Here is a 54,831-nt window from a genome sequence, read left to right on the forward strand (position 1 = left end):
CGTACTAACATTTATTTTGCAACTAAAGTACGCGCGCGCGCGCGTGCGCGCGTGTGTGTGTGTGTGTGTGTGTGTGTGTGTGTGTGTGTGTGTGCTGGTTTTAGGGAGGAGAGCTATAGGAAATAGATGACAATATTTAAAGTGAGTATTAATCTTTTAAACTGAAAACATGCTCATCTTAACATGCACGGCTCAGATGCCTTCTAGGGAAGGCTTGGCTGTTTAAAGTTCATACATCCTGTACGTTCACCTTAAATCTGCTGCCCAAGCACAAAGGCAGCAATCACTAAAAATTTCAGCTGTCAGACCAGTTGAGTCTGGACCACCTGAGTCATCAAGACTCACAGGATCCTGTTGACTTGCTCAGGGCTCAGCCAGTGGGGAGATTAATTTACTCAGAGTGCAAGTCAAGGAAGCTTGTTTCTCTCAGAACCTTTGACCTGAAAGTGATGCCACGTGTCACTTAGTTCCTGTTTCTGGGTCTGGGATGCGCTGCACTGATACCAGTCTGCAGTGTTCGCTGATTTTCCTTTCATTAAACACATACTGGAATGAGATTTCTCGGACGTCTTCAGTGAGAGTGTATTGCATGTTTAACGTCCATGGTGTGAACCCATTTCTGCCTTTGCTCGCGTGGTGAATCGTGCCTGGCTACCCAATTTTTCCTTCCTCAGCCATCTCACATCGCTTATCCCTCTTAGTCTGAGACAGATTCCTGCTTCCCATGTGCCTTCTAGTTGTGGACAGTAGCCGTTTAAGTACTTTATTGTTACATGATATTCCATAATCCTTCCTTCCACACTACACTTAATGGTTTCTGAGGTCTTATGTTTCCCCCAAGTGGATCCCAGCCTTTCCTCAAATTCTAAAATAGGGGAATATTTTTGCTCCCGAGTTCACTTTTGGATTGTTTTAAAAGTGCTATCTATGTGCTTAACAGAATAGGCACTGAGAAAATTTCCAAGTTCAAAACAATCTAGTCACAGAGTGTAGTGTGGAGAGAAAGCAGCTCAGGAAATGAACTCATACAATAGATGGTCTTAAATCCCTGGCTGAAACATTTGGACTTTATTATCTGGAGTTGGTATATGCGTGCTCTTGGAGATTTTTAAATGGGAGAACACTAAGGTGTAAAGTCTTGATGGAGGGCTGGGTATTCTTATGAAGGCAAATTAGAAGGGAGTCAAGTGTCAGAGAGGTCTTAGAACGTTGGGACAGAAATCCCTCTGTGAGTTGATTGTATTAGGAACATTTTTCTTAAATAAATTGAAAATACTTTTCTGTATGATAGAAGCAATGTAGGTTTGAGAGAACACAGAAATTTCTGAAAAGTATAAGGAAGAAAAAACTAGCAACTAGAGATAATTATTAACATTTTATTGTAGTTTTATGGATATAATTGAGATCATATAATATATGCAGTTTAACACCTTAACTTTTTAAACTTAGTAAAAGTATTTGCCCACATTATTATTATTTAAAATATGATCTATGAAGGATCATTCATTTTATCGAGTGGATGCTCTATACTTTAGCTTTCCTGCTTTGGTTGTACATCTAGATTATTTCCAGTTTGTAGCTATCAGGGGTCAAAATGAAGTAGTCATCTTTACCCAAATATCTCTGTCCACTTCCCCGATGATTAGCTTCACATACATTCCTAGAATCAATGGGCCAGAGGGCAATGGACCTTTAAGTTCTTCACTAATTGTGTCCATGGAGACATTTGCTTTGCCTTCCCACAGGAAGCGTGACACTGAAAGTAGTCATTGTAAAGTCTTTGCCAACTTGATAGGGTATCGCTATGATAAATACTTTTTTCAAATTAAATAATTCAGCTCAAAGTTTCACTCAACACTGACAGCTCCTGGGGGGCAGCCCTTGCCCCCAGATTTGCCACAACTCTCAGCTAGTTAGCAAGAGGGCTGAGAAGGGAGCCCAGATGTTTTGCCTCCCATAAATGACCTCTTTCACCAACGATTGTTATGAGATGACATTGACTAAGGATAAATGTAAGACCCTTCACTTGCAATAAGGAACATGCCTAAACCCTGATGGAAAAAATATGCTTAGTGGCTACAAAAGTGAAAAAAAAAAAAAATTTAGGATGCTGGTGTGCAGTAACCCCAGAATGAATGAATGAGCAAAACCAAAGGAAAACAAACATGTGCAAGCCCAACCAGACCACCATCCCTTCTAATTTGTGTTGTTAACACAAGCCTAACACTTAGAATGTCAGGGATGAAGGTCCCACGTCCTCCATGTTTGAGAGGTCAGCAGCTTAGTTGACTTGCGGGCTGCTGGAGGCCCTGATTTCAGGCACTAGGTCTGGAGAGCTCAGTGGTTGCAGGAGTTCTGGCGACATGGCATGTGTGGCGATGTGGAAGACTGCATTCTTCTTTCTATGGATCCGAAGGATGGAACAAGAATCCCTACATGGCTGAGGTTTCCTCTTCCTGTTCAGAAGGAGGGATTGGCTGGCAGGCCTACAATTTGGAATAGGCTGCCTTGGAGGGAATGAGTTCCCTCAAGCCTGATCTGAATAAACTCTTGGCAAGAATATGAAGATATCTGAACACTGGGTGTGAGATTAAGATGGGTGACTTGTGGGTGGGATGTCTCTAGAGAGATGCTGTCCAGAGCCAAGTAGACCGGTGCTGGCTGGGTTGGGGGTTGCGATTATGGCCGTTTTGTGTGTGTGTGTGTGTGTGTGTGTGTGTGTGTGTGTGCACGCATGCACGTAAGCTGTGAGGCCTGAAAAGTGTTAATTATTGCCCCATGTGTAGAAGGGTGCTTATTACTCTGCTCAAGTGATAGCCAAACCTTAGGTTCTATTCCAACCCTGTGATGTCGTGATTCTCCGAATTTGATTTAAGATAGACTGACGTGAAGAAGGAACAGAGAGACCCTCTAATGCATCCCAAATGGGTCTCCATACGTGCATATCCACTGACATCGGCCTACACCTGCCACATCACCTCATTCTTACTGGGAAACTAACTGCAGGTTATGTTCAATGGGAAATGATCAGCTAGTTAGTTAGAACAAATAATATTGCTATGCATTATATTATATATACATTCGTATATGAAATCTTTAATAAAATGTATTGCCCTGCTACTCTTCTGAATGTACATCACATCCTCGTCTGAAGATCAAATCAATTGAGGGTAAAATTCAACTAGTTCGAACTGAGCAATGCATCCGTTGCACTCAGAGCATTGCTTCACACCTGCTCTCAGGATGAGGTAATGAATTGGTAGAGGAATTGTTTCAGCTCATGAAAAAAAAAAATTGAAAGAGTCCATTACCTATGGCTTGTGACTAATGGCATGAATATCTAAGGATATTCTCACTGCAAAGCTATCTGCAATATTAAATACTGTGGCAAGGAAGAATTAGTCATAACATGATGGTAACAAACTCTGTGCTCATCAAGTTTCTATTATTGTCAGGCACTCTGCAAAAGAGGATTTACAAATGTCACCTCTGAAAAGTGGGTCTAATCATCGCTATTGTATAGATAAAGGGTGCTGCTGGGTTTGAGCTCCCTGTCAGGGAGAGAACAGTGAGGTACACCTGTGCTTCACTTTGAAGGTAACCACATGAAACATCAGAGGTAGAATTGAATGAGTTCTCTACAAATCGATGAGAGGAAGACGAACAACCAGGTGGGTAAAATGGGAAAAACATGAGAAGTTATTCCACACAGAGGACACAGGATGAACATAGGCAAAGATGTTCCACCTTCTTAGTAATTAGAGAATTGTAAAATAAATGCACACAATAGCTTTCCCATCATTGGACTGGCAAAAGCTGGCAAAATATAAAAGTCTGGCATACCAAATATTGGCAAGAACATGAAGCAATGACATACTTATCCTCCAAAAAATATCAAATGTGGAGAAAATCAGGGTTTCCTAGTATAGTTGAAGATGCATCTACCCAGTGATCCTGCATTTTCACTCACTGGACAATCTCTCAAAAACCCACACAAGGGCTTCCCTGGTGGTGCAGTGGTTGGGAGTCCGCCTGCCGATGCAGGGGACACGGGTTCATGACCCGGTCCGGGAAGATCCCACATGCCGCGGAGTGGCTAGGCCCGTGAGCTATGGCCGCTGAGCCTGCGCATCCGGAGCCTGTGCTCCGCAACGGGAGAGGCCACAACAGTGAGATGCCCACGTACCGCAAAAAAAAAAAAAAAAAACCCACACAAGAGGACATTACAAAAATCTTCACAGCAGCACTATTTTTAAAGCAAAACATAAATTTGATATTTAAATATCCAACTTAAATATCCAAAGGAGATAGATACATAAATTGTGGAATATTCATACAATAGAATACAATATAGTAGTTACCTTGAGTGAACTAGAATTACACTTCTCAAAATATTTGAATGTCACAAATATAATATTGAATGAAATAAAACGTTGCATAAGTATATAGTACTTTTTATATAAACGCTAAAAAACCCTACACAACAATATATTGCTTAAGAAATACACACACACACAACACACACACACATCAGAATGATAAACAAGTTTAGGTTGGTGAGTCTGGAGGGTGGGAGAGATGTACACAGGAAACTTGGTAATTATGATTTCTGAGGCTGGGTCTTGCTTGTATGACTTATTGAATTATTTAGCTGTTAACTATTGCTGACGCCCATTTAAATAGAAAATTTAAAAAGTGAAAATCAGAGAGGAAGATTAAAGTGAATGAATTGAGGAAGTTTCGGCATAAAGCAGCATTTCTCGTCGGCATAACAAAGCAAACCTGTTTGGATTCCTTCCTTCCCCTTTCTCATTAGCAAACAATGTTCTCCAGTTTCTCTGATTTTTCAGAGTAGTTGAGAACCTGCAGTAAAGGTTTTGATTTTCTATTGTTTTTAATTGCAAAGGTTGCAATCCCCAAGTCAGTTCTGCCCTCAGAGCCAAGCAGTTCATTCCGCCAGTACCGGGAAACACATTTGGTACAGAAACCATCTCTGGAAGTGCAAGTTTCGCGACCATAGCCTCACCGACAAAGTGAAGTGTCAGCCATGTCCCGTCAGAGGGAGGCATGCAGGAGGGCTGGCACGCCCGTCTTAACTTCCTAAGCTTTGGAGCAACTATACTGATTGGACTTGGCATGCAAGTTTTTCCTCAAACTATACAAAACAGGATAGGACACAGATTCCTCTATTTATAAGGTAGAAACTGAACAAGACAACAAAAAAGATTTAGGAATAACTTTCAACACTGCTTATAACAATAGTTCTGTATGCGAGTCACTTGGTATCTTTTATAGTAATGCTAGTTTGGGGGCATAAACCTTGCAAAACGTATAAGTACAGAGGAACCTCACTTGATGCTGATGCCAGGGGAAAAGTAATAAAGATCTTCACTTCTGGCTTACCAAGGGGGCCTCAGAGTAGAGAGCCCTAGGGCTCTCCCTGAGGTCTTTTAAAAAGATCCCTGAAACCAAAACCATTTTCATCGTAATATTAAGACCTTCTCTGTCTTTTTTACTCTCATTCCCTCACCAGTGGACAGCGGACTTTCTCAGAGGCTACATGACATGTAACATCATAAGAGACTGGATATGAGAATCCAACTGTCTTCTGTTAAATTAAACATTAAATAAGAGATTTCCAAACACTAAGTATGGGTATGTAGAGGTGTGTAGAACAATACCACTTGTCTCAATAAGTCTGTTTTGAAAAGTAGAGTTATTTTTCATAAAATGTATGATATTTATATTAATGTGTAGAGAGTTTATTGTTATTTTAAGTAAATAAGAAAATAAATGTTTCAAACGCTTTCCAGTTTAATTTCTAACATAGTAAATATCGACAGATATAAACCACATAAACAAAACCACTTTGGAATCCTCAATAATTTTTAAGAGTGTAGAAATTTGCAAACCACTGGCTTCCAGCTGGTCACAGAAAGCTTTGCTGTCATCTCCCCTTGCTGCTAATGGCTGCTTTTCTCACTGTTGGGAATCCCACAAGGACCACCAGAAATAGCTTGGCCAGAAATCTGTTGAATGGAGATTACATTTTCTATTTTTTTCTAAGTCTCAGTGTCCTCCGGGATGTCTCTGGGTGTCTCCTGATGGCCAGGGCAACAAGTCCCTGTTGATGTTGTCAGAGTTGGAAGTTTCAGACAGGAAGAGTTTTCCTGCTCCGGGTATTTGAGGATCCCCGTGGGATGTCTGCTTTACAGAAGTTAACAGCACGACCCAGGCAGATAAATAATATTACTTAAAAGTCATCTGGGTCGGCGTCTACTCTGGGGGCATTCTATACAGGCCAATGCAGGGCATGTAATAACTGCTCGAATGGAGTTCGGAAAGGAAAGAATAGTTCATTTAGTGGGACAGTTTGGAATAGATTTCAGCAGACAATTAATGGGGATGGAGGACTTCTTAGCTGCCAGAAAATCCGGCACAAAGCCTTCGAACCCACTTCCTAGTGCGATGGCACGCTCCTTCCTAAGCTAGCACCGGGAAGGTAGGGCTGCCCCGCCCATCGTAGTGAGGAACTAGCCTGCTACGGAAATGCCACGACAGGGCTCAGTCCCGGGCTGTCAGTCTCCACTTTCTACGAGTTCCTGCGCGCTCCGATCTAGTTCTGCAGGTACACACCCGGCTCGCGGAGTCTGCAGCTGAGCAGGTGAGCAGGACGAGGAGGTGGCAAAAATGTGCGCGACTGGGCGGGGGGCGGCGATCGGGACTCCCGGGCGGCCCCTGACCGGCTGGGCGACCTTGGGGGAGCGGACTCCGTCTGTGGAAGAAGGTGTGGAGCCCGCGTCCACTGCCGGCCCGTCTTCCTCCCTCTTTTCCTGCCGGCCTTTGCCATATAGGCCTAAGCTGCCTTCTCCCGAGTGAGCAGGTTTCCGTTTAGACGGCCAGGCCCAGGAGGAACCTGAGGCCAAGGACGCGCAGGGAAGGCTACGCGCGACGCACGGTGGGCACTCGGGCGCCACCACGGGGAACGGGGGCCGCGGGCTGAGGCGGGCCGGGCGGCGAGCTGCGTGGCAGAAGGGGATGTCCCTGCGCCCCCAAAGGAGGCGACCGGGCAGCCTGGAAGAGGGTACCCGCTCCGATGCCCACACTGCACCTCCGGCCCCTCCCGACCCCTCCCACTGATGCCTCTCCCCCCGGATTCTGGAGGTGGGCGCTCGGAGCAAGGGTGGGGCAAGGGAGGGAGCCGTCTTTGGGGGCGCGTCCGGATCCATCTGGGGCCAAAGTTGGAGGTCTCCTCATGGAGCAGGAAAGGTCAAAAGCCTAGCTGGGATCTCTGAGATTCAGAGGTCGCAGAACCCTGGCCTCGTGCAGGGGGAGGGCGCGCTCCGCCCGCTGCGCCCCTTTCCACGCCTCCCTCTTTCTTCCTCGCAGCCTGTAGGGGAATGCCGTTGTTGCTGCTCTGCGTCGTGTCCACCGCCCTTCCACGATTTATCAGAGCAGGTACGTTCGGTTGGTTCGGCCCCCCTCCCTCCCTGCCACCCTGCCGCTCTGGGCGAGCCCCCGTGCAGACCTCCTGGGGGATCACGTGAGACCGGAGCCTGGCCGGTGACACTCGCCCCAGGGGGCCAGGCAAAATCCCGCGGGAGACGCTCAGCCCCAAGCATCCCCTTCGAGCTTTGAAGTGACTTGAAGAGGGGTAAGAGATGGGCAAATTTGCAAGTCAAGGCTCGAGTTAAAATGCTCAAATAGATCTATAATACCGTCTACTTTATATGACAAACGGACATGTTAGACCCAAGGTAATAGCAAAGAAACCAGTCACGGAACAAATTACTTCCAAGAAACACTAAGCAATTTGTTAGAAATGAACTTTAAAGCGAGCGGAATTGTTTAACAATCCTTTTGGGGAGGAGATACTTACCTTTTATTGGGGACGGACGAATTAACCGGGTAGCAGAGCAGAAGGAAAACAGGTCAAGTGGGGCTCAGAATAGGAACGTTTACACTGAAGGAGGAAGATGAAGGAATTGAGGGTCTTAGAAGGGAAAGAGGGGACTCATTCCAAATGGGGAGATCACTTGTTGAGGGGGAGGACCGAGTAAATTCCCTCTTATGGACAGATGTGAAGGACTTCGGGTCATGCTTTCACATCAGCAACTCCCATACTGAGAAAACTCTCACATAAAATTTCAAATCAGCAAGAAAATCGAGGTGTTTGTGGAAACTAATCATAACCAACACTAGCGCTCTCGGTTGTGATTATTTTTTTCCTTTCTTTCCCTAGATGCTTGCAAGGACGTGAGTATGCAGGATACTGTGTCAGTGGGCCAGCCTACGGCTTTTCACTGCATATACCCTCTGCCAACATCTGGGAAGGTAGATGCAACATGGTATAAATATCCTAGAAAAATCCCAGTATCCAAAAACATACAGTCTCGAATCCACCAGGACCAAAACTGGATTTTGTTTCTCCCTGTGAAAGGGGAGGACTCTGGGATCTACTACTGTGATACAAAGTAAGTTCCTCATTCATGAGAACTGTCTCTCTCATTTATATATATATATATATATACATATATATGTATATATATATAATATGTATAATATTTATATAATATATAATTCTTTTAGAAAAACTCTTGATAAACTCTTAATCAATGTAGAAAACAATGAGAAGAATATAGTTTTGTAATTGTTACGAGGTGGTTTCAATGAACAGACTTTTAAGCAGAACAGATTTGTAAATCAGTTGCTGGACCGTGAAATGCATCTTTTCCTATTGAGATGATGTCCAAGGCCAGACCAGCTTACAAAGCCTGTTTAATTCCAACATGATTGCTGCCTTCTTTCTTGGAATGCCAGAAGTTTTTGCGACAGGTGGTACATCCAGATAGGTATAAGCCTCCTTCAAGCACTTTTTGTAAGGGTTCTGCTATAGGAATTTAACAGTGACCAAGCACCCAGTATGTTCTAGACCCCATGCTAAGCCTTATGCTAGTAATGTAAGTAAGTGACAAAGGTCTGGTGGGAGATAGTTGAGCCTGGTTGGCACTGTGGTGAGCCAGAAAGCGTATGTCACACCAAAGGCGGCAGTCTATGCAGCAGTTCAAGTCCATCTTCCAGAATTTCAAGGTAACCTGGAAATTGGAATGAGTGTGTATGGGGGTGTGTGTGGTTAACTTTCCAATAAGCTTTGTGCATGTGTCCTAATTAAAACACATCTGTGGACCACATTTTGGCTGAGGGCCCCAATTTTGTTATCCCCCTTTGCTAATGTGCATGACCTTCATGAGTCATTTGACCTCCACGAGCCTTGGCTTTCTTATCTGTTAAGTGGGAGTAATGCCAGCCAGATAGGGTAGAAGTTAAAATGACCCCAGCTCATGTGTGAAGTAGGTACTCCAGGAACGTAGCTGCATCCTCCCTCTCTTGCGGTTCCTTGGTACTTGCCAGCCTCTTTCTGTGTTTCAGGATGGCCATGTCCTTCTCTGATTCCTGCCAGATTCCTCATTTCCGTGTGATTGACTCGAAGTACATGGTTACTCAGTGGCACAGGTGGAAGTGCCAGTAGCCCCTTCCCCAAAATTTCACTCACTCTGCAGACCGGCTGCTGACGTCTTGAGGGGGTCTGCTCTCCTCTTTCCTCCAGGTTATTCATTAACCAGAGTTGGAGATCGTATGCCGCACAAATCTGTCTGGACGTCCAGGCTGGATTTATTTATTTTTTATTCTAACTGGGACTTCATTTTTATTTATCTTTATTGGGGTATAATTGATTTACAATGTTGTGTTACTTTCTGCTGTACAGCAAAGTAAATCAGTCATACGTATGTCCACTCTTTTTTAGACTCTTTTCCCATATAGGTCATTACATAGTATTGAGTAGAGAGTTCCCTGTGCTATACAGTAGGTCTTTATTAGTTATCTATTTTATATATAGTAGTGTGTATATGTCAATCCCAATCTCCCAATTTATCCCTCTCCCCCCCTTTCCCTGGTAACCATAAGATTGTTTTCTACATCTGTAACTCTATTTCTATTTTGTAAATAAGGTCACTTGTACCATTTGTTTTAGATTCCACATATAAGCAATATCATATGATATTTGTCTTTCTCTGTCTGACTTACTTCACTCAGTATGACAATCTCTATGTCCATCCATGTTGCTGCAAATGGCATTATTTCATTCTTTTTTATGGCTGAGTAATATTCCTGTGTGTGTGTGTGTGTGTGTGTGTGTGTGTGTGTGTGTGTGTGTGTATAGCACATCTTCTTTATCTGTTTCTCTGTTGATGGACATTTAGGTTGCTTTCATGTCTTGGCTTTTGTAAATAGTGCTGCAATGAACACTGGGGTGCATGTATCTTTTTGAATTATGGTTTTCTCTGGATATATACCCAGGAGTGGGATTGCTGGATCACAGGCTGGATTTAAAATATTTAAATATGGGAGCTGTGAAATGGGGCAAAATAATCTTTCCTAGAACGTAGACATCAATACTGTCTGTCATGGAAGAAAATAAACATGAATTCTCACAAATCTTTAATATATAGATATGATACATGTTTAGTAAACTATATATTTTTACTTTGAAATAATTCAAATTCATGTCACATTTGCAAGAATTGTATAAAGGGCTCCTGCCTACCCTTTATCTAGATTTCCATTATTTAACATTTTGCCACATTTTCCCCATCATCCCCTGTGTATGTTACACACAGTATTTTTTCTAAACCATTTTATTCCAAATCATCTCAGTTGTACGCATCAGGTCCCTTTACCCCTTAATATTTCAATGTGTCTCTCCTCTCAGCAAGAATATTCTCTTACATCATCACAGAATAGTTATCACATTCAGGAAATTTAACCATCACACAATACTTTATCTAGTAACCAATTTGTATTCTAATTTTCTCAGTCTTCTCAATGATGACTTTTATAAATGTTTTTCTTCCTTTTCCTGTGGAAGATTGAATCCAAGATCATTGCATTGCATTTGGTTGTCATGTACTTTTAATCTCTTTTCATCTGGAACAGCTCTTCAGCCTGTTTTGTGTGTGTGACATTGACATTTTTAAGAAGTACAGACAATTATTTTATATTGTATCTCTTAATTTGGGTTTGCCAGATATTTCTTCATGAGTCGGTTCAGGCTGAGCCTTCTTGGCTGGAATGCTTTGGAAGTGGTTTGCATTCTCTTCAGACAGCACACTCGGAGGCACCTAGCATCCGCGCGTCCCTGCTTGGTGATGCTCATTTTGATCATTTGGTTAAGATGTCCTCCCGTGTTACCACCATCCAAATACATCTTTTTTCCTTTCGTAATGAATGACTTGTGAGATGTGTGCTGTCTTGTTTGAGGCAGAGGGTTTCCACAGTGCTCGGAAGAGGATTTGGAAATATTTGGAGATAAACAGAATTATTTGGTTTTGTGACTGTTTGAGTTTATGAGGTTTCAATCTGTTGTTTTCTTACAGTGATACAAACACCTGTCCCAGAATGCAAGTCAACCTCACTGTATTTGAAAAACATTGGTGTGGTACTTCTGGAAACAGTCAACCGCATGTGCCAGATGAGTACAAACAGATTTTATACGTTGGAAGAGATGACATTCTTATATGTCCTCTGAACTTCCCAAACAGTTTTCATTTGGATTCAGTAAAGTGGTATAAGGTAAAACAAAAAAAATTTCCTATTGATATTTTCCTTCCTCTTCTTTAAAACCTACTTGTTTTTTTTAGTTTAAGCTGTACCTTTTGAAGCAGAACTGGTAAAGAGAGAGATTTGTGTAGTAAGATTTGTTAGCTAATTGCTATGGATAATTTAACGCTGCTAATTACTTATTTTTTTAATTTGTAGTTATTAGAGCTTGGTCATAGCTTATTATTGGAATCCACCCCTCCCCCAATTATTCTTACTTTTCAGACTATCCTTCGTTATTCTTTTTAATTAAGATTGATTAAGTAGTTTCTTTGAATGGGTAGTGCACACATAGGGTTCGAGAATCACGAAGCATCAGAAGGCATGCCCCGGAAAGTCCCCTTCCCACTCCTGATTCATATTTGCCCAGGCCCATCTCACCTTCCATGACATGTGGCTACTGTAATTGGTTCCTTGCAGACCTGGCATTATTCTTGTGTAATGCCATGCAAGCAGATAAAACTATACCTCCTAGCCCTTTCTTTTTTTATGGAAACAGGGCATCCTATACTCACCTTCCTGCACCTTGTGTTTTCACCTTCAAACCTTCTCTTTGCTTGATGGCACTGGCAGACAATAATGGAAAAGGCATAATCCTTGGCACAGAGGTGCACAGGCGAGGTATTTAATATCTGAATTAGTTCTCTCCCAGCTCTGCTTGTTAGCGTTTGCCAGTACAACCATCTGGGTCATGAGTACTCTCTGTGGGAAGGTTTTTATATACTGTTTCAATTTCTTTAATTGTGATAGGATTATACAAATTTCTTATTTATTCTTGAATGGGTTTTTGTAGGATGGTTTTCTAGGAAATTGTTCCTTTCATTAAACATTTCAAATGCTCTGGCATGAAATGGTTTATTTCTCTGCTTTTAATGTCTGCTTCTGTAGTAAGGTTCATCTTTTATCCCCGTCACAATATGTTTCTCTCTGTCTCTGTCTCTGTCTCTCTCTCTCTCACACACACACACACACTCTTTCTCCTTCTCACTTGATTAGTCTTATAAAAGATTTACAGTCAGTTCTATTACTCCTTTCAAAGCACCAATTTTTGCCTTTGTCAGTCCTCTCTGTTATGTATTTCACATTCATTTAGCTTGTTTCTGTTTTCCTCTCTCACAAGGAAAGTGGCAATGAATGCCCTTATCTTGTATTTTATTTTATTCTAATTTTTTTCTTTCCCATTATGGTTTATTACAGAATATTGAATATGGTTCCCTGTGCTCTACAGTAGGACTTTGTGTATCTCTTTTATATATGATCGTTTGTATCCGCTAGTCCCAAACTCCTAATTCATCCCTCCCCCCACCTCCCCACCCCTCTTTCCCCTTTGGTAACCATAAGTTTGTTTTCTATGTCTGTGAGTCTCTTTCTGTTTTGTAAATAAGTTTGCTTGTATCATGTTTTAGATTCCACATATAAATGATAGCATACAATATTTGTCTTTCTTGGTCTGACTTACTTCACTCGGCAGGATAATCTCTAGGTCCATCCATTTGCTACAAATGACATTTTTCAATGGCTGAGTAGTACTCCATTGTATATATGTACCACATCTTTATTCATTCACCTGTCGATGGGCATGCTTTCAGTGAAATCCTCATGTGGTGAATCAGCTGGAAGGGCTTGAGTATGGTGCCACGTTGATCATTAGGCTATTTCAGAAATTGAGTTAGGAAGCGGGGATCATCAAGAGAGCATGTGAAGTAGAATGGATAGAATGAGGGGGGAAGGGGAGGGTGAGCAGGGGGAGGGAACTCATTCCTGCTGCCCCCGATTGTCCCTGTCAAGTGGAAGGAGATGTGATGTGGAGAGTGTGAAAGAGCAGACAGGTGAGCAGGTGGGAGAGAGAGTTGAAGGAGATGCAAAGACTTTCTACGGTGAGGACCATGGATTTGTTTATGTTTGTGTGTTTAGCTCCTGTCGTGCTCATCCAGTTGTAGGGGTGTAGGAGAGGGATGGCAGGATGAACTCAGCATGGGGTTTCTCTGGGTAAATACACTGGAAGGATGAAGGGTTTCCTTAATCCTTGACTTGAGGACTTAAAAGGAGATCATTCAAGTGATGGCCACGTGAGTCTAGGTGGGACAGGAAAGGAAATGATGCCTGAAGGATACCGGTGATTAGGAGAAATTAGAGGAGTCCAAGGCCTGATCCAGGTTAAGAAGGAAAAATGGGCTGGATAGCTAGAAAGTTCGCCATATCACATGATGGATGTGGTGGGTACAGGCTCCCCATCCATGGGGAGGCTCTTTACATTTTAGAGGTTGCAAGGCTATTGATAAAAAAATAAGAACAAAGCACCCAGAACCACACCCTACGTTTTCCTAACCTATAGCTGAGGTTCTGGATGTGGTACAGTTTCTCCAGCTGGCTTCACTGAAAAGCTAACGTGAGTATGGTGATCTGCTTTTCTACTGGACGTGGGCCTTCTGCCGCAGTGTTCCGGGGCCCAGCCTCCAGCTTCGTGGGAGCTGAGAAGCAGCAGGTATGTCTTCTGACTTATTGTTGCTGTGGCTCCAGCAACCGTGCTGGGACTCCACTTGCTGCAGTTGTGTACGTGGCAACTCCCGGTCCCTGACTTGCAGGTGGTATATCTCAAAGTCTCGATTCCCACCATCAGGATGGTGGTGGAGGAAGCAGCTATCATGCGAACTCGTTCTGCATTGTGCTTCAGCGCCTAAGGTTCTGTTTTAAATCCTTTTCTGCTTAAAAGAGCTAGAATTTTTTTTTTTTTTCGAAACAAATCCAGTCTGGGAGACATGGCCTCATAGAATTGTTCGGAAGAGTAATTGAAATAATCTATCCACTAAGCCCTTAGTTCAGTGTGGGTACATAGTAATTACTTAATAAATAAATACTAGATATTATTACTTAGTTAAAATAAAAGAAAGAAACAGGTGGAATAATAAATTATCATCAGAATGGTATATTTTTTCCAAATTAACAATTTTTTATTGTGCTAAAATACGTATAACATAAAATCTAGCATTTCAATGATTTTTCAGTGTACAGCTCTGTGGCATTAAGTACATTCACCTTGCTGTACAACCAGAACTTTTTTATCTTCCCAGATGGAAACTCTGTACCCATTGAACAATAACGCCTTGTTTTCCCCCCCACCCCCAAGCCCCTGGCAACCACCATTCTATTTTTTGTCTCTATGAATTTGACTATTCTAGGAATCTCATATAAGTGGAATCTTACAGTATTTACACTTTTGTGACTGGCTGATTCTACTTAGCATAATGGCTTCAAGGTTCATCCGTGTTGTAGCATGTGTCAGGATTTCTTTCCTTTTTAAGGCTGGATAATATTCCATTGTATGTATAGACCACATTTTGTTTATCCATTCATTTTTCAATGGACACAGATTGTTACCATCATTCGGCTCTTGTGAATAATGCTGCTTTAAACATGGATGTACAAATATCTCTTTGGCCCCTGCTTTCAGTTCTTTTGGATATATTATCAGAAGTGAAATTTCTGGATCATATGGTAATTCTATGTTTAAGTTTCTGAGGGATTGCCATAATGTTCCCTTTTCTCCGCTCTTCCTCCCTTCCTTCCTTCCTTCTTGTCATTCTAATGATAAGAAGTGAGTTTATGTGTTCAGCACTTATTCTGTACATGGTACATTACTTTCCCAATAATGCTTTCAGTGGTGTGTGTGTGTGTTTGTGTGTGCAAGACAGACACATACACATAAGCTGTCTGGCTATAAAGCCACGGAAGGGACTGTGTATTATTTATTACTCTCCCCCTAAGGTCTATCGTAGTGTCTTCACTCTATTAAAAAAAGAATGAGGTCTTCCTGATTTCAGCTGAAGAGTTTGATTGATGTTTCTTCCATTGATGTTTGAATGATGTCTCCAAGTGACTGTGTCAGTGTTCAGACAAATCACATTTCACTGTTCTCACCAGACTGGATGAGGCACCAACGTGTGAGTGCAATGTAGTGAATTTGTCTGTACAGTGACACAGCAACTTGGAGAAAGTATGTGACCATATGGTAGTTGCTATGCTCAGTATGTCTAAGTTCCTGACATTTCTAGTTTCTGTTCATTCCCAGCAGAGATAAGAATGGCATGAGGAGGGAGAACCACAGCAGTGTGTCCGAGTTCCTCCTCCTGGGGCTCCCCACCCTTCCATAGCAGCAGGGCATGTTCTTTGCCCTGTTCCTGGGCATGTACCTGACCACGGTGCTGGAGAACATGCTCATCCTCTGCTCATCAGGCTGGACTCTTGCTTCCACACCCCCATGTACTTCTTCCTCAGGCACTTGGCCCTGACTGATGTCTCCTTTTCATCTGTCACTGTCCCAGAGATACTGATGAACATGCAGATTAATACAAATCTATCACATAGACAGGGTACATTTCACAGGTGTATTCTTATATACTTTTTGGTTCTGTTGATAATCTCCTCCTCGCCGTGATGGCATATGATTTATTTTTGTATACAGCATTAGGAAGTGTTCTAATATCTTTCTTTTACATGTAGCTGTCGAGTTTTCCCAGCATCACTTATTGAAGAGGCTGTCTTTACTCCATTGTATATTCTTGCCTCCTTTGACAAAGATAAGGTAACCATATGTGCATGGGTTTATATCTGGGTTTTCTATCCTGTTCCATTGATCTGTATTTCTGTTTTTGTGCCAGTACCATACTGTGTTGATTACTGTAGCTTTGTAGTATAGTCTGAAGCCAGGAAGCCTGATTCCTCCAGCTCCATTTTTCTTTCTCAAGATTGCTTTGGCTATTCGGGGTCTTTTGTGTTTCCATACAAATTGTGAAATTTTTTGTTCCAGTTCTGTGAAAAATGCCATTGGTAGTTTGATAGGGATTGCACTGAATCTGTAGATTGCTTTGGGTAGTATAGTCATTTTCACAATGTTGATTCTTCCAATCCAAGAACATGGTATATCTCTCCATCTGTCTGTATCGTCTTTAATTTCTTTCATCAGTGTCTTATAGTTTCTGCATACAGGTCTTTTGTCTCCTTAGGTAGGTTTATTCCTGGGTATTTTATTCTTTTTGTTGCAATGGTAAGTGGGAGTGTTTCCTACATTTCTCTTTAAGATTTTTCATCATTAGTGTATAGGAATACAAGAGATTTCTGTGCATTAATTTTGTATCCTGCAACTTTACCAAATTCATTGATTAGCTCTAGTAGTTTTCTGGTAGCATCTTTAGGATTCTCTATGTATAGTATCATGTCATCTGCAAACAGTGACAGTTGTACTTCTTTTTTGATTTGGATTCCTTTTATTTCCTTTTCTTCTCTGAATGCTGTGGCTAAAACTTCCAAAACTCTGTTGAATAATAGTGGTGAGAGTCGGCAACCTTGTCTTGTTCCTGACCTTAGAGGAAATGGTTTCAGTTTTTCACCATTGAGAACCATGTTGGCTGTGGGTTTGTCATATATGGCCTTTATTATACTGAGATAGGTTCCCTCTATGCCTACTTTCTGGAGAGTTTTTATTATAAATGGGTGTTGAATTTTGTCAAAAGTTTTTCCTGCATCTACTGAGATGATCATATGATTTTTATCCTTCAGTTTGTTAATATGGTGTATCACATTGATTGATTTGCATATATAGAAGAATCTTTGTATTCCTGGGATAGAACCCACTTGATCATGGTGTATGACCCTTTTAATGTGCTAGTATTTTGTTGAGGATTTTTGCATCTATGTTCATCAGTGATAGTGGCCTGTGGTTTTCTTTTGTGTGTGTGTGACATCTTTGTCTGGTTTTGGTATCAGGGTGATGGTGGCCTCATAGAATGAGTTTGGGTATGTTCCTTCCTCTGCTGTATTTTGGAAGAGTTTGAGAAGGATAGGTGTTAGCTCTTCTCTAAATGTTTGATAGAATTCTCCTGTGAAGCCATCTGGTCCAGAGCTTTTGTTTGTTGGAAGATTTTTAATCACAGTTTCAATTTTAGTGCTTGTGATTGGTCTGTTCATATTTTCTATTTCTTCCCGGTTCAGTCTCGGAAAGCTGTGCTTTTCTAAGAATTTGTCCATTTCTTCCAGGTTGTCCATTTTACTAGCATATAGTTGCTTGTAGTAATCTTTCATGATCCTTTGTATTTCTGTAGTATCAGTTGTTACTTGTCCTTTTTCATTTCTAATTCTATTGACTTGAGTCTTCTCCCTTTTTTTCTTGATGAGTCTGGCTAATAGTGTATCAATTTTGTTCATCTTCTCAAAGAACCAGATTTTAGTTTTATTGATCTTTGCAACTGTTTCCTTCATTTCTTTTTCATTTATTTCTGATCTGATCTTTATGATTTCTTTCCTTCTGCTAACCTTGGGTATTTTTTTTCTTTCTCTGATTGCTTTAGGTGTAAGGTTAGGTTGTTTATTTGAGATTTTTCTTATTTCTTGAGGTAAGATTGTAGTGCTATAAACTTCCCTTTTGGAACTGCTTTTGCTACATCCCATAGGTTTTCGGTCATCGTGTTTTCATTGTCATCTGTTTCTAGGTATTTTTTGATTTCCTCTTTGATTTCTTCAGTGATCTCTTAGTTATTTAGTAGTGTCTAGTTTAGACTCCATGTGTTTGTATTTTTTACAGTTTTTTTCCTGTAATTTATATCTAGTCTCATAGCATTGTGGTCGGAAAAGATGCTTGATACGATTTCAATTTTCTTAAATTTACCACAGCTTGATTTGTGACCCAAGATATGATCTATCCTGGAGAATGTTCCATGAGCACTGGAGAAGAAAGTGTATTCTGTTGTTTTTGGATGGGAGGTCCTATAAATATCAATTAAGTCCATCTTGTTTAATGTGTCATTTAAAGCTGTGTTTTCTTATTTATTTTCATTTTGGATGATGTGTCCATTGGTGTAAGTCAGGTGTTAAAGTCCCCTACTATTTTTGTGTTACTGTCGACTTCCCCTTTTATGGCTGTTAGCATTTGTCTTATGTATTGAGGTGCTTCTGTGTTGGGTGCATAAATATTTACAATTGTTGTATCTTCTTCTTGTATTGATCCCTTGATCATTATGTAGTGTCCTTATTTGTCTCTTGTAATAGTCTTTATTTTAATGTCTATTTTGTCTGATATGAGAATTGCCTACTCCAGCTTTCTTTTGATTTTCATTTGCATGGAATATCTTTTTCCATCCCCTCACTTTCAGTCTGTATGTGTCCCTAGGTCTGAAGTGGGTCTCTTTTAGAGAGGATATATATGGGTCTTGTTTTTGTATCTATTCAAACTGTATGTCTTTTGGTTGGAGCACTTAATCCATTTACACTTAAGGTAATTATTAGTGTGTGTGTTCTTATTACCATTTTCTTAATTGTTCTTGGTTTGTTTTTGTAGGTCTTTCCCTTCTCTTGTGTTTCCCGCCTAGACAAGTTCCTTTAGCATTTGTTGTAAAGCTGGTTTGGTGGTGTTGAATTCTCTTCACTTTTGCTTGTCTGTAAAGGTTTTGTTTTCTCCATCAAATCTGATTGAGATTCTTGCTGGTTAGAGTAATCTCGGTTGTAAGTTTTTCCGTTTCATCACTTTAAATATGTCTGCCTCCCCCTTCTGGCTTGTAGAGTTTCTGCTGAAAGATCAGCTATTAACCTTATGGGGATTCCCACCACAGCGGCTCAGGCCTGACACCAGGCTGGAGCAGCAGGACCCTGTCAGCCACACAGCTCAGAAGAAAAGTGAGACAAAAAGGAAGAAAAAACTAAATAAATGAAAAAATTATTTAAATAAAAATATTAAAAAAAAAAATAATAATAATAAAGGAGAGAGCCACCAAACCAATAAACAAGTCCACCAGTGATAACAAGGGCTAAAAACTAAACTAAGATAAACATAAAAATCAGAAACAAATCAGTCACAGACAGTAAAACTCAAGTCTACAGTTGCTCCCAAAGTCCACTCCCTCAATTTGGGATGATTCGTTGTCTATTCAGGTGTTCCACAGATGCAGGTACATCAGGTTGATTGTGGAGATTTAATCCGCTGCTCCTGTGGCTGGACAGGGAAATTTCCTTTTCTCTTCTTTGTTCGCACAGCTCCTGGGGTTCAGCTTTGGTCTTGGCCCCATCTCTGCGTGTAGGTCACCTTCAGGCATCTGTTCCCGCCCAGAGAGGCCGGGGTTAAAGCAGCAGCTGATTAGGGGGCTCTTGCTCACTCAGACCAGGGGGGAGGGAGGGGTAAGGTAGTTATAACTGGAATGCGGGGCGAGCCTGCAGCGGCAGAGGCCAGCATAACGTTGCAACCGCCTGAGTCGCACCATGTGTTCTCCTGGGGTACTTGTCCCTGGATCACGGAACCCTGGCAGTGGCAGGCTACACAGGCTCCCGGGGGGGGGGTGGTGGTGGTGGTGGTGGTGGTGTGGATAGTGACCTGTGCTTGTACACAGGATTTTTGGTGGCTGCAGCAGCAGCCTTAGCATCTCATGTCCGTCTCTGGTGTCCATGCTGATAGCCGTGGCTTGCGCCCGTCTCTGGAGCTCATTTAGGCAGTGCTCTGCCTTCTGTGGGCAGCGGGGAAGGAATCCCCTTTCCTCAAACACCCCAAAACAATGGTCTCTCACCTCTTAGGCAGTTCCAGAATTTTTCCTGGCCTCCCTCCCAGCTAGCTGTGGTGCACTAGCCGCCTTTAGGCTGTGTCCACGCAGCCAACCCCAGTCCTCTCCCTGGGATCTGACCTCCGAAGCTAGAGCCTCAGCTCCCAGCCCCCACCCACCCCGGCGGGTGAACAGACAAGGCTCTCAGGCTGGTGAGTGCTGGTTGGCACCAGTCCTCTGTGTAGGAATCTCTCTGCTTTGCCCTCTGCACCCCTATTGCTGCACTCTCCTCCGTGGCTCCAAAGCTTCCCCCCCGCCACCCCCCGTCTCCGCCAGTGAAGGGGCTTCCTAGTGTGTGGAAACTTTTCCTCCTTCACAGCTCCCTCTCCAAGGGGCAGGTCCCGTCCCTATTCTTTTGTCTCTGTTTTTTCTTTTCTCTTTTGCCCTACCCAAGCATGTGGGGATTTTCTTGCCTTTTTGGAAGTCTGAGGTCTTCTGCCAGCGTTCAGTAGTTCTGTAGGAGTTGTTCCACATGTAGGTGTATTTTTGATGTATTTGTGGGGAGGAAGGTGATTTCCATGTCTTACTCCTCCACCATCTGGAAGGTCCCCCCCAGAATGGTATATTTTTATTTTTAAGAATTTAGGGACAGAGTAGTTCTGGATAATGACAAAATCTGGCTTGTGGCAGGGAGAATTGAAGACTCATAGGAGTAGAGGTGGTCCTTGAGATTGGAGGTGTTCCAGAGGAGAAAGTTCAGGTGTTAGAACATCCATGCTCATAGACTCTGAAGTATCCACATTTGGAAAAACAGGAATGCCTCCTTTTTTTTTCAATTCCAAATTACTCCTCAATACAATGGTTTCTGCCCTATCACCATACTGGATCTATAGTTGCTGAGTTACTACTGGCTTCCCAGCTGCTAAATTTAACATTCATTTCCAATCCTGATCCTGATTTTGATCTCTTGTGGTGTCCATCGCTGCTGGACGTGCCCATGAGCTGAGATCTTCATCTTCTCTCCCTTCTGAAACTTACTCATTCTTTATCTCCCCACCCCCTGGCTTTTCATTAGTAATCATTACTGTGATCTCATTCTCTGGGTTTGGGTCTTAGATTTTAGGGGTTCCCAGTTTCAGCCATGGTCATCTTCAGTTCTTGCTTTGATTGCATTCAGGTGGAAGGCTCATAGGACCATCGCACACAGATGGCTCCCAACTCTTCTTTCTCCCATCTCCAGATACTTCATTCAACAACCTAACATACATTCCATGTAGACATTCCCATCACACAACTCACCAGATTCACCATGTCTAGAGCCACGTTTTAATCTTAACCTCAAATCTGATCATTCTTCTGTATTTTCTTTGCATTCCATCTCCTATCTAAGGACACTTTTGCATCCCTAAGCTGGGACCATACCGGTCCTGTTCCCTCTCCATAGTCCAAATTTGTCACTAAGGCTGTGAATTAGAACTGCTTAAAATCACTGTTTTTTGTCCCCTTCTGGTTATCCCCAGTGTACTGCCTTAGTTCATGTTCTATTCAGCCTTAGTGTGTGGAAATAACTTCCTAAATTGTTCCCTAGTCGTTAGGATTGCCCCCATTTTAATCCTTTCCCACACAGCAACCAGACAGATTGTGCTCCAAGGCAAATATGCACACCTTGGTCCCTTGCACAGACAGCTTCAGATGCTCCTCCCCTTTTCATGGTTTTCTATGATTGGGCTCCTGACTCCCTCACAAGTTTCATCTTCATCACTCTCCTATGACCACTACAGCTTAGCCAGGATGCTCTCGTCTATTTTGTACCTGTGAACCATTGTACATGCTGGGTCAGAATTGTTCTTCTTGGTGCTAGAAAGACAAAAATTTTCAAATGTTGGCTGCTAATATTACTAATTAAAATCTTATTAGTGAGATATCACCGCTCACTTTTAACTAAAAATCAAAGCCTTCTGAGAATTAAAACTCTAAAATAATGCAGCAGATTACAATAGAGACAGTTCTAGTTACTGAAAAAGGACAGAATGGCTCTTCAGCTGTCCAGGGTAAACTTTAATATGATTAAATATTTGTATGTCTTGAATGAGTTAATCAGAAAGGGGACTGATCAAGATCAGAGCATAGAAACAGAGTCCCAGAGATTGCGCCCACACAAGCCCCACCCAGGAACGAGGTTTCCATAATCCAAACGCTCACACTTTTTGTTTGTCCCTATTCTAAAGAAGGCAACATCACTCATGTTATCAGCATCTGACTCTTACTAGTAATTCCCATTCTACTCAGTAAGCAATTATCTGATTATAATTTGGTTTCCCCTATAGAGTGTTTACAGAAAAAATAATATAAGACTTCTAGAAAGTTATTGTTCACATGATAAATAAATAAACAAATGTTCATTTTGGCATTATTGAGTTTCACCTTCCACGATGGAAGCATTCACACTGTTCCAGTGGTGGAGAGTGAATTCTGACCATGGTTGACTCAGTGAGGATAGAGCTCAAAACGTCTTTATATAATTAGGGGTTGTATGTTTGTCTTCTCTATTATAAGGATTGTGAGCTCTGAGGGACTGCATCTTATTCCTGCATGACCAAGGCCTCTCACAATGCTAGCAAAGAGCAAGAAAAATTTTGAGTGAATAAATGGACTCAATTATCCCAGATGTTATTTTGTAGATTGGCACTTCCTGAAGAAACGGGAGAAGGTTTCAGAAAGAGTTCAGGAGTGGGCCTCTGAGATGGAAAAAACGATTCACAGGAGAATGTGAGCTTATGACAGGACAGATGAATGGTGAGGCTTGCCCTCTGGGTGGGAACTGAGGAGAACAATGGGAAAGGCCTTCCTGAGACTAACCAGCCTTCAAGGTGGTTTTGTGTGAGGCCGTTTCTTTGTTGATGCAGTGGAAGCCTGGGTGACTTAAGAAGTGACGTGATATCTGCTCCCCTTAACCTTGCCACGTACTTTGACTATTGCTCAGGCCTCCAGAGAGAAGGTTGGTGAAGTTATTTTGGACCTCGGCAAAGTCCAACCCCTGATAGGTGGAGAAGGTGTGATTGGACCTGTAACACAGAGGACGCAGTCCTTATTCACCTGGGCTTGCAGTCTTGCAAAGGGGCTTGGTGCCATTAGACGGTGGTCCATTGAGAGACGTGGAGGACCTTCCTGCTTGTTCACATCCTCCTACCAGACTCCTTTATGGACTAGGTCCAATCCTTCTCCATAAAGTCTTCCTTCCAGCCTTCATAGGCCTCTCTCCTCTCAACTCCCAGTATACCTCATATTTATAGCTCTCACTGTAACCTGTAGAATATTCTTTATCAGTTTTCTGGGGAGATATGTATATATCTTATATAAATATACATATGTCTTCAATTAGATTGTAAATTACCTAAGGTCTAGAGATCACATAGGTTTCTTGTCTCCCCATGGTTGATAGAATGGTGCTAACTAGGAATGTAACTGATACCCCAAAATACTCTTTGAAATGCAAAATATATTTTTAAAATTTAGGACTGTAAAGAGATTGAAGGAGAACGATTTATTTCTCGGAGAAAGAAGCTTTTAGTGAAGAATGTCTCGACGAAGGATGGAGGGAACTATGCGTGTCAAGCCACGCTCACATACGCAAAGCAGCAGCACACTGTTTTAAATAGCATTTCTGTGAACATCAGTAAGTACACTCTTACCCATCACCTTGACTGCCTCTTGGCTTTGCGTGAGAGGTTGGCTTTGGGCAGAAGGGATTCCCGATCTTGATTTTCCTGAGGGTTAGCAGTCCCTCAAACACGTCATTATTAGAATCAGAGGGTAGGAAGAGTGGGGCAAAAGGGCATGGGCTGTTTAGTTTTCTCATCTGAAAAAAAGGAATACTAAAATTATTGGTTTATTCATGAAAATTAAATGAGATCATGTCTATGGAGTAGCACCCAGGGTGCCTGGCGAAGTATAGGTATTCAGTAAAGGGCAGACATGAATACCTCAATGATCTTATGCTCTAGTCTTACATTGGTGGCTGAGGGAATTCTTTATAAGATGGAATTTCAAAGGCAAAATGAAGAATACCTTAAGAGATCATTGAGTCCAATAATCTGTACTTTATGTCATTGCAATAAATGTTTATTTATAATCTGTTATATGCCAAAAATTGTTAAAACCTATAATTAAAAAAATTTAAAAAATTCTTTCTTGTATTTGAGAAGCTCTCAGCCTGGTTGTAGTGGTGCTAGAAATGTAAATGGATCATCTTAACATTATGTGGTAAGGAGAGTGTTATAGACAGTGTCCAGGGGAGCAGGAAAAAAAAAATCAGAAGTAGCTGCATAGGTGGCAAGTAAATAAATGGTCTTGGAAGCTTTCCAAGAGGAAATGTCTTCTCAGCTGAATTTTGAAGGACGAGCAGGGTTTACAGAAGTAAAGAAGAGGGAGGAGGGGCAGAGAGAAGTGTCTAAGGCAAAGCATAGAAGTGTCTACCATGATAGTTTATGTTGGATCTAAAAGTAATTTTGTTAGAGCATAAAAAGCTGTGAGCTGAGGAGTGGTGGGAACTGTAGTCATGGAGTTAAACAGGGGAGAGGTCAAGGGGTCTGATTATACGCAGGTTTTACCATGAAGCCCTGAAGAGCCCTTGGATGAGTGTAAATGCAGAGCCATGAGGCTGCATTTGTGATGGATGAGATCAGTCCTAAGATGGTTTGAGCAGGAGTTGAAGGAGGTCTTGAGGCCTGGAGACCACTTAGGAGGCTGCTACAACATCCGGATGTAACCATCTGAACTTCGCTGGAAGTGGTAGGAGATTCTTCAGGCAGTAATTTAGTGACCCTTTACTGAGTGCCCATCAAGGTCAGGTCCTGTGCTGGGCAGGGAGAACATGATGGTGAGGCAAACAGCCATGACCGCTGCTTGGATGGAGCTTTGAAGTCTGAGCAGAAAGGAAAATGTGATATCAAACAGACAAGGATCTGCTGAGAAGGAAGTGGGTCAGGGAAAGCTTCCCAATAATAGTGATGCTGATGGTCAGGAAGCATTAACTGCTGAAACGAGTGAGGTTTTTTCTAGACTGAGGGGGCAGCCAAAGTGAAGGCCCTACAACAAGTCAGACCATGGTATGTCTGAAGGATGGGAAGTAGGTAGGTTGGTGGGATGATGCTGAATAAGGGAGATCACAGTAGGCAAAGAGGTTGGAGAAGCAGTCAGGGGCCAACGTTAGGTAGGAACATTCAGTCCAGTGTGGGAAGCATGGATTTTCTCCTAAGAACAATGGGAAGCAGCCAGAGCAGTTGAGAGCAGGAGAGTAGCATGGTGTAACATGTTTCTGAGAGCTCACTGGGGCCACTGTGCACAGAACGATCCCTATAGATAAGAATGGCAGTTAGGAGGCAGGTGCAGAAATGCAGGTGAGACATCAGCTAGGCACAGGTGGATGGACTCCAGGCATTCTAGGAGGTAAAATCCACAGGTCTTGGTGTCAGATTGAATGTGGGGTGAGAGACATGGCAAGATCCAGGAAGCTAGGCCTTTTGGATGGTGATACGATTCAAGGAAAAAAGATAACTCTGGAGGAAAACTGGGTTTAAGAGTGAGATCATGAGTTTGGTCATGGGTGAGCTGAGTACTTGGTGACTTGAGATGTCAAGTAGGTCATGGCCTATATGGGTCTGGAGCTTAGAGTTACACCTTGCAAAATCATTGAACTTTAGACGATAATTGAAGAGGTGGATGTGAATGAGAGTGCCTAGGGAAAGAGTAGAGAGTAGAAACTAGGGTTTAGGTGTAAAGAAAGAGGCACAGACTGAGAAGTGCTAAGAGGTAAAATTAGTTTGGCTGGGTGATGATCATATGAAGAGGGTGGGAGGAAAGCTGTTACTTAGAATGACATCTAGATTTTCTATGTGTGTGATTGAGTGGGAGATGGTATATTAACTGGCTGGTGATGACTTCTGTTTGGGACATACAGTAAGTCCCCTACATAAGAACAAGTTCCATCCCAAGAGCATGTTTGTAGGTCCAACAAAGTTAGCTTAGGTACCCAACTAACACAATCGGCTATATAGTACTGTACTGTGATAGGTTTATAATAATTTTCACAAAAATAATACGTAAAAAGCAAACACACAAAATAAAGAAAACACTTTTAATCTTACAGTACAGTACCTTGAAAAGTACAGTTGTACAGTACGAGAGCTGGCATACAGGGGCTGGCATCGAGTGAACAGGAAAGTACCAGCTACATCACTGCTGCTTTTACACTTGCTTCTGGACATCCTGGGCTTGAAATAAAGATACTCTACTTTATACAGTACTGTACAGTAAAGTACACAAAAGCACAATCACTTGTAGAGGTTGCACACATGTGACAATGTATGCCAGGCACAGGAACTAACTTATGTGGGCACGCAAACGCAAGTTAGCATCTTTGAAAGTTACAACTTGAAGGTTTATGCAGAGGACTTACTGTACTGAATTTGAATAGTTTGTAGAATGTGCAAATAGTATTGCCACCGCAAAGGACATATGGTTTTGCATTTTTATAGCTTCCCTCTTATAACTTTTTCACCTCGCACCCCAAATGGAGAGGAGAAATGTGGGATCCAGAGGGTGATTGCTAAATATTGGTAGACAAATGGGGGAGGGAAGGTGTGGAGAAAGACAAAGGGGTGGGGAGTCAATACAAGGAAGGCAGTTATAAAGTGGGGGGGAGGGATGAAAAAGCTGAAGAATAAGGAAGGTCTGCGAAGAATATGGAATAGCAGGGTTGGAGGATGGAGGAGTGGAACTGAGGACAGACCATTAGGGTCACTGTTTCTTTCTGTCTAGGACCCAGGCCAGAGCTTTGCTTATCACCAGTGCTTAAGACGTGTACTGAATGACTAGGCAATGAGAAGTTATTACACAATCTCATCAGTTTATATTTATGTCAAATATATAATGATGATGTGAACTCTCTTGGTAGCCCAGCTTTTAGATTTTCCCCTTAGCAATTCAATTATTTCTGGTTGAAAACTATGTACTTATGGAGTGATACTTTGTCACATCATGGGTATTGTTTTTTCTTGACCAATGTTTATTGAAGGTCTGCTCAGTACCAGGTTTTCTTTATGTTATTACTGCATTCAAGTAGTTGGGAATGTTTCTAATACAATTTCATGTGGGTATGATTTCTTAGCAGAAAAAGTGGGAAATGGAAGAAGAATCCCTAAGATCATTTATCCAAAAAATAATTCAATTGAAGTAAAACTTGGTGAGTAAACTTATTGAAGCCACTGAAATCCTAAGGGCAGGAATCAGTAAGTCCACACATCCTTGTGAATGTTTTTGAATTTCAGGAAGGAAGACAAATCCCACACAGGTGTATCCAGTTTCCAGCTTTGGATATACCTGAGTTCATCAGGAGAGGTACCAAAATAAAAAATCACAGAGCAGAAGGCTGGGGAGGTTGTGCTATGAAAGGTCTGGCTGCCATCACTATGGGTCTGAAAGATTACTGTAAATCTGTTCACGCAAAGACAAATCCTTCCTGAAAGACATGATATGTAATATCAAACTACTATTAAGTAATGTTGATCAAGAGTCCTGGGTTATATTATCTCACACTAGGAAGGATATGAAAGGAGTAGGGGAAGTTATCATGTTATTTCCCTTATTTTACATAGGCAGGGATCAATAAACACTGCCTCAGTTTGTGATCTAAGTGGAGAAAAAGGGACTCAAATAATTTTTTAAAATTTAAAGGTAATCACTAGTAAGGTAAAAATGTGTTGAGTACCTTCTAAAGAAAAAATAAATTAAACAAAATTTTTATTAAAAGACAGATGCTCGGGACTTCCCTGGTGGTGCAGTGGTTAAGAATCCTCCTGCCAATGCAGGGGACACAGGTTCAACCCATGGTCTGGGAAGATCCCACATGCCATGGGACAACTAAGCCTGTGTGCCACATCTACTGAGCCTGAGCTCTAGAGCCTGTGAGCCACAACTGCTGAGCCCACTCTGTACAACTACTGAAGCCCACCCACCTAGAGCCCATGCTCCACAAGAGAAGTCACTGCAATGAGAAGCCCGTGCACCACAAGGAAAAGTAGCCCCTACTCGCTGCAACTAGAGAAAACCCGCGTGCAGCAACAAAGAGCCAATGCAACCAAAAAATAAAAAAATTAAAAAAAAAAGGCAGATGTTCAGGTTGAGTCAAATAGTAAAATCCGATTATATGCTCTCCTCAAAATACACAGATCTAGAAATACATGTCCTAGAAGGTTAAAAATCAGTGCGTAAGCAAGATATGCGTAAGATTTGCATACAATAGCAATACAAAGAAATCAGATTCGCAACATTAATCTTTCAATCTGATAATATATCTTTCAATGCAAAAAATTAAATGACAAATTGAATCATTTTATACTAATAAAAATTATCCTTCCCCAAATAAAAATGTTTATGTGTCAAATAGTCATGCATCAAAATAAAATATATAAAGCTAAACTCTCAGAGATACAAGGACAATACAACAAGACAGTACAATAGTTTCAGTTATAGTGGGAGATTTTAACATACTCTGGCTTTGACAAATTTGCTAGTCAAATAAGGATCTAAAATACTCTGGTAATATATTAAGAATAATGTATTTAATGGATAGCACTCATAAACATCTATGAGAAACTCAGAGACCCAAAAAAGGAAATTATACAGACCACGTGGTATAATCCCCATGTAGGTAATCTAGAAATTTACAGCTAAAGTCAAAACAATGATAAACCCAACAAAAAATAAATCCACTAATTAAAAAAAATAAGCAACAATAAATTTAGCTTCTAAGTATTTACTTTCTTGGTTAGATTAAGCCAAAGCCATTGGTACAGAATATTTAGAAAATAATGGCAGAGAGAACATATCAAATTTCATGGAATGTGACCAATGGTGAGTTCTAAACAAGCGTGTATCTTTAAATATCATTATGATTAATAATAAGTGTAGAAAACATTAAAATCCATCATCTAACCATTTAACTCTATAAAAAAGAGCAACTAAACAACTCCATGGGAGGAAATAAGAAAGATAGGCTTAAAAAATTATAAAGTTATTATAAGGAAAACAACCAACAAATAGAATTGATAAATTCCAAAGTTGGTTCTGGGATAGAAGGGTTGGGGTGGGGGTGGGGTGGAATAGAAAAAGAAGATAGAGGAATCTAATCCCCCCCAATGCAGAGAAACTCAAACATTAAAGACAGAAATGAGAAAGCTTACAAAGCAGCACATGGAAAGGAGATGAAATCTACTCAGTACTTAAAAGGCTCTGGACCCGCAAGTTTCAAGGAGAGTTCTTTAGTTCTTCTGAATTTTCAAAGAAATAATAATGCCCATAATAAAAGATAGTTGTCTACATATCACTCACCATGTGAATACCCTAGTGGATTTCATAAACACCTAGAAAGGATAAACATACCTGTTATTAACTCTCTTAATTAACGTTGTTGCCCTCTCCTGTCTTTGAAAATTCTAGCCATTGTGTTTAGATAATTAGAAAGAAAATATAAGCCATGAGAGAGGAAGATAATCATATAACTATTAAATAAATTTAAAATCTTCCCACAAACAAAATTCCAGATTCAGTTGGTTTTACTGGTGAATTCTACAAAACATTTAATAAAGAGATAACATCAATTTTCAACAAATTGTTTCAGAGAGAAGTAAAAGAGGAAATAGTCCTTATCTCATTTTATAAGGTCAGGAAAACCTTGACACCCAAACCCAACAAGGACATTATTAATTTTTTTAAAATTTATTTTTGGTTGCATTGGGTCTTCATTGCTGTTGCACAGGCTTTCTCTAGTTGCGGCGAGCTGGGGCTACTCTTCACAGTGGTGCATGGGCTTCTCACTGTGGTGGCTTCTCTAGTTGTGGAGCACGAGCTCTAGGCGTGCAGAGTTCAGTAGTTGTAGTGCACAGGCTCTGTAGTTGTGGCTCACGGGCTGTAGAACACAGGATCAGTAGTTGTGGTGCATGGGCTTAGTTTCTCTGTGGCATGTGGGATCTTCCTGGACCAGGGATCGAACCTGTGTCCCCTGCATTGGCAGGTGGATTCTCAACTACTGCACTACCTGGGAAGTCCAGGACATTATTACAAAGGAAAATTTCAGGCCAACTCTCATTCATAAACACAGATGAAAAATGTAAGCAAATTAATTTTAACAACATGCATAAAAGACTAAATTGGGGTTATATGGAGCAATACAGGGTTGTTTCATATTAGATAATTCACTCTTTTATTTTGCATAAACAAACTAAAGGAGAAAAATAATACACTTACCTTATAGATACAAAAAAGTCATTTAGAAAACTTGAACTAGGAATTCATTATTTTAAAAAAACAACTCTTTTATTAAGAATAGAAGGGAATGTCCTTAATCTGATTTTTAAAAATCTATTTTTAAAAACCTATAGAAACAACACAGTCAAGACTGAATTATTGAACACCTTTTCTTTGTTTTGAGGAAGAAGACAGTCAAAATCTTAACAGATTTTGGTTTTTGCAGAATTTGATATATTGATTATAACATTGGTATGAAAACTCAAAGATTGAATAATAGTTAAGACACTTTCAATGAAGAAGAACTGAATGGGAGGATGAGTGACACCAGATTTCAAGATTTGCTAAAAAGCTATGGTAATTTAGACACTCTAGTCCTGGTATGAGGATCGACAATAGAACAGAATTGAAGGCCCAGAAATAGATCCATTCATGCAAAGCACTTGGTTTTGACAAAGCTGACACTACAGAGGAATAGGGAAAGTGCAGTCTTCTCAATAAATGGTCCTAGACAATTAGATGTAATATAGAATAAGACAAAACTTTCCCCCTTTCTCGTGCCTTTTATAAAAATAATTTCAGGTGAATTGTAGACCTAAATATGAAAGTCAAAACCACACATTTCTAGAAAAATACCTTTATGATTTGGGGTAAGGAAAGATTAAAAAAACGAAGAACATACACATTACTAGTATTGAAGGAAAAAATTGGTAAATGAGGCTACATTAGAAATAAGAACTTCTATTTATTCAGAGAGTGGAAAGACAAGCCACAGAGTAGAAGAAGATACTTGACATAAGTGAGCAAAGGTCTTGTATGCAGGGTCTAGCCCAAGCTCCTCCAAAATAATGAGAAGAAGGCCACCCCGTGGGAGGACAGACAAACCGCTTGGACTGACAGCTCAAGGAGAGGATATCAACACAGCCAATAAAAAGGTTAAAAAGGTGCTCGATCAGGTGCAATCTAGGGAGATGTAACTTAAGTTCGCTAGGTGATATCAGGACACATACATAAAGATGGCTAAAGTAAATAGACTGACAAGCCCAGGCATCATGGAGCCTGTGCAGTAACAGGAACTCTCACACTGCTGGTGGAAGTGTCAGATGGTACAGCTATTAGAAAACAGCTTGGCATGTCATTTCAAGTTGGAGCTAGGCATAATCTATGATCTCCCAATTTTACTGGTAGATTATTCTGTATACTCATCATGTACACGGGTGTGTATACACGAGATATATACACATGTGACCTGGGAGACATGCAGAAGAGAAGAGAGTTCAAATAGGCCATAGGCATAGGAGGTAAATAATAGAAACCATGCCAGTGCGTATATAGCAACAGTAAGAGAAATGAATAAGAACTAGTATGTTGGAGACCTTCAAGATGGTGGCGGCGTGAGATGTGGAGGTCACCTTCCTCCCCACAAACACATCAAAAATACATCTATGTGTGGAACAACTCCTATAGAACACCTACTGAATGCTGGCAGAAGACCTCAGACTTCCAAAAAGGCAAGAAAATCCCCACGTACATGGGTAGGGCAAAAGAAAAAAGAAAAAGAAGAGACAAAAGAATAGGGATGGGACCTGCACGTCTGGGAGGGAGCTGTGAGGGAGGAAAAGTTTCCACACACTAGGAAGCCCCCTCATTGGCAGGGATGGGGTGGGGAGCTTTGGAGCCACAGAGGAGAGCACAGCAACAGGGGTGTGGAGGGCAAAGTGGAGAGATTCCCGCACAGAAGATCGGTGCCGACCAGCACTCACCAGCCCGAGAGGCTTGTCTGCTCACCCGCCGGGTCAGGCGGGGGCTGGGACCTGAGGCTCAGGCTTCGGTTGGAGCGCAGGGAGAGGACTGGGGTTGGCAGCGTGAACACAGCCTGCAGGGGGTTAGTGCACCACGGCTAGCTGGGAGGGAGCCCGGGAAAAAGTCTGGACCTGCCAGAGAGGCAAGAGACCATTGTTTCGGGGTGCATGAGGAGAAGGACTTCCTACTCCGTGAGACTGCAGACAGCAAAGCACTGCCTAAGGGAGCTCCAGAGATGAGCACGAGCCACAGCTATCATCTTGGATGTCAGAGGTGGGCACAGACTGCTACCTCTGCCACCACTGCCATCAAGAGTCCCGTGTGCAAGCACAGGTCACTACCCACACCCTCAAAGGAGCCTATGCAGCACACCACTGCCAGGCTCCTGTGATCCAGGGTCAACTTCCCCAGGAGAACACACGGCGCACCTCAGGCTGTTGCAACATCACACTGCCCTCTGCCACTGCAGGCACTCCCAGCATCCCATTTGTGACTACCATACCCCACCCTCTCCCCGGCCTGAGTGAGCAAGAGAGCCCTAATCAGCCACTGCTTTAATCCTGTCCTGTCTGGGTGGGGAACAGATGCCTGAAGGTGACTTACATGCAGAGGCGGGGCCAAAACCAAAGCTGAACCCCAGGAGCTGTGTGAACAAAGAAGAGAAAGGAAATCTCACTGTGCAGCCTCAGAAGCAGTGGACTAAATCCCCACAATCGGCTTGGTGAACCCTGCATGTGTGGAATACCTGAATAGACAACAAGTGTTCCCAAAATTGAGGCGGGGGACATTGGGGGCAACTGTGGACTCAGGGTTTGCTTTCTGCATTTGATTTGTTTTTGGTTTTATGTTTATCTTAGTTTAGTTTTTAGTGTTTGTTTTCATCTGTGGGTTTGTTTATTGGTTCGGTTGCTCTCTTCCTTTTTTTTTTCTCTTTTTCTGAGTGTCTGTGTGTATGTTTCTTTGTGTGATTTTGTCTGTTTAGTTTTGCTCGTACTGTTTGTCTTGGGGTTCTGTCTGTTTGGGTTTTTTTTTTTCTTTGTGTGTGTGTGTGTGTGTGTGTGTGTGTATGTTTCTGTGATTTTGCCTGTTTAGTTTTGCTTTTAGCATTTGTTTTGGGGTTCTGTCTGTTCTTTTTTTTTTTAACCTTCCTTTTATTCTGTGCTGTGTGGCTAGCAGGGTCTTGGTGCTCCGGCTGGGTGTCAGGCCTGGACCTCCGAGGTGGGAGAGCCATGTCCAGGATGTTGGACAACCAGAGACCACCTGGCCCCATGTAATATTAATTGGTGAGAGCTCTCCCAGAGATCTGTCTCAACACTAAAAACAAGCTCCATCCAATGGCCAGCAAACCCCAGTGCTGGACACCCCATGCCAAACAACTAGCAAGACAGGAACATAACCCCACCCATTAGCAGACAGGCTGCCGAAAGTCATACTAAATTCACAGACCACCCAAAACACACCACTGGACATGGCTCTGCCCACCAGAAAGAGAAGATTCAGCCCACCCACTAGAACACAGACACCAATCCCACCCCACAAGGAAGCCTACACAAGCTACTGAACCAACCTAACCCACCAGAAACAAGAGGAGCTACGAACCTGCAGGCTGTGAAAAGGAGACCCCAAACACAGTAAGTTAAGCAAAATGAGAAGACAGAGAAATATGCAGCAGATGAAGGAGCAAGGCAAAAACCCACCAGACCAAATATATGAAGAGGAAATAAGCAGTCTACCGGAAAAAGAATTCAGAGTAATGATAGTAAAGATGATCAAAAATCTCAGGAATAGAATGGAGAACATACAAGAAATGTTTAACAAGGAATTAGAAGAACTAAAGAGCAAACAAGTAATGATGAACACAATAAATGAAATTAAAATAGAAGGAATCAATAGAAGAATAACTAAGGCAGAAGAACGGATAAGTGATCTGGAAGACAGAATAGTGGAAATAAGTTCTGCAGAGCTGAATAAAGAAAAAAGAATTGAGGACAGTCTCAGAGACCTCTGGGCCAACATGAAACACACCAACATTCGAATTATAAGGGTCCCAGAAGAAGAGAAAAAGAAAGGGTCTGAGAAAATATTTGAAGAGATTATTGAAAACTTCCCTAATATGGGAAAGAAATAGTCAATCAAGTCCAGGAAGCACAGAGAATCCCATACAGGATAAACCCAAGGAGAAACATGCCAAGACACATATTAATCAAACTATCAAAAATTATATACAAAGAAAAAATATTAAAAGCAACAAGGGAAAAGCAACAAATAACATACAAGGGAACCCCCATAAGGTTAATAGCTGATCTTTCAGCAGGACTCTGCAAGCCAGAAGGGGGTGGCAGGGCACATTTAAAGTGATAAAAGGGGAAAATCTACAACCAAGATTACCCAGCAAGGATCTCATTCAGATTCAATGGAGAAATTAAAACCTTTACGGACAAGCAAAAGTTAAGAGAATTCAGCACCACCCAACCAGCTTTACAACAAATGGTAAAGGAACTTCTCTAGGAGGGAAACACAGAGAAGGAAAAGACGTACAAAAACAAACCCAAAACAATTAAGAAAATCGTCATAGGAAAATACATATAAATACTTACCTTAAATGTAAATGGATTATATGCTCCAACCAAAAGACACAGACTATCTGCATGGATACAAAAACAAGACCCATATATATGCTGTCTACAAGAGACCAACTTCAGAACCTAGGGACACATACAGACTGAAAGTGAGGGGATGGAAAAAGGTATTCCATGCAAATGGAAATCAAGAGAAAGATGAAGTAGCAATAGTCATATAAGAAAAAATAGACTGTAAAATAAAGACTATTACAAGAGACAAAGAAGGACATTACATAATGATCAAGGGATCAATCCAAGAAAAATATATAACAATTGTAAATATTTATGTACCCAACATAGGAGCACCTCAATACATAAGACAAATGCTAACAGACATAAAAGGGGAAATCGAGAGTAACACAATAATAGTAGGGGACTTTAACACCCCACTTACACCAATGGACAGATCATCCAAAATGAAAATAAATAAGGAAACACAACTTTAATGCACATTAGACCAGATGGACTTAATTGGTATTTATAGGACCTTCCATCCAAAAACAACAGAATACACTTTCTTCTCAATTGCTCATGGCACATTCTTCAGGATAGATCATATCTTGTGTCCCAAATCAAGCCTTGGTAAACTTAAGAAAATTGAAATACTATTAAGTATCTTTTCCGACGACAATGCTATGAGACTAGATATCAATTACAGAAAAAAAACTGTAAAAACTACAAACACATGGAGGCTGAACTAGACACTACTAAATAACTAAGAGATCACTGAAGAAATCAAAGAGGACATCAAAAAATACCTAGAAAAAAATGACAGTGAAAACATGACGACAGAAAACCTATGGGATGCAGCAAAAGCAGTTCTAAGAGGGAAGTTTATAGCACTACAATCCTACCTCAAGAAACAAGAAAAGATCTCAAATAAACAACCTAACCTTACACCCAAAGCAATTAGAGAAAGAAGAACAAAAAATACCCAAGGTTAGCAGAATGAAAGAAGTCATAAAGATCAGATCAGAAATAAATGAAAAGAAATGAAGAAAACAATAACAAACATCAATAAAACTAAAAGGTGGTTCTTTGAGAATATAAACAAAATTGATAAACCATTACCCAGACTCATCAAGAAAAAAGGGAGAAGATTGAAATCAATAGCATTAGAAATGAAAAAATAGTAACATCTGACACTGAAGAAATACAAAGTATCATGAGAGACTACTACAAGCAACTATATGTTAATAAAAGGGACAACCTGGAAGAAATGGACAAATTCTTAGAAAAGTACAACATTCCAAGACTGAACCAGGAAGAAATAGAAAAAATGAACAGACCAATCACAAGCACTGAAATTGAAACTGTGATTAAAAATCTTCCAACAAACAAAACCCAGGACCAGATGGCTTCACAGGTGAATTCTACCAAACATTTAGAGAAGAGCTAACACCCATTCTTCTCAACCTCTTCCAAAAAATTGCAGAGGAAGAAACACTCCCAAACTCATTCTACGAGGCCACCATCACACTGATAACAAAACCAGACAAAGATGTCACAAAAAAGAAAACTACAGGCCAATATCACTGATGAACATAGATGCAAAAATCCTCAATAAAATACAAGCAAACAGAAGGCAACAGCACATTAAAAGTATCATACACCATGGCCAAGTGTGGTTTATCCCAGGAATGCAAGGATTTGCAATATATGCAAATCAATCAATGTGATACACCATATTAACAAATTGAAGGATAAAAACCATGTGATAATCTCAACAGTTGCAGAAAAAGCTTATGACAAAATTCAACACCCATTTATGATAAAAACTCTCCAGAAAGTGGACATAGAGGGAACCTACCTCAACATAATAAAGGCTATATATGACAAACCCACAGCCAACATTGTTCTCAATGGTGAAAAACTGAAACCATTTCCTCTAAGATCAGGAACAAGACAAGGATGTCCACTCTCACCACTATTATTCAACATAGTTTTGGAAGTTTTAGCCACAGCAATCAGAGAAGAAAAAGAAATAAAAGGAATACAGATTGGAAAAGAAGAAGTAAAACTGTCACTGTTTGCAGATGACATGATACTATACATAGAGAATCCTAAAGATGCTACCAGAAAACTACTAGAGCTAATCAATGAATTTGGTAAAGTTGCAGGATAAAAAATTAATGCACAGAAATCTCTTGCATTCCTATACACTAAAAATGAAAAATCTTAAAGAGAAATTAAGGAAACACTCCCAATCACCACTTCAACAAAAAGTATAAAATACCCAGGAATAAACCTACCTAGGGAGACAAAAGATCTGTATGCAGAAAACTACAACACTGATGAAAAAAATTAAAGACAATACAAACAAAAGGAGAGATATACCGTGTTCTTGGATTGGAAGAATTAATATTGTGAAAATGACTGTATTACCCTAAGCAATCTACAGATTTAGTGTAATCCCTCTCAAACTACCAATGGCATTTTTCACGGAACTAGAAAAAAATTTTTTTCACAGTTTGTATGAAAACAAAGAGACCCCAAATAGCCAAAGCGATCTTGAGAAAGAAAAATGGAGTGGGAGGAATCAGGCTCCCTGACTTCAGACTATACTACAAAGCTACAGTAACCAAGACAGTATGGTACTGGCACAAAAATAGAAATATAGATCAATGGTACAAGATAGAATGCCTAGAGATAAACCCACACACATATGGTTACCTTATCTTTGTCAAAGGAGGGAAGAATATACAATGGAGAAAATACAGCCTCTTCAGTAAGTGGTGCTGGGAAAACTGGATGGCTACATGTAAAAGAATGAAATTAGAATACTTCCTAACACCATACACAAAAATAAACTCAAAATGGATTAAAGACCTAAATGTAAGGCCAGACACTATCAAACTGTTAGAGGAAAACATGGGTAGAACATTCTATGATGTAAATCACAGCAAGATCCTTTTTGACCTTCCCCCTAGAGTAATGGAAATTAAAAAAATAATAATAATAAATGGGACCTAATGAAACTTAAAAGGTTTGCACAGCAAAGGGAACCATAAACAAGATGAAATGACAACCCTCAAAATGGGAGAAAATATTTGCAAACAAAGCAATTGACAAAGGATTAATCTCCAAAATATACAAGGAGCTCATGCAGCTCAATATCAAAAAATCAAACAACCCAATACAAAAATGGACAGAAGACCTAAACAGACATTTCTCCAAAGAAGATATGCAGATTGTCAACAATCACATGAAAGGATGCTCAACATCACTAATCATTAGAGAAAGGCAAATCAAAACCACAATGAGGTATCACCTCACACCGGTCAGAATGGCAATCAACAAAAATTCTACAAACAATAAATGCTGGAGAGGGTGTGGAGAAAAGGGAAACCTCCTGCACTGTTGGTGGGAATGTAAATTGGTACAGCCACTATGAAGAACAGTATGGAGGTTCCTTAGAAAACTAAAAATAGAACTACCATATGACCCAGCAATCCCACTACTGGGCATATACCCTGAGAAAACCATAATTCTAAAAGATACATGCACCAAATGTTCGCTGAATTTACAATAGCCAGGACATGGAAGCCACCTAAGTGTCCATCGACAGATGAATGGATAAAGAAGATGTGGCACATATGTACAATGAAATATTACTCAGGCATAAAAAGAAATGAAATTGAGTTATTTGTAGTGAGGTAGATGGACCTAGAGTCTGTCATACAGAGTGAAGTAAGTCAGATAAAGAAAAACAAATACGGTGTGCTAACACATATATACGGAATCCAAAACAAAAATGGTTCTGATGAACCTAGGGGCAGGACAGGAATAAAGATGCCGACATAGAGAATGGACTTGAGGACACAGGGAGGGGGAAGGGTTAGCTGGGAAGAAGTGAGAGTGGCATGGACTTATATAAACTACAAAATGTAAACTAGATAGCTACTGGGAAGCAGCCGCATAGCACAGGGAGATCAGCTTGGTGCTTTGTGACCACCTAGAGGGGTGGGATAGGGAGGGTGGGAGGGAGGGAGATGCAAGAGGGAGGGGATATGGGTTTATATGTATACATATAGCTGATTCACTTTGTTATGCAGCAGAAACTAACAGAACAGTGTAAAGCAATTATACTCCAATAAAGATGTTAAAAAAAAAAAAAGAACTAGTATGGTCCATTGTCTGTATGGACTATGGTGACAGCATCGGTGTCACGCAACAGCATGGGTGAACATCACCAACTAAACATCGATCATTGGATGCCAGGGTTCAGGCATGAGTAGGAAGTGACAAAATATAAAATAAGGACAGCAAGTGGGCGGCTTCTGGCATTTTGGCAATATAGTATTTTCTTGATGAGGTGAAGGCGATACAGATATTTGATTTTTAATAATTCAGTAACTTTACACTTATACTCTATACTTTTTACCATAACTGTGTTATATTTTACAAATTAAAAAAAAAATCCCACCTAGAGTAAAGAAACTGAAAGTAGACTGTTAGAAGTACAGTAATTTTTTTACATGTAGTAAATAGATCGAATTTATTAGGCTTTGGGGGCAAAATAAGATGAAATGTAAATTTATTTAATATGATTTTTGAATGCGTGTGGAGGCAGGATAAAGAGAAGAGGGAAAGGGTAGGGGTCACAAATGCTAAAGTAGAAATATCACTGGATTCGGAATTAGGAAACCAGAGTCACATCTCGTTCCTTCCTCTAAGGTGTGACCTTGGGCAAAGCACTTGATCTGTCTGAACCTCAGTGTTCTCATCTATAAGATGGGGATAATAGCTCTGCCCCTTTTCTGCCTTGTAGGAGTGTCTGAAAGATAAGAAGACTGAATGAGAATACGTGTGTGACATACTTTGTAAACTTTGCTAAGTTACTGAGAGTAGAAGCAGTGTGTGTGCCCCTGATATTGTGGGGAAATTGGTCTCAAGCTGGTGACGTTTGACAGCTTATTCCTGTCTCTGTACAGTAGGCATCCTGGAAGATCATGTGTCCTTGTTCTCTCCATCCAGGGAGAGAATAATGTACAGTAGATGAACATTGACCTCAGGGGGACATTTTTGGTCATTGAAATATATTCAAGGCTCAGAAGCAAGGTGCCTTTGTTAAGCAGGTCACTTTGGTAGTGTTTTCATTGTGTGTTTACGAATTTGCTTGCACAGGCTCCACCCTCATCGTGGACTGCAATATAACAGACGCATGGGGTAACACAAACCCGCGCTGCTGGAAGGTCAATAATACATTGGTCGATGTTTACTACAAGGAATCTAAACGAATTCAAGAAGGAATCGAGTAGGTGTTTTGCTTTTCTGGCTTCCCTAAAACCTAGCAAGAATTTCTCCATCTAAATGATTTTGGTGCGGGTACTGCTTTATTTGAGGTGGCTTTCACTGTCTCTCCCCTCACTCCTTTTGGTTGTAGCTTTCAAAGCCCTTTTCAGTACTGTGGGGTCAAGCCTCTGGTTCAGAGAAGATGCTCATGTTATAATCCTGCTTGGATCACAGAGAGAGGAGGCAGAACAACGAAGTGTGGCTTCAAGCAGCAAGATCGGTTTCTCTCCGCTACTCCTTTCGATGAGTCTCATCCCTATTTAGGAAGGCCATGGGCCTTCAAGGCTTAAATAGCAAAACGGCCACAACACGGGGATTCTTGGGAGAGACGATGCATGATCGTTAGCTAACGGAGTGGCGTAAACCCAATTTACGGTGGTTTAAGTGGAGTGGTACGAAACGAGACTGATGAAGCCAAAAGGCAGAAGAACTTGTGCTGGGCTTTGCAGGGGAGGTAGGTTAGGATGAGTGGAGAGGGATAGGGGAAGGCCCCTTTGGGCTGAGGATGGTGTCTCTAATTAAAAGGACTACACTTCTGCATCGCCGTCCAGAAGAAAATGCAAATTTGGTGTTACACAATCCATCACCTCATTGAGCCAGCAGGGTGTATTTAGGGTGAAATGATGTCCCCAAGTGTTCTCCAGGAAAGAACTTTATTCTCCAGACAAAAGGTTATAAAATATGTTGGTTAAATACAACTCATGTACATATTAATGACTGGCTCTTCTTTCGTAGAAACTACACTGTTTCTCAAGGACACATGTTTTACACAGTGAACATAACCTTCTTAGAAGTGAAAATGGAAGATTATGGCCGCCCTTTCACATGCCATGCTGGAGTGTCTGCAGCTTACGTTATACTAAAACTCCCAGGTAATACTCTAGTGGGATGCGTTCTGCTCAGTGTTACAGGTGATGGCAAGGAAACACAAATGAAAGGGGAGTGACTTTAAATGTTTGGTGTGAGGCAGCAGAGTGGTATTAAATAGGGAAACTCAATATGAAATCTAGATAAAAGCTGATACCCTGTCTGATCATGTTCTTGGGGTCAGGCTGTGGCTTCACTACAGTGTCATTAGAAAGCTCGCTATTAATATGCATTGAGATTTTATGCATCAGACCTCTAGAAAACAGAAGTATTCCTTTAGTAAACCCGCTTGCTCAACTTTTATAATCATGTACTTGTGATTTTCAGCTTTTAGGTTGTTTATTATAAACCATGTGATGTAAAAATAAAGTGCTAATGTATATTTTTATCATGTAACTTTGTAAAGTTATCTGGAGAGGCTGAATTCTGATATTGGAGCAGGAAGGCTTCCAATTCCATGTGCGTACACAGATTGTGCACTTAACACTGTACAGAGTGTGTTGATTATCCATTGGAGGTGATGGAACCAGAGAGTAAATAGTGAAGGATGAAATCATAATCTTGAGAAAAACTTTAAATTCTTAAATGTATCGGGAAAGGTCATAGAAAGTCGTTTGGGATCACTTTCCCCCAATCAGTCATGTGCATCCCATCTCCCTCTATGGTACATCTGGGTGATTCTATCCTCAGAGCCACTCTTTCTATACACTCCTCTCTGATACTATCCCTTTTCCTCATGGTTTCAACTGTCATCCCTGTGTGCGTGAAAACAAATTCCACATCTCCAATGACATTTTCCCTTCCCATGTGGCACCTCTGCATTTCCAACTGCTTACTGGACAGATTTTGAACTTTCTATAAAGAGAGTTACATAGTAGGTTTTCTTTGATGTGTTGCTTCTCTTCTTAGGTTTACGGGGTTCACTGAGGCAATGGTGATGTAGCGTGTAGCAGAAGTTCATTCATTTTCAGTGCTGAATCCTGTTCCATTGAATAACTAGGTTACAGTGTATCCATTCTACTGTAACTGTGTGGTCATTTGAGTTATTTCCAGTTTGGGACTGTTAACAAATCATGATGCTATGGAAATTCTTGTGTGTTGGTCTTGGTGCTTATGTAGAAGCATTCCTTTGTGATACATCATTAGGAGTAAAATTGCTGGAGAGAGTGCCTCAGGGTCCACACCAGAGAAAAGAGGGGAACCTGATTGTGGGAAGCCTTGAAAATTGCACAAGACCTGAAGTGGTTATAACTGAAGTCTGCCCCAACCTAGACTGAGGAAGACCAGTGTCAATTTCTATGTCAATACTGCCTTATACCTATAACCACGTGGAAGCACTGTGTTCAGAAGGATTCTGAGGCAAAGTCCAGGCTCAGAGCAACTAATGATGTTATCAATTAACACCTGCTGATCGTACAGGAGAGGGGACATGTCCTTAATCTCCTTCGTTTTAGGTTAGTTAGGAAACCTACGCTTACTAAATTCATCTTTGTTCCTATCAACACTTATTTCATATCTCACATGCAATGTATATTTGGACATGTGCACTCTGTTTTGTTTTCCCTAAATTCTGAGGAACAAACCCTCTTAAATCCAAGCCTCTTGGGCTTCCCTGGTGGCGCAGTGGTTGAGAGTCCGCCTGCCGATGCAGGGGACCCGGGTTCGTGCCCCGGTCCGGGAAGATCCCACATGCCGCGGAGCGGCTGGGCCCGTGAGCCATGGCCGCTGAGCCTGTGCGTCCGGAGCCTGTGCTCCGCAACGGGAGAGACCACAACAGTGAGAGGCCCGTGTACCGCAAAAAAAAAAAAAAAAAAAAAAAAAATCCAAGCCTCTTGTTGGTTTCCTTGGGACCTGAAGTAAGGTTACAACTTCTCCATTGGACTTCCTGATTTTTGTTGAAGACACCTTCAGATGTGAATCCTATTTGGATTATCGGAAGCAGGCTCTCTAGAGAGTTGTTTGGGTTGGGTGTGCTCTTCTGTGAATTTCCTTTAATCACTTGTTCTCAGCTACCATCTCAGTTTGAGGCTGGTGGTAGCCATGTGGACCCAAAAGGTAAATACCCCCTTAAATAGGGCCTTCAATAGGACACCTGATGTCTCAACAGAGAGTTTTCCATTTATTTCCGTTTCAAAGCCAATACTTCCTTTGAACTTATTCATTAACTTCCTGTTCGGAATTTCATCGTCTTTTAGCTCAGTTATAGAGCAGAGGGTGTCGACACTCCTGAATGCAGCGAATGATCAACCCAAGAATTTCAGGCCAACACTCCTGTTTACTTACCAGAGGCTTTTTGAATCTCATGAATATTGTGGCCATGGTCTTTTTATCATGACCATTTGTAATGCCAAGATCCCTGATGTGTACAGTAAAGGTCCCCAGACACAGGTCTTCCCGAGGGGAGAGATGCACAGTTGCTCCAAGAGCTGGTAAAGAGCATAGAAGTGGGAGGTGGCAGTGGGGAGGAGGTGATTCCATCCAACAGATAGAAGCTAGAGGTTCAAACACACGGTCAGGACCAAATGGGCATCAGCGTGCAGAGCAGATCCACTTGGCTATGCTGGGACTTAATCAATGGATTAATTTGGGGACACAGAGTGTGTTTTTAGTTATTGTGCTTTATTATGCCATGTATTTGAAGACATACAAGCACGCATAGAGATTTCTTTGCAAAATGTTTGCAACGTGGTGTGGCCTAGGGTAGGTTGTGATCAGCTATTTAGTAAGCTCCCCTCCCCCCTCCCGCCCACCCTCCTACACACACGCACTTTCCAGTGGGGACCGGAGGACCAGGGAGGGGGCCAATGAAGGAAGTGGTGGATGTGCGGTGGATTCTAAGAATGGGGAGGATTTCTCTTCCGCTTTCCCACTTCCTCTTTTCTAGTTCTCTCCTTCCTAGAGCCTCCTTCTTTGACAGCAGCGCTCTGGGCTGTGGTGAGGCAGAAAGCTGTGCTGTCCCTCCTTTCAGATAGGTAGGAGCATGATTTGAGGGGACTTGGAGTCGCAGAGAAACTGGTTCTTCTCCTTGGTCATCTCTTGCCCACTGCTTTTGCTTTAATTGCTTGGCAATGTGCTCACAAAAGAGAGCAGGGTAAACGCCCTTCCTGAGACCATGTCTTGCAGACAGGGGCCCAGCCTGGCCTCTGCTGGCCCAGAGGGGATGAGGTGGGAGTCTGGCTCTCGGCCAGTCTTATGAAGCCACGGAGATGGCTTCCAAGGGAGGCAACTGAAGGTTCTTTATTTATGACAGGGGTCCTGCTGCTCAAGTTTGAGTAACTGGGAAGGCAGTTATAACAGTAATATAATCAAGAACATGCAACAGAACCACCTGGGGAACTTTCCCAGTAAAGGTTCTCAGGCTCCACCTACGGAGAGTCTAGTGTTGAGTAAGGAGGACCTGGCCATGTGTGCTTTGATAGGTAAGCAGTCTTCCTGCGGTCAGAGCCATGCCACATCCACCGTCTGGAGCTGGGGGTCTGCAGAATTTCCCTCTCCAGATTCCCAAGAGCACATTTTCTTCCCCAAATTCAAGGTCAAGACCAAATTATTCTACTCCCCATACCTATTACTTAACTGTAAAGGAATAATTAAGTGTTCCCCTCTCTGCCATCTAATACCCATTTGGCATATGTAATGGGACTTGTGTAAGTTAAGTGTGTAATTGACTCTTTGTAGTATTATTATTTTATTATTTATTGGGTTTTTTTTTTTTTTTTTTTTTTTGCTGTCATTTGTAGTTCCAGATTTTCGAGCTTACTTGATAGGAGGGCTTCTTGTTTTGACCAGCGCGGCGGTGTCTGCCTTGTGTATCTACAACGTGTTTAAGATCGACGTTGTACTTTGGTATCGAAGTGCCTTGCATTCTGCAGGGCCCATAGAAGGTGAGTAGCCATTGAAACATGCATCGTCCTGGAATCTGCTCGTCCACATAACCGTTGTAAATATACTTGACCATCTTTACTAGCTTGCCTTTCGTGTTGTCGGCAACTTTAGAGGAGAGCGTCTCCCTGGGGCTTCTCGTACTTTAGAGAAAGGATTTGCCCATAGCCACCAGCACTGTACAATCGCATGAGGCTTGCAGGCTAGGAGTGACCTGGCAGATCGTCTTCTGGCTCCCGGTGCAACTGTTTTAGGAAGGTTCTCATGTCCACTGGTGTAGGCAGAAGACAAAAATTTCTCTTGGAGCAACGTGGGCTCTGTCCACGGTACGTCTTCAACACAGCACACGTGCATGCAGAATTTATGTCACAGAGAGCAAGGAGTTGCCTGTGTTTGCAGCTCCTTCTGGGCCTGCGCTGGGGGCCCAAAAAGATTTATCTCCAACTTTCAGGTTTGGAGAGAGACAGACCTGGGTTTGAATTTGAGTTCTCCACTTACTCCCTGTGTGATTTAGGTATTTAATTCTCTTCTCTTTCTTAGGTATAGGTGGAAAGAAGGGAGGGAGGGAGGAAGGGAAGAGGAGGGGAGGGGAGGGGAGGGGAGAGGAGGGGAGGGGACCATGATCAGAGCCTGCCTCACAGAGTCCTGTAGGAATAGCAGAGTTGAAGCTCAGGAAAGCACTGAGGGTCCTGGGGTGCAGGGGGCTCCCATGTCTGAAGGTCCAAGGAAGCTGCCCGTGCTGCTCTGCCTGGGGGTTCACTTTGGCGTGGGGAGCCGCGTCCTGCCGGCATTAGTCACCGGAGAAGTGCCCGTGTGGTCCCAAATCTGAGGATACGGCATTTCCCAGCACTGTGCGGCTTTTTTTTTTTTTTTTGCGGTACGCGGGCCTCTCACTGCTGCGGCCTCTCCCGTTGCGGAGCACAGGCTCCGGACGCGCAGGCTCAGCGGCCATGGCTCACGGGCCCAGCTGCTCCGCGGCATGTGGGATCTTCCCGGACCGGGGCACAAACCCGCGTCCCCTGCATCGGCAGGTGGACTCTCCACCACTGCGCCACCAGGGAAGCCCCCCATCACGGTGCTTTTAACTCTGTGCTATTTTCTTTGTATCTCAGAATAGATGTGATCAATCAAGGCCTCGCACAAAAGTAATGCGTCTGCTTTAACGTGTCCTAACTGGATAAAAAAGTCACACATGGCTGAGAGAGGTCCGTGCCGCTTTCCTGCACGGAGATACACAAACGCGTCCCTTTCAAGTCCATAGACTTGCAGTGTTGCTGGGAACTCGAGGAGGTGGGGTGGGTCCCAGCACGTTTTAGGAATCCCTATTACACAGAAGGGTGGTAGTCATATAAGTGCCTGCTTGGCATATACAACCACGTGTCTGTCCACATGTTTGATAAACCGTAAGTATCCTAACTTGGAGTTTAAGTTAAATTTCAGAATTCAGAATTGGCGGCCCTTGAGCAACCTGGAAAGAACCAGACTCTGGTTTTGTTTTCTTTTTCTCTGATGGCACAATTCACTTGTGGAAATCGGCGTTGCATGTCCAATGCAGCCTGAAGCTCTTTCAGCGTTGCAGGCGCTCAGCTGGGCCGTGGCCCCCGTAGCGCCTACTCTGCGTAAGCCCACCTCTGCCTGTGGTCCTCCTGCATCTGTGTGAGAAGACGCCTCAGGGCAGCACGGCTGCTTGTCTTTTCTGACACAGAGATGCTTTGTTTGTTGACTGACAGGGGACTGCGTGGGTTCAGTGTTGTCCCCGGAACTCCCTCCCTGACCTACCGGGATCCCCGGAGCGTGAAGGCTGAGTGTGTGGTGAAACCGCCACGAGTGAGGTCAAGTGTAGCAGGAAGAGAAAAAAGGAATTGTGCCTCACCCTGAGCAGGGGAAGCTGGCCAGTTGATTGACTCAGGGAGCCCCACCCTCTGCTCAGACCGGGCTGCTGCCCAGATTTGGTACTGGCGGGCTGAGGATTTGGAGATGGGAACCTACAGTCAGCCAGCGGTCTTCTTCCTTTTAAGTCAGAAAAGTACACGCACCCTTGGTGATTAAATTTCCTCCAGCTCAGGCTCTGAGAACTGCACTGTGAGTCCTCTTTGAGTGTGACTTCAACAGTGAGTTAGTGATGAGACCTTGAGATGAGTCCCAGATGCTGTTTCCAGTTTTGTGTCCCTTGAGGATATTTTCTGGTTAGTTGAGAACATGTGGAGTAATGGACAACAAATACAAGTGAGGGAGAGAGAGAACATGTGTCCTTCTCGTGATAAGTTGTTTATTCCAACCAGATTCGTCAAGCCGCAGCTGTGATTAATAGTGAGGTGTGTATAACTCACAGTTTTATTGAGTCATGGACAGGCCTGGCTAAGTCCAGAAGCTCTGTGTATTGTCTGTTAACTCACAGGAGGGAGTTTAAAAATTCTTATCCCACGTGTGCATGTGTGTACACGAATCTAAGGATTCGTTTACAAATCTACGTGAGAGATGTGTCTATGCCTCACCTTATTCCAAATAGGTTTGGGGGGAATGCACCTGTAGAACAGATGATTAAAAACAAAAACAAGGGCTTCCCTGGTGGCTCAGCGGTTGGGAATCCTCCTGCCAATGCAGGGGACACGGGTTCGAGCCCTGGTCCAGGAAGGTCTCACATGCCGCATAGCAACTGAGCCCGCAAGCCACAACTACTGAGCTCGCGTGCCACAGCTACTGAAGCCCATGTGCCTAGAGCCCATGCTCGGCAACAAGAGAAGCCACCGCAATGAGAAGCCCGTGCAACACAACGAAGAGTAGCCCCCCGCTCGCCGCAACTAGAGAAAAGCCTGCGCGCAGCAACGAAGACCCAACGCAGCCAAAAATAAAATAAATTAAAAACAAAACAGGTACAGTGAACAAAGGGTAGAATGATAACATGAGCAGGGCAGGGGACAGTTAATGACCCACCTTGGATGGTTTTTAAAGATGCTCTTGCTTTAAAAGTGAAGGCAAAGCCATGACAAGGTTCATGGCACTGTTTACACAAACTTTTCATTCGCTCATGAGAGCACATGGCTTTTTCTGGGCCAATTCCTCAGGAAAATTGTTTTGTAGTGAGATCTTGTTTTTAAAGCATGTGATGTAATGAACTTTGCTTGCAACAAAATTCCCATGGTAAATGTAAAAGCATGTTTAATGTGCTTTTCTCCCAGTGTCTTCATGCTAGGGCAAAAATGCCAAAAACTCATGCAATTCAGTTAGCACACTTACCTGAAGGTCAAATTGATTCCATCTGATTTTTCCACGGGACCAGTTTGATCAGGTTTAAAATTTAGCAACATCGTATTGAGAGAAGTAGGGAATCAAATCATCTTTAGGCAACTTTCATAAACATTAAGTTGTGCAAACAAATGACTGTATTTTTGCCAACAGCCAATGAGGGTGTACACAGATGCTTTAACATCAAAAGTAGGGATGAATCTCCTTAGAAAATGAAAGGAACCTCACCAGAACCTGGGTTCCCTGTTTCCCCACCATTCCACAGAGAGAGCAGGGCCCACTTTCCTTAGGAAACTCACTAGTAGGTCTGTGTCTCTGTAATTTTCTTGATGATGTAGACAGTTGCGGGGAGTGGTCCACCTCATTGTTATTTGTTGCTATTCATTGTTATTTCCCCAATTCCGGCCCAGTTACTGTGGCTGGGAATCAAATTACCTCAAAACTTTACGGCATAAGACCACCACTTATTTTGCTTATAGATTCTGTGGGTCAGGAGTGCAGACGGGCAAAGCGGAGGTGGCCTGTCTCAGCCCCGTGATGCCTGGGGTTTCAGCTGGAAGACAAGCAGCTGATTTGGGCTGTTGACTGGTGGCCTGGGCTCCTCTCCAAGTAATCGCTCAATGGGGGCTACTACACTGGGCTTCCTCACAGCGTGCGACGGCTTCCAAGGGCTAGTGTTTCAAGAACAGCAGAGCTAGGTAGAAGCCATTATTTTTTTAACGACTCAGACCCTGAATTTCTAGTATCAATTCTACCTTGTTCACTTGTCAAGGCAGCTGCAGAGTCTTACCCAGTTCTAAGGAAGGCGAAATAGATTCTGCCTCTTTGTGGGGTGCGGCAAAGTGCAGAGAGAACATATGGGACTGGAAATACTGCTGGGGCTATTTTTGGAAAATACCATCTGACACAGTTGCACAGGACGAATCAGGGATGAGCTTTGTGAAGCTCCCTTCTCCTAATTTAATCAATCGAGCCTGTGTAATGAAGCCTCCATAAAACCTGGAAGGACAGGCTCTGGAGAACTTCTGGGCTGGTGAGCAGGTAGAGTTTGGGGAGAGTGGTGTCCCCCAGAGAGGGCATGGATGCTCTATCCCCTTCTCCATCCGTTGCTCTGTACATCTCCTCATCTGGCTGTTGATTTCATACCCTTTAAAATCCTTATATAATAAGTCAGTGGTCTAGTAAGTACCATGTTTCTCTGAGTCTGTTCTAGCAAATTAATCGAACCCAAGGAGGGGGTCGTGGGAATCTGGTTTACAGCCAATTGGTCCGGAGTACAGGTAACACCCTGGACTCGCTACTGGTGTCCTGAATTAGTGTTACCAAACTCGCTCGAAAGCCAATACTCGAGAGACAAGGGTTGGGTGGAAAAGGAAATGTTGCTTTATTCAGGAGGCCGGCAACCAGGGGAGAAGGAGGACTGGTGTCCCAGAACCAACTCCAAAGATTCTGCGCGGCCATGAAAGTGTTAAAGGGAAAAGGGGAAATAATCTCAGTTAATCACTGAGAAAGGGGGTCAGATTCTTCACCATCTCCCACTGCTTGCAGGCTTGTTGACTCCTCATGATCTTTCTTTAGATGCTATCTTGTGCACACAGTCTGCTTGTGAGATTACTGAAGGGGAAGCTGGGGAAGAGATGTAGTCACCTGTTAATTATTTATTCTTCATTTCTACTTCTAAGAAAAGAATCAACAGGTTAGGCGAAGCCTTGTGTGATCAAAAGATTCGAAAGGTGTGCTTTGGCCAGAGGTTAGTTAAGCGTGGAGGCACCTGGCGTAAAGGTTAAGTTAAAATGTAGCTTTGCTAGAGCGACAGGACAAAAGGGCCTCCTGCAAAGAGCTGCTTCCTTCAAGGAGCTGCTTACATTGGGGTGGGTCGGGGGGAGTCGTTGGAACCTCCAGTTTGGAGCGCCTTGGTCAGAAGCACAGGTAACAACTGGGCGTCTGAAGTGGAATGTGATCTTGTGGGACTGAGCCCTTTCCCTGTGCAATCTGATTCTATCTCTGGGTAGAAAGTGTCAGAATGGAGTTGAATTCTTAGACACCCTGCTGGCATCCAAGAATTGCTTGTTGGTGTGGGGAAACCTCCACACACACATATTGCAATTGGGTCTGGGAACCCTCTTCAGGGACCCAATCATAAAGGGGCCCTCACACTTTCGTGAGTTGTACTTCCAAGAGCCTGACCAAGCTCTGATGGTAAATATCAGAGAAAAATTCCTTTATGTGCTTCCAGCAGGGAGAGGGGAAAGGGGAGAGGGAGAGGGGAAAAAGACACCAGAGCATTCTGTTCTCAACAAGGACTGCCCTTGGGATGCACTAGTTAATGAGAGCCTAACCTGCTGGGGTTTTATCAGGGGCCTGACTGGCCTGAGCAAAGGGAAATAACAAACTCCAGCCCTCTCTAGCCATCCTGTCCAACCTAAGGACGGAGAAAACACTGAGAAACATTTGTGAATTTCATAGTCCAGAGGCATAGGCTTACTAAAAGACTGAGATCTAATCATAGGACTGGAGAATACTTCCCCTCTTTCCATTCCTCACCACATGTTGCTGAAGACCTACTTAGAGCAATTCCTTTTACCTGGTAGATCACATCCAGCTATCAAGAAAAACTATAAGGCCTATTAGAGGACAAAAAAACCCCCACAGTTTGAAGAGACAGAGCAAGCATTAGAACTAGATATGGTGGGGATGTTGGAATGATCACACTGTGAATTTAAAACAACTATGATTACTATGCTTAGGACTCTAAAGGATAAAGTAGACAGCATGCAAGAACAGATGGGCAATGTAAACAGATGGGAATAGTAAGAAATAACCAAAAAGAAATGCTAGCAGAGAACAAACAAAAACGAAGAATGCTTCTGATGGGCTTATTACTAGACCAGACACTGCTAAGAAAAGAATCTCTGGGCTTGAGGATGCCTCAGTAGAAACCTCCAAAACTGAAAAGCAAAGACCAGAAAAAATAAAAAAACAGAACAAAATATCCAATGACTGTGAGACAACTACAAATAGTGTAACATACATGTAATGGGAATACCAGTAGGAGAAGAAAGAGAGGAACAGAAATACTTCAAACACTAATTATGAGAATGTCTCCAAATTCATGTCAGATACCAAACCACAGATCCAGGAAGCTCAGAGCACTCCATTTAGGATAAATACCAAAGACAAACAAACAAAACAACACCTAGGCATATCATTTTCAAACTACAGAATAAAAAGTTCTGAATGAAGCCAGGGGAAAAAGACACCTTACCTCTAGAGACACAAAGATGAATTACATTCAACTTATCCTCAAACAACCATGCATGAAAGAAGAGATTGGAGTGAAAATTTAAAGTGTGGAAAGAACGAGATGCAGTGCTTGGCAATGAGTCAGCCAGCTGGGCACCCGGAAGTCATTGAACCCAAGGAAAAAGACACCATGATAGCAACTCAGATGTTCACTTTGTTCACATAATTTGGTAGGAATAATTTCACAAGCTTGTCCCATTTCCTTTTCAGACGGGAAGCTGTATGATGCATACGTCTTGTACCCCAAGCCTCAAAGAGAGAGCCACAGACATGATGTGGACACTCTGGTGTTGAAGATTCTCCCCGAGGTGCTGGAGAGGCAGTGTGGATACAAGTTATTTATATTTGGCAGGGATGACTTTCCTGGACAAGGTATGTTTTAAATGAGGTATAAAAATAAGAAATGAATAAAATAGAAAGGAACTGAAATTCCCTGATGGTCCAGTGGTTAGGACTACGTGCTTCCATGGCAGAGGGCACAGGTTTGATCCCTGGTCGGGGAACTAATATCCCGCATGCTGCAATGCAGCCAAAAAAAAAAAAAAAAAAAAATGGAAAGGAACCTCTCTCTTTTTGACTTTACAGACAGAAGGAGCTATGCTTGCCTTTCCCACAGAACCACAGGGAGCCTTTCACTCCCCTGCCCACAGCCCCAGAGCTGAGGAGGTAGGACCAGGCTCTCTTCTCTCATTAGGCTCATCCCTACAACAGGATAACGGGGATTCCTGGTTGAAATCATGTGACTTTCACTTTGGGTAAGGATATGGTTGACCCATTTGTATGAACCGCTGGATGATGACATACACAGCCTTGGCCAAGAGACGAAAAAGGGACAACTGGTCATTTGCTGTCACATCCTTGAGACTAACCGCTGAGTATTTTCTGTCAAGTTGAATTTGTAAAAGAGCTCATGTTTAAGGCTGGTTTTATAAACTTCAACTCTCTCCAGCCCTGCCCTACCTAAATAAAATAGAAGTTATTTATTTCCCCCTTTTAATAGGAGAGTAGCTTTGGGAAATGCAGTTAACATCACTGAACCTCAGTTGTCCCGTCTGTCAAATGGGGTTGAGAATGCTTCCCTGACTCAGTTGAGAGAATTAAATGAGGTAAAACCTGAGTAGGGACCAGTATGGAGCTTAGCACATATTAGATACTCAAGAGATGAAAACATCCGTCTTATCCTATACCTTCTCTTTCTTAGACGGCGATACAGTAAACAGCTGTTTTGAAATATCACCAGGAAACCAAGATTACTACCTAGTGGCCTGTTCTGGGTCATTTTAAAAGGTTTCTAAGAACTTTGGATTTGTAGGCTGCTCCTATCCATAGCTTATCACATCTTTTCAAGTTATGAAATCATCCTCCATGAGGAAATGAAAATGTGATCCAGTGCTTGTTATAAACCTGCAGAAGAGCTCTCATTTCATAAGTGTATCAATATTTATTCATTCATTCACTTCTTCAACAAATATTTATTGAGCATCTGCTATGTGCCAGGTAATGTTGTAGGCACTAGAAATATTAAAATAAACCAAAGAGAAGAAGGAAGTGCTCTTGGGGTGGTTACAGTCTATTCTTATATCCTAAGCATAAGGAGGATATAAAACTTGGCCTTTGTTTTGAAAAACGACCAAGTTTTATCCGTAGTTGGATATTTCAAGAACTTTCCCCTCCCCTTCCCAAGAAATCATTAGGATATGTTATTTGGTTTCAAGTTAGTCTTTTAAGTCCTGGTCATTTAAATAGCTATGAAGCACAAGAGGAAAACACAAATAAAGATTAGTACAACATTTGAGCTAACTACATGTGTCCTATCCTTTAAAAGTCTGTTACTTTTTAAAAAGTATTTATCCTCTAATATATACCAGACCTTTAGCTGAGTTTGGAGATACAAAGTTAGACATGATAAGATCCTTGTTCTGAGTAGTGCATGGTTTGTGGCTCTTTTCATCATGAGATGTTCTGCATCTTCTTTATTTCCAGCTGTGGTCAATGTCACTGATGAAAATATTAAGCTGTGCAGAAGACTGATCATCATCATAGTTCCCGAAGCGCTGAGCCTTGACCTATTAAGGAACATGTCAGAAGAACAAATCGCAGTCTACAATGTTCTCATCCAGGATGGGATAAAGGTCATTCTGATTGAACTGGAGAAGGTCAAGGACTATACAACCTTGCCAGAGTCCATTCAGTACATCAAACAGAAGCATGGGGCCATCCAGTGGAGTGGGGGCTTCACAGAGCAGTCACAGTGTGCAAAGACCAAGTTCTGGAAGAAAGTGAGGTATCACATGCCACCCAAAAGGTGGCCACCTTCTCCTCCCGTCCAGCTGCTAAAGCACACGCCCTTCGACCTCATGGACAGCAAGCGGGAGGCCAACGTGGGGTTCATCACCCCGTGATGCAGAGTTGGTTGTCATGTGGTGGCTCACACTTAAATTAGGATGCATTGCATTTGGGCCATTCGCTTGAGGCTTACGGCTGTGCACTCGTGGAAAGGACTGTGTTTATCTTCTCATTTTGCTCAGAGCTACTTCTTTAGGGAAAGACATTACCTCTCCCGAAGCCCTCGTTAACTGACTGGCGCTGAACACTCATGAACACTGATGAGCCTGGAGCATTAGCGTTTGAGTCCCTGGGGATGGGACGTGGAGGGTTGTAGAGTGACAGTTCAGATGTCAGGTGGTTTGGCATGTGGTGTGGCCCTGGTGGGGCTGGGTAGCCAGGTTACAGGAGGGCAGTGTGGGCTTGGGTAGGGCTGGCAAAGGTAATGGCCCTCACTCTTCATGCCTGACCAGTTGTGCAAGGCCCTTGTCCTCAGGGAATATTTGCTGTGTCTCTGAGCCCCTCACTCCTCAAATGCAAATAAATACCTGTGACCCCGCAGTCTGAGCACCTTGGCACTGGAAGCAACTTTGGGGTCCCCTGTGGGGACCACCTCTGGTGCCACTGAGATTGCCCGTGAATCACCCTGCTGGTGGGCCCCATGCTTTGAAAGACTCTACCTGTCAGACCAAAATAAGTAATAACTCACTTATTTTCCCAGCTGGCCTACGTCAGCCAGAATTCTGAGCCACACATGATAGATGCAGTTACCACACCAAGAGGATGTACTTCTAATCCAAGCAAACAAAAGCCGTCTTTCAGTTAGCCAGCACACTCTCATCACAGGTCAGTTTATGATTTAGCAAGTCACAAAGGTTTCTGACACTAAAATTGAGCTGTAAACTCTTATCGTTACTTTCAAAGACCCAAACTGTTGGAGCTTAGATATAGTCTAACTCTCTTGTTCTGTGGTTGACAACAGCAGAATTCAAAGGTGGCGGCTGTGGTGA

At 42.3% G+C, this 54,831-nt stretch overlaps 1 protein-coding gene across 1 annotated transcript; it reads left to right on the top strand.

Moving 5' to 3' along the window:
* Nucleotides 1–6,674: 6,674 nt before the first annotated feature.
* IL1RL2 (interleukin 1 receptor like 2) lies at nt 6,675–53,898 on the top strand (the record flags this gene model as incomplete). The annotated part of the gene is made up of 11 exons (XM_082851767.1): nt 6,675–6,787; nt 7,390–7,458; nt 8,243–8,474; nt 11,436–11,631; nt 23,694–23,853; nt 27,346–27,420; nt 40,034–40,163; nt 40,937–41,073; nt 44,806–44,949; nt 51,707–51,868; nt 53,480–53,898. The coding sequence occupies exons 1-11, from the start codon at nt 6,691–6,693 to the stop codon at nt 53,896–53,898; spliced, it is 1,821 nt and encodes a 606-aa protein (XP_082707893.1). The 5' UTR covers nt 6,675–6,690.
* Between the last annotated feature and the right edge of the window lie 933 nt (nt 53,899–54,831).

Source organism: Leucopleurus acutus (genome assembly GCF_964270905.1).
Source record: "Leucopleurus acutus genome assembly, chromosome: 12".
NCBI lineage: Eukaryota > Metazoa > Chordata > Mammalia > Artiodactyla > Delphinidae > Leucopleurus > Leucopleurus acutus.